This window comes from Diadema antillarum, unplaced genomic scaffold (assembly GCF_040938485.1).
Source record: "Diadema antillarum isolate AM-2024a unplaced genomic scaffold, OU_Dant_1.0 seq00000855_RagTag, whole genome shotgun sequence".
Lineage (NCBI taxonomy): Eukaryota > Metazoa > Echinodermata > Echinoidea > Diadematoida > Diadematidae > Diadema > Diadema antillarum.
The window spans coordinates 645,501-717,589 of NW_027271726.1; the positions used below are offsets into that span (position 1 = coordinate 645,501).

A 72,089-nucleotide genomic window follows, 5' to 3' on the forward strand; every position below is an offset into this window, starting at 1 on the left:
TACCCCTATAGATGGACATAGGGATGGATAGATAGGCCTATAACTATGACGGATAGACTTTAGATCGGAATTTTTTTTTAATTAAACAAAAAAAAAAGACTGAAACCAATGACAAGGCTAAGGACACACAAAAGAAAGATATCCAGCTGTTTTATGTAATCTTGTCCATTGGCATTGTTCACTGAAAGTTACCAGTTTCATAGACAACAGTGAATTTCAGGAGAAATTACCAAAAGCAGACTATACTGTTTCAAAAGGTGAGCATGTAAATTTACCTTCATGTAATATGTACCATGATTATTTTCTGTTAGGGCAAACACACACACACACCAGAAAACATGACACATGTTGGCCCTTGTAACTGTGTGAAGTTTGTCCTTTGGGTAGCTTTTAGTTTTACATTGGAATGTTGCATGTGCATGTTTTATGATGTCACCTCTTGCATGACAAAGAAAAAGGCAAGCTTATAATATTTGTGAGAACGCATCACATCCAGTCTTCTCATCCTCTCCTTGTGCTCTGATGAAGTTGACTAGAAACTGCAGTTTTGAACATCATCAATGCAAACTCTGAAATCAGCCGATTAGTCAACCTGAAGGCAGTCTAAAAAAGATGCCATACTCAATCATGCAAGATTTTTTTTTAGTATTCAATGAATACATGTACTAGTATCTTAAAAGCCACAGGAGGAGCTGGTTTAGCTTCCACATTGTTTCAAGTAGGCATGAACTTTTGAGATGACTGGTTACTATTCTTGTAAAACACACCAGCAACTTACTCCACCCAGCACAACTTCTGTCATTGGATACCACAAAGTGCATCATCAAAAGTGCATCAGAGTGAAGTAACCATCCATACAGTTACATTCACACACACACACACACACACACACACACACACACGGACACACATACACGCACACTACATCTCTCTTCAGCCCTATGCATGTTAACTTAATACAATGTACACACTGTATTATGTATTAAAACCGAGAATTAAGCAATATGGACGGCAAATTCTCAGATGGTATCACTATCATAGCTATTATCGATGCCTTTATACCGATTTTTAAGCAACAGCAAAGACTGTTGCCTATTTCTCACCCTCAGAATCCCTTTTCAAACCTATGTTACAGGGATGGTATAGTTTTGGTTGAGATGAGATTTCAGGTTTCCAACTTTTTGTGAGATAATGGGAAACATCTTATAAAATATTAAAGAGCATACAATTCCAAGTATATTTGATGGAAATTGATTTTGAAACGGCTGAGATATCCAAAAACAAAGAGGTCCTACTGAAAGGCTGGACCCAACTTTTATTAGAACCACTCTGTTATACTTTGTTTTTTTTTAATATACATCTCAGTCATTTCAAAATGATTAAATTCCTCTTCGAATTGTATGTCGTTTCATATTTCATATACACGAAAGTGGTTTCTACTCATCTCGCAAAACATTAAAATCTGAATCCCCATCTCAACCAACACTGTAACATCTCTTTAATGCTATTTGAGTTTCGTACTACACCTTACTCAATAGACATTTGCGATTATTTTATGTTCTTTACAGATACACTTGTACTTGCTAAGTAAACAATGCCTCTGAATAAAAAATGAGCTCTAGAAAATAAATACAAATATTACATTTCTTCCACAACCTTCCAGGTGTTTAAGTTATGATTTTACATGAGTGTATATCATAAATTATGCAAATTTCCCATTAAGAAGTTTGATGTGGAAATTTGATGTGTGTGATGTGTGAATTGAAATGGTTTTATCACAAGGCTTAAGTTACAGATGTAAAGAATAGACCAGGAGTTTAAAGGCATAATTTACCACTTGCAGATGTAACAAAAACCCAGCATTAGTGCTTTGAAATAGTTCTGAAATGTGAGTTAGGCACAGAAACAACCATTGTAAAAATTTGAATCCGTATAATCAATGTTAAGTATTGTTAAATACACAAAATGTGAACAAGAGTTATAATAAAAATGTTTCCAGACTAAACCGTCTACAGTTATGGTTTATAGAGAAAAATACTGATATCTCCTTATATTTTAGGCTTTATTGCGAAAATTTTATATGGTAGGATGTTTTGTGATACAACATACCTACACATATACATCAAATGTGATATCTTGAAAATTTTTTAAATCACTGCTCCCAAAGGTACACTGGACCTTTAATATCTTTCAACATCCATACTCCAACCAGGGAGTGGAAGTTTCCAGGGAGGTGGAAGTTTCCACCTCCCTGCTCCAACATCATACACATCAACTCTCAGTCAGTGATCATTGACAATCAGCTATACAAAAGGAAAACACTTCGTACAAAATGGATTTCATTCATGGTGCGTATTAATGAGTTTATTAATTCAATACCATATCTTTTTTTTAATCTCTTTTGTCATTTGTCATAGTTTTTTTTCAGGTATAAAACAGTAACTTTGTCTGTACATGGACAACACTGAAACGTGTTACAAACATGTATTCAGAATGGGAACATGTCTCGAATCAAACAGAGGTATATGCTGAATGAAAGAAAGTGTATCTGGGGGGAAAAAAAGAAACAAAACATGGGGAGAGTGAAAAGCAGATACTCATTATCGAACTTGAAAGAAAAGAAATGGAGGGGAAGGTGTTGGAGAGAGTATACAATAAATTGAATGAACTAATGCATGGCACCATAAATTACAATCGTAAAAACGAGTCCATATGTACAGGTATTATAATATATAATATATATAATATAAAATATTATATTAGATCTAAAAGTAATATACTGCGTCGTCATCGTCATCACCGTGGCGATGGTGCTGTCATGATGAGTTCAATCCAGCAGGGACATGATGTAATGAATGGGCGCGAGTAGTGCGGACCCCACCCTTTGATGAAGCTGATTCGTATTGAGTTCAAGTTCACAGGACCGTCGGGCGGCTCCGACTTCCGCTGCAAAAGCTCTAACATCTTGGACTTGGCGTGGTCGTAGATCATGATGGAGAAGCCCGGCGCGAGCTTGTGCACCGTGTAGGTGCGGGAGTGCGGCAGGTCCAGAGCGGGCGAGTTCACGAATAAGGCATAGTCACTCCGGTTGTAGATCCAGACCCCGTCGTCCTCGCGGCTCATCGTGAGCCCGTAGCCGATCTTGGGCTGGGTGGGGGGTTCGGGCCGGCCCTCTCTGCCAAGCAGCCGCAGGCACAGTCCGTCCCCATGAGGTAGGTCATAGAAAATATTTACAGAGTCAGTGAATACAGAGTACATGGGACCAACACGAGTCCTCTCCTCCCAATAGGCCACATGACACCAGTGTCTCCGGCCACCATCGTTTGCATCCACACCTGCAGAAACAAAGAACAAAGAGTGGGTGGCCACGTCATTAGTACACCAAGTCTTCATTTTCACATACAAACAGGCAGCCCAGATGCCTACAAATTTTTTAATTTACAGAGTACAATGTGCCCATAAAATCTTAGTTTTCAATCAAATATCCTCGTCATGCAACTTTTTGTCAGCTGAGACAATTAATCACATTCCAGTGGTCCAAATCACAGCAATAATACATGTACGTGCAACGATGTGGTACAAATTTGAAATACAGTATAAATACTGTTACAAGTAATCCTTTTGTCAACATAATAAAATATATATGAAATCTTAATTTGAACAAAGTGTGTGCTTCAGGTACTGCCTGGCAATCAATTCATGAAATACCACTGTGTGGCTGCTAAAAATAGGTTGGAGGTAAAAACTAACACATTTCTGTCCTTCAAACAATAAGGAGGAAAAAAAGTCAGAGATATCAAGCATTATGGATGCATTGTTCTAACATTCTCTTTCCTTTTCTTTTCCATTAGTTTCGAAGTGTAAGAAGAAGGCCCATCACAAGAGAACAAGGGCAATGACCAGCCAGCCCATTACTGTGTGAAGCAGCAGGAAATGGCCAAGTTCAGGAGGCTACAATGAAGAGGAACAACCTATGTCAAGCCAAGCAGGAAACGTATCAAGTCAGGAATGAATTGCTCTGCAGATTGGAGGCCATAATTGGAGTCGGAACTCCTTTTTCCTTTCCTATTCTGCAACTTTTTTTTTTTTTTTTGAGTGTTCATTTGATTTTGGGGTTTGTTTCTATGCCAGTTTGCATGCATCAAGGTCAACGACACTGACTTTGCCTTTGACAAGAGAGCTGGGAGACTGCTCAAATCACACAGTCACAGTGGTGGTTTTGCTTGCATTGAGGTTCGCCTTCAGATCACATTCAAAAGAGTTGGCAATCATGAGTCCTGCCCAAAAAGGTCAATCGCACAACACATAAAATGCACGCTACACGTCAGATACAAGCTGAGAGCCTATCCGCTTGGCACTCGGCCGAGAAACTGTCAATCACAGGCGGCCAAAGACCACATGAACAAAAAAACTTTACATAATAAAGAGTCTCCATACTACCACATTTTCATGCTTTTCCACGGCAGCTCCTCCCCTCCTCTGGTTTAATAATTTCTTCTCAACCTCCCTCATTACTGGCCATGCGACCACTGTGGATGGCAAAGAGGAGCCAACACGTGTTTTGAATCAACGGAGCGGGCCCTGCTGAGCCAGTATCCCAGACTACACCTAGTGGGGCTTCTGTAATACCGAACATGGAACGCCATCTCAAAAAAAAAAAGAAAAGAAAAAAAGTAAGTGGTCAAAACTGTTTTGGGAACACTCGGCAGAGAAAGAACAGGTGGCTAGCAGTTGTCCACTGGCACAGAGCAAAGTACCTTGTCCTAAAAGCAACAATTATGCCTGTCTTGATGGCATTGTTACATTCTGACATGCATACTGTTCTTCCGAGGGATGCTTGAGTATCAAGGCATGTCTGATGGTTTTCACAACTACTCTTGAGGTTCTGAAAATGAGCCAATTATGCATTAAGCATGTCTGGCATATGTGAAATTCACCTGTCTTGTACTGAACATTGCTACATTTAGAACAATCAGCAACCCCCCTTCCATTCTTTTTCTTCTTCTTCTTCCTTTACATGTCTAATTTGAAGCCTGTCTATCATAATCAAAATTTCTCTGGGTCCTTCATCTAGCTCCGACCCCCTGCCTTGGTGCTGGTAGGGGAGGAAAACAGGTCAAAATATGTTAACATTGACAATCCATCTTGTTCTAAATACAAGCATGTCCTGTGTTGCAGTGACTGCCCTCCACCTCTCTGTCCACCCCCCCCCCCCCCACCCCCTTTCCTCTGGTATGACCTGGAAAATTCCTATGCCTAGGGGAAATGGGGGAGTGGGGTTGCAGCCATGGGGTATGTGGTTTGGTAGGGTTGGAGGACAACATGGCCACCAGAAGCCAAACTCCTAATGTCACATTCAAACTCTGCATCTGTGGTGGGAATCACTCAGTGTGTGACTGTCGTGTGTTTGTTGTTCATCTTCCATGGGGCAAGGCCAAAGCAGTTTCTCACAAGTGCATGGGTAAATTTTCTCAATCATCATATGTTGCATGTGTACACCCTTTATTGACCATTAAACCCATTGTACATCTCTTGTACTCTCTGGTGTATGCATCATGTCTTCACAGCAGGGAACTGTAAACAACAATGCCGTGATGCAAACAACCCTGACCAGACAACGTCCCATGCAGTTGGGTATTGACCGAGTTCAGTTGTTGCCTTCTTTTCTGTTTTATGGGTCACAGAATGATGTCAGCTCTGAAAAAGTATGGCAAACCTAAACTCGCTATAATGGTGACAATGAAATAATGTGATTTCAGTTCACAGGATGTCAAAAAGGAGCAAATTGGCACGTCTCATTTCTCGCCCTTTTTGTCTTTCTTCTCTCTCCTCCTCCTCCTCCTCTTTTATCCTGTTATACAAATGATGTTGTGATGCCATAAAACAAAACTCTGTGTGCTCCAGCCGTGATGGAGAGGAGCAACTGTTGAACATATTTCAAAAAAATGCAGTCAGTCTGGGTCTGGAATGGAAAGTAGAACTTGACAGGTCACTTGTAAGCAATGTCCCATTTTCTTTTTTGCTCCATTACATTCATCTGGGTGTGTCTGGATTTTTGTTTGTCTTCTTCAGCTTTTATCAAGGGGCTGTCAAGAAGTGTGTGTGTGTGTGGGGGGGGGGGGGTGAGGAGGAGAGAGAGAAGTGCGGTGGATGTGACGGTGGGTGCATGAATGGAAGGCTGCACTACACCAAGACATGTTGCTTGTGTTGCAGCAACTTCAGTTTCCATGAATGGACCTCGCTGTGGTGAAACCGAGCAATATCAATTACACAAATATGGGTGCCACTGAGCAGACCACTCCGCCAAGGTGTGTTGTAAGGCAAGATACTTGCATCACATAGGACCTACTTGATGGAAGTAGAAAATGATTGTGCATCCATACGCATCATTTAAAATGATACACTATCACATCATTCGGGTCTAAGAGTGTCATATCTCTGGATGTCCGCCAGCTACAACATTCTGGCAAGCATTATTCTAAGGTCACCATGTGCACAGACATGTTTTCTTTTTTCACTGTTGTAATAATTATCATCTTATCTATGAACCAGCTGCTGATTCATTCAGGAGGACTCGTTCATTCGGGTTCATCTGTCCAGCGAGATATGTGGAAAGTACACAAGTTCAACTGACCAGGACAGGAACGCGGCATGTCGGCAATAACTTGGGCAGTCATGTGAGGGGCGAGTTATGCTTTGATTCTTATCACTCTGTCCCCAAGTCTCTTTGGCGTCGCTCACCACTCTCCTATCTTGCCCTTGGGTAGATCTCACCATCAACAACTCGAACAGCACCTATGAGTGCTTCATTTCCATTGCAGTACAGATTTTTTTTTTGTCATCCCAAGAGTAATAATTCAGCATGAGACCACATGTCACATATTCACCAATTATTCATTTTTTTTTGAGAACACAAAAAGAGTGTCAAATTTCTCTTACATTACAATTAACAGCATCAGCATCAAAATATAAGGCCTTTTCATCCAGTCACAATTTTAGTGAGACAGTGATGATACCTTTAAAAATCAATCAAAGTAAGAAAATTACCCATCTTATTTCCCTCTCACATAAAAAGAGAGAAAAAAAAAAACTACTTTGGTCACACAGAAAAAAAAAAATATTGTTAGATAGCATGCATGGTCATCAATTAGGCCTACAGAACATGGAACCGAAATTACTGGAAATTTAAACTGAAGCATGAAAATACTGACAAACAGTACAAGCTAATATTGAAAATGATGATTTGCAAGTCTGTACCCAAATATCAGAATCACCCCCACCCTAAACAATTAACAGACACTGTCACACCTTTTGTCAAGAGGTCTGTGCCTAAAAGACTAATATAAGCAGGGCGGACTTGACATCAGAAGCAATGGTTGTTGTACCACACTGGGCCCACTGACGACTTCTAGTCTGGGTCAAACCCACATGATTAATAATGGGCAGCTGCCTAGTGATCCACTATGAGATGCAGTGTAGCCATCCATAGGGAGGGGAAGGGGGAGGGAATGGGGAGGGGAAGGGGAGGGAAGGGGGAGGGAAGGGGGAGGGGGAGGGGGAGGAGGAGGGAGTTCAATGCATGCCGAGGATGTGAGAACGAATGAATCGTTGTCCATCTTTTCTGTTTTGTTTCTCTCTCTCTCCAAATGAGCTACATTATTGTATCTAGAATGATGAGAAGGTAGGAGGCAAATAGCACCAACCAGGAGACAAGTTGTTGCCCATTTGAGCAGCATGGCAATACTGGTGCATTCCCAAACCACTGAGGAGGTCAAGCAAAAGGTATGACAAATAAGGGAGTGAATCAGATGTATGGAACTGGTAGGCCCTTACCTACTTGTATAATAAAAACTTCACACATAAACCCTCCCTCACACACAGACACACAGACACACATACACAAGTCCACAATCATAATTTGCCAATGATGAGAGTCTGGCACGAAACTGATACAGAAGCAGGAATTTTGATAGCAACAACTGTGATCTCAATTGAGGGCAGAAAACAATGCAGTCATTTTTGTTTGTTTTGCAGTCTTGCTCCCGTGAAAACATGATTAATATCGCGCTCTCTGCCTCGCGCCCCGATCAATAGGACTCATAGGCCTGAAATGTACGTTCAAGGACCCCTCGGGCAGCACAGATGTTGCTTGGCATGGTAGAACAAAGCAGCAAACAAACACACAACTACAAATGGTACAATCGAATCTAATAGACTGGCAATAATGCTACATAGAGTTCAGCAATAATATTTTCTTGAAGCCCAGTCATGTGTAACAAACAGTCCATTACTTACATTACATTACGTTGTCTTCCGTGAACATTGTTCTTTCCTCCCAATTTATTATATTCGAGCTAATACCTTTACGTATAACTACATCCCTCTGCCAAGAACACAGAGATCTATACTGAATTAGCGAGAGAGAGAAAAAAAGAGAAAAAGAACATTCTTTTTATATGAAAGATACTTCACAATGATTGCATGCCTTTTGAGCCATTGTGAAAGCACTGTGCATATCACATATGACTCTACAAGCTTTCGCTGCAAATCCTACTGTGGTCCCCTTCAAAATTACACCACTATTTCTGCAGTCTTTTCCCCGTTGATAGTGTTTCTTCCCCTCATGTATACGGTATATCTCTCTCTCTCTCTCCTTTTCTTTCCCTCTCTTTCTTCCCACCCCCCTCATACACTTTTACACACACACACACACACACACACACACACACACACACACACACACACACACACACACACACTCACACACTATAGGCCACTTGCAAGCTCCTCACAGTCCGCTAGCTTGCTGTGTGCCTGACCCCTGCTACCACCAGAGATCGCACACTGGCTCCAGCGCGTCTGACCAGCCAAGGATGGTTGGGCTCCACTCCAACTGATGCCTTTTATAAATCCACGTCGTCTACACTCAACTGCCCCCCCCCCCCCCCTCCATAGGCAATTGACATGTACATATATAAGAAGGAAACAGTCACAAAAATAGGAGGGGAAAAAAACTTATGGCATAGAAAAAGCAGGCAGGGAAATAGAGAGAGAGAGAGAAACGCACACACACACACACACACACTCAGAATGAAAAAAGAAAATACTGTGTAGAAGCACTTATTATGCATAAATGCACAACAAAACTGGACATATATGTAGGCCTATGTACATCTGTACACACATGTATACAGACACTAGCAGAGGGCAAGTGTTGCCTATGCCCTGCAAAAAAAAACAGGTTTATGACTGAATGCTGGGGTACACAGCCTACAAAGTAGGTGGATATAAATTCATAGCATACATTTCTTGAATTGGATCTGGTGTGTCAGCTACATCTTTCCTCCTCAAAAAAAGTTACACTCAGCTCTGATAATTATGTAGCAATATTCCTTGGTCAAAATATTTCTAGGACATATATGTATTATGTACACTGTGTACAAAATACACACTATATGCAGGGAGGTGGAAGGCGCTTCCACCTCCCTGCTATGTGTATGCCTCAAAACATGTACATGTACAGTGCACAAATAGCCGAATCCCACAGTGGCTGTATTCTGTGAAGACAGCGGAGGACATCTCTTGACTTCAGTGCTTTCCTACACTCCTGCGCTGAGTGTACTGTATGGCTTCTACAGCAAGTCCACTGCAGTAGCCTGGTTCATGCATGCATGCATGCACGCGTACATCCTCGCTCCACACAACCAGACTATAAAAGGGGGAAGGGGGAGAATACTCCAATACTCCTGAAATGTGGGTATTACAGAATAGGCCTACTTTGTATACGCATCTTGTCTGTCCATCTTGAGAGACCTAATGGGAGGTGGGGTGAGGTTCTGGGAGGGTTGAGTACTGAGGGATGAAGGGGGGGGGGCATCCTTAAATGAAAGCTGAAAAGCCCTGAAATGCCCATGCACTGAAACCCTCACAAAGAGCCCTGTTGGGTTTTCCAGCACACTCACAATAAGGTATGTTCTGTCAACACTCCAGGACCTGGACTATTGTTCCCTGGTCATTAGTGCATAATGGAGGAAGAAGAGACAAGAAAGTTCAGCCAGGCCTGCCCCCTACAATAATGAGTCTATTCTCTACCCTCCTATTAAATGCCTTTTCAGTTGGCCTACCCAAGTGTCACTGAATACAATGTTGAGTATAGTCAGGAAAAGGTTTAGGAGCTGCAAGCATGTACCATACTAGGAAGATTTGCAGAGCAACCCTTCCAGATCTCAAGTAAGATGAAATTGGGGGGGGGGGGGGCTGTTACAATAATACAATAGGATGTAGGGTATGGGCTACCCTGGCTCATGAACATGAGAAGGGTGAAGAACATGTCCAGAAATAGAGCAGTGATGGTGGTGGTAGCCCATGGTTTGGGTGGTGGTGGTGGTGGTGGGGGGGGGGGGGGGGAGGGGGGGGGGGGGCAGGGATAGTATGATTGCCATATATCAGAGGTAAACTATAAAGGGCCACTCATCACAAAGGAAGCAGGGGCATAGTGATCCATCACATTAGGAGTAGTAAAGATACAGTTGTAGTTGAGATGGCAGTGGTAGAAGCAGAAGTAGTGACGCATTAATATTGATAATTACAGGACGTGCCTACTTCTGCACTTTCACAGCAGTCTTGGTCAGAGATTGGTCTGTGGAGAAGATATGAAAACTTTTCTGCTGGGGATGAGCACTCACACCTACCCTCCTTCCCTCATACCCATTGCCCCTCATCAGGGAGGTGAGACACCTCCCTGCCCTCATGTAGCCATTCATGCGTGGTACTCATGGATGCAAATAGCAGAGGAACTTTTTGACAACTGACAAGGAGTCCCACACACACAAACACACCACCACCACCACTATACCCCCCCCCCCCCTTCCCCTTCTCTAATTGGAAGGCAAGGAATCCATACAGGACTTCCAGCATCTCAAGGTATTTGTCAGTCAAGGTCAATACTCTCCCATATCATAACCAACTTGCCCAAGAAGCCGAATCTAATTCCGCACACTGCAGTTGTCCTGGACCTGATTGGCTGGCAGCTCAAGCATGTGCACATGCCAATACAGAATGGACATCATAGACTTGCCCAGAATTTTATTTTTGCTAGTTTTTTTTTTATCTTTATTGCCATCAACTTCCTCTCTCTCTCTCTCTCTCTCTCTCTCTCTCTCTTCTCATCTTTCTTCAATTACTATAAAATTTATCAGATCGTTATCTTCATCAGACAACTGAAGTTCAAATGTTGTTTTTAAATACAATTATCATTCCTGTGAGCATACAGCATGTAGTCAACTTATTCATAGAACATTACATCAACATTATCATCTTGTTTGGCAACAAACTTTTTGCCTATCAAGCATAGGCCAATGCCATTATATGGTTCCATGGTTTTCCAAAGCAGTTTGACGTGCAAGTTATTACTACCCTGATTTCTTTTTTTTTCAATTCGAAGAATATATGGTTGTCATTTGAATCCCAGCACAACATGAGTACAATAAGAACATCAATTTTTTTTTTTGTGTGTGTGTTTTTTTGTTTTGTTTTGTTTTGTTTTTGTTTTTTTTTTTTTTGGGGGGGGAATCCACCATTGTAGCAATCTTTGTCCATTACATTGTATACAAATTGTGTATTTATCCCAGAAAGATATGTTGAGACCACTAAAAACACGTTTACCACTGGAACAGATCCCTTGCCGAGATCGCTTGACATCAGTCAGCCTAACAATAATTACTAACATATGTACCAGCATCATACCTACTGAACATTTGTACTACTGTGTCCGTCTCAACAGCAGTTCAGCATTCAATACAAACTAAAGTAATTTTGGCATTCCAAGAGGACACTCAAGTTTATGGACATGGAACATATTGCTTTGAATATGTGAATCAATCTTAATACTATTGCCAAGAAAATGTTATAACCTTTACCGCGAAAATGACAGTATTTGTCTCTAAACCAAATATCAGACAAACTTCAGAAATGTGTCTGTACCTCTGTCCTTGTCCAGCAGCATGAACTTCATAGTCCATCCCCGAATATTCAACACTACCCGCAAATTTTCAGTCATCTGTCACCGACAGACGCCGCAGGTTCATGGCTGCACTTGGACAAACGTAAAATGATCATGTACCTGCAATCACTTGACAGCACACTCAAGCAATGAATATCTGTGCCACATGATCCTAATTACATCTTGGAGATCTGAACAGCAACTATTTTCCCCCCACAAACTCAAGTACATACTGTAGGCATATACACACGTACATCCCACACAAGCTCTGCAAACTTTGGCCTCATACACAGTCCTAGTTGTACATTCCACTTTAAAACTGCCCAATCATTACAAGTTTTTCACAACAGTGTCCCCTTACAAATTAACACAAAAAAACCCTGCATAGTATCAAGACTGAAGTGACTTCAAGTGACATGATCATCCGGACAGGCTTACTACCTACAGTACACTGTATCAAAGTGTAGTACCTTCTCTCAAGGGTTTTTGCATGAAGGACAAACAGTGTGTGTGTTGGGGGGGGGGGGGGGGGGGAGTAGAGCATTAGCCTGGTTGAAAACTGCATTCAATAGAACCAAAAAGGTACAAGCAAGAAACAGCATCAGGAAGATGGCCAGTTTAAAAACAATACATCTTTCACACTTGCAGCAGACATGCAACATATCTGCATTAACACTTTTTTTCTCAGCATGGAGAAGACATAATTATAGAGAGATGATATTTTTGCGAATGCAGGGGAAAAAAATGAACAAAAGGTCAACGACACTGTGGTTAACATCGCTTAAAGCTCCCATAAAAAGGCACTGGGCCACCACCTTTTCCAATGTCAATGACACCAAGAACTTTTAACTTGCTGGAATGTACTACCAACTGGCTCCATTTTTCTTCACCCTGAATAGAAAATCTTGACAGAGTGGGGAAAGAAAAGAAAAGAATAGAAAAGGAGAAAAAAAAAATTATCACAAAATTACTGGCTGCTGGGAGAACCAGAAAAAAAGGGGAGAGAGTGGAAAAGGTCGGTCGCTGACTCTCCCCATCAGGTGTGTCATTCACCGCAAGAAGCCGATCGCTACGGCAACAGGTGTAAATGGAAGAGCCAATAATAAAACCCAGCATGCTGAATACATGGGTGCTTTGCTATGCCACAGGTCTGAACTGCAGCGCAGAGCTCCGCAATGACTACTCACGGGTAGGAAAAGATAAAAATAAAATAAATATTCCGTACGAACACTAGATAACACAATGTGGATGGGCACTCATTGTACACAGAATATTAGGCCACACGCAACACATTTGAAATGCTGATCTCCCAATTGAAGGGCTCCCTGTTTCTCAAGACAAAAAACGGAGGTGAGGAAAGTGTCTTCCATGCCTGTGAAGAAGACGACCAGAGAAGACATGGGGACTGATGCAACTTCATACACTGTCCAGAACCTTTTTTATGTGTGATTGCTATATTCAGTGCAACACAGGTGGATTGCACATTTACTGTATCTCATTATGGGTTCTCAACAGAACTTCAAAACTTCAAATAATCAGTAGGCCTACAGTATTGTACATACAAATAGAGGATACAAATACATGTAGTAAAATGCAAAATCATTAACACCCAAACATGCCACAAACACACACGTTGCATACACACAAACATGGCCCATTCTTTGCTTTTGTAATGTTAGCACGATGAACTTGCAGAGTGCCAAGTGCCATTGTATATTACTCAATGTAGGCTCCTGCATATTATGTACGCAGTTATAAACCTACAGAATTATAATCAAACACGAATTTCGGTCATCATGTATGAAGGAATTGATAATTTCTATCTCTGAAGACACGAAAACATACTTTGACCATGGCAGGACTACAGTACATCTTGCAGAGTTAAACCTCGTCTAAACGGTCAGTCATCAGATTCAGCATGATCAAGCCATTGGCACACACAAGTGATAATTTTGGCGTGACAAATAGTATTCTTCTAAATTTCTCTTCTATCCCCCATCCTCCAAAGTCTTGCCTAGCTGTACTGTTCTCACTTCTCATTGTATAGGATGATAATCAAGACATTTGTAGCAGTTTCACACACCAACCATGTGTACTGGTCACCACTTATATCAACACACCATGCAGTGATTTTGAACACAGCATATTTATGATGCGAGTGATAAAGCAGTCCAAACAAGACGAAGGGTTTTGGACAAAGTGTTCTGTTTGGAACTACATAATGCATGCAGTCAAAATGCAAAGTCTGGGAATCCGCCTGATCTCCCGACCAACCACACTGGAGCAACCATTCGGCCTGGTTTCTCTTGAAATAGGCATTAGTTAGCAAATGTGAGATAGAAACATTAAACAAATACAACAACACAGGGCATTACCAGGCATGAACAGACTCTCAGTCATCACTTATCTCTGCGCCCAGGTCAGAAGGGTGAAAGGTCAAGTCACGTCTCAGATGGCTCTCTCTTCAGATTTCTTACCACCCTCCCCTTTTTCTCCCTCCAACATTTTCCTCACATCTTTCTCGCTTTTCATTTCTTCTACCCTCAATACTTCCAGACCTTTACCTCGCTTTCTTTTGAATAGGAAAATAAAACTAAGCAATATTTATACGCATGTGCATGCTACACATGTTGAGTTTTAACAGGGAGGTGGGAAGAGATCCCACCTCCCTGGTTTTTAAAGGGATGGTATAGTATTGGTGGAGATGAGAATTGGACTTTTAACTTTTTGCGAGATACCAAGAAAACACTTATGAAATAGTACAGAGCATACCATTTTAAGAGGAATTCAGAGTTTATTTGATGAAAATCAGGTTTGGAATGACTGAAACATCCAAAAACAAAGTAAAACAAAATGATCGTATATAAAAGGTGGGTCCCACACTTTATCAGAATTGCTCTGTTTTGGATATCTCAGCCATTTAAAAAACCAATTTTTATCAAATAAACGTTGAATTTCTCATGGAATTACATGCTCTTTTATATTTCACAAGAGGTTTCTCATTATCTCACCAAAAAATGTTAGAAATCTGAAATTAGGTCTCAACCAAAACTATACCATCCCTTTAAGCAGTGGGGCTCTTTATAGAAAAAGGGAGAAGCAGGGAAGGGAAAAACACAGGAAAAGATGGAAGATGCACGTTAGGCACATACAAATTGTAGGCTTACATTCTTATCTCCATCATGTGCAGACATACAACTACCAATTTCTGCTTCTTGTCATGTGAAAGGCTTTCCAACCATTTTTTTACCTTGGACAATGTGCAGTAACTACTAAACTCTGATAATATTTCACGAAACATCCAGAAAGTGTGTGTGCGTATGTGTGCGTGTACACAGTACATGGATTGGCGCACATGCTAGAAACACCCCTTCACTTACAAAGGCCAATTGCAAGCCACAATCTCACAGCACAATCCTATGTGACAGTCGTCCCTGTGGTCAAGAATCCCTTCTTCGCCTGTAAGGGGGAGGAGGAGAAGAAGCTTTGCCCCTTTCCACGGCCTCCGAAAAGGTAATCAACGCAGCTTATTTCTAGTCGTCTACCTCTTCTTCTTCTTTTTTTCTTTCTATTTATCTCTCTCTCTTTGCCATCTTCACAGGGGTTGTGTGCCAGTATTATTGACGCCAGGACCGACTATCTCTTTAGCTATGCCACGCTGTTTACTGACGGCTCATTGTGTACAGGGGGAGAGGGGAAAAATCTTTGTTGTCCTGTTGAGTAACTCCTGTGACGTCAAACCTATCTGTCCTTTAGAGAGATTAGCGAAGGAAAGGACATCTTCACCCCCCCCCCCCACACACACATACGTACCATCACCACTACCACTACCACCAATAGGCCTGCTTCTTTGAATAAATCGAGCAGAGAAAAGGTCTACAGAGCACATAGGGAGGAGTTTGGAATGAATGAGATAACTGGTGCAACACTGTGGAATCAATAGAGAAAGATTATTGGGTCTCCTTTTTCGTACCTTGATTAGCAATATTCATGAATACAAAGAGTTAACTACAGTTCTGTGTCCCTGCTTCTTCTTTTTTTTTTTTTCTTTTCCTTTTTTTTTTTTGTAGCCAAAGGCCTACCAGGTCTTCAAGTATGATGAAGGTTAGATTTTTTGAAGGTGTCGTTTCCGGTGAACCAGCTTTACACATAACAGAAATCAAAAGTTTCGACCAAGTAGTCTAAAATTTGTGGATTAAGCAAAGTACATGGTCGGAAGGAGTTGAAACCCACATCATTTCAGACAAACCACCTTCAGAAAGACAAGCCTCACTGAAAACAAAAGCGCAGAAACTTCTCTGACATCAGGGTTAAACTCACTGTTTCATCAACAGATTTACTTGACAGACTGCATCCTGTAGGAGTACAATGTGACGTGTAGGCCTGCATTTGAGCTGCACACTGCACTACCACACTAAGGACATTTGAACGCACCTTTAGTTGAAGGGGCAAGTTATCCCCACCAGCGGGGGCTAGGTGTTCCTACTAGGCAGGTCTCACCTCCCTGTTCCTACTGACTTCATCACCACTTTTACGCAGCAGTCACTTTTGATATATTTGCACATGAGTTCAAAGCAATGTCTTTTTTTTTTAATGCTTTGTCCCTTTCTGTCCATTGCTAAAGTCACAACGACCTTAAGAAATTACCAACAAATCCCATGTTCCGCCAGTAAATATGCTGTCTGTTTTGTTGTTGTTGATGTCTAAAAAGGAACTTGATAAAAATGCCTTAGCACTGAACAAGTAGGCCCTCCTTGTATACAATGACAATGTCATAACTGGATTTAGAATTCTCAATTTTTGCTTTGAATATTTATTATTGATACAGTATAAGGATTTGGGAAATGGAAAGTGACTTACTTTGAAAGTCAACAAAAAAAAAAGAGGGGGAAAACACAAACCAAACAACATTGAGACGTCACTGTATGATTGATGGTGATTGAAAATATGCCAGGCGCTGTAAGCAATTTTGAAAGAAAGAGAGAGAGAGAGGGGAAGAGAAGGACAGCCAGTGAAAAAAGGCCGAGAGAGATTATGATGGAGCGGAAGAGTGAAGAGGGAAATCAGGGAAGAACAGAGCAATGGCTTCATTTGGACCATAGTCGCCCTTTTGCCATGCATGACCACTCGCCGGACAGCCTGGTGCCCGAAGCTGCAGGGGGAACAATGGCTCCAACAGAGGGGTTGGCGAGCCCTTTCACCGACAGAGACTTTGGGGGAAAGAGGCCTGAACAAGTAGGGTGAACAGGAGAGATGCACTGGTAGTTGGATGAAAAGGGGGGGGGGGGGGGGAGGGAGGGGAGGGGTAATAGGCAAAGGAAAGGGAAGTGAAGGACAGAGGGATGAAGAGGAGAAATGGAGGAACAAGCTTTAAAGGGGCACATTGAAGACATCAGACTGAATAGATGTAGTTCTGAAGGTTGCAATGGTGGGAAATAATTTGACAATAAATGGCTTGAACTTTATATAACATGCAGGGTTGTGAGGTGGTTGTTCTTTTTTTTTTTCTCTCTCTCTCCTTTTCCTGCCATGACAAAGATGTTTTTCAGAGTCACTCCATTTTACAGAAACTGTCACCATACATCATGAGGAGATGTGGTACAGTGCCCACAAACAAACATGAGTAGTCGAACTCCGCACTAAACTCCACACTGATCTACGGAACAGTAACCACCACAGGTGCCACAAACCCAGGCATGCCCTGACTGCAAGCCACAGCCCATCGGTAGCATGATACAGAGTGGATTCACAGCTAGAAACACTGCTTCTTTTTTATTTTGCTACGGAAAAACACAAACTCCCCCCAAAAATATCTTCTTCACTGCAACTTTGCAATGCGATTCATGCCAAAGTGTGAGTAGGAGCACTGGTTTTTTAACTCTGGAGCAAGCAGCAACATCAACACGGCAGTTGCATTAAATGATCACCACGGTAACTGACATGTTTACCCTTGTACTGTAACTCCTGAAATAATTTCAAGCCAGCAGAGATTTAACCTTGTAAAGGATAGGACTGAAAAATTGCTATGTAAACTCTCGTGAAGAGTGGTATCCATTTGCTACAGGGACCCAGATAATTCGCTAGAATCCCCGGACGTCTAATCGGAACTATTGCATTGATATGCGCTCGCTTTCTGCGGTATTGGATGACACACAGGTTTCTTGCAACAATGTGGGATGGTTCAGGGATTAGTGAAAAATCCAAACAACCTTTGCTGCGGTTCTGCCAAACCAGCCACATTGTCACGCATTTGGGAATTTTCCAAAGGTACATGTAAAGGAGAAATGATAGAATCTACCCACCTGTAGGCTGTAGGCCTGAAGAGATTTTGGTGCACAGTGCACATGTCTTCATCTCTTCATCCAGTAAAGTATTGAGCATACTGTACTATGACATGACCCAGACTCATGCTAAAAGCATTTTCCAACCTCTGCACACACACACACACACACATAACTTTAGCACCCACACTCCAGCAGTACTGGCATCATGAGCATGGAATAGGGAACATATTAAACTGATGCTGAAGTACAATCTAACCATAGCTGAAGCATACTCTAAACAAGATGAAGGTAACCAAGGAAACACCAATGAGAGCTAATTGATTGCATTTTCAACAATTCTTTTCACTAGGCCTCACTCAGGAAAAGACACTGATGGCTTTTACCAGGAAAACAAACAAACAAACAAACTAAATAAGGGAATAATAAACAAAAGGGTGGCCGGAAGAGTCTGAGAGAATGCATTCACGAGAAGTTATTGAGGGGAATCTCATTGAGATGACAGGAACTGTGCTATAATTACGTCCTGCCGAATGGTGGTGGGGACGGGTAGTGGGAGGGGACAACCCTGATGAGATCAATACCACCAATTGCCATGTTGGATTAGGCAACAGAGGCAAGATCGATCGATTTCCACAAGAGGACGGCCGGACGGAGAAGTTCAATGGAATGGAAGCGGCATCACTAGCGGGTGGTCTTCCCTTGTGTGAAATTTACACAAACACACATGAACACACAAACACACACACACACACATCTAATGCCTGCTGGAGGTAAATACGCTGATCTTGAAGAGCGACAGAGCAATGCTGGACGACATCGAAACCGCCTATTGACAAGGCTGGGAACATCTTCGTGCAACATTCTCGACCGCGTGCGATGCCTATATATTTTGTCATGTAAATTTCGAGTCTGCTTGTGCCTGCATTCAACATGCATACATATACACACTAACACACACTGTTCATCGCCCCCCTCTTCCAAACTGCTATGTCTCTCTCCCTCTCTCTTTCTTTCTTATTTTCTCTCCATCTCTCGAGAGGCTTTCCCCTCATTGAAGGGGAGGATGAAATACTTCGTAGCTAACCCTTCAAAGATCACTCCTCTCCTAAATAAATCAGCGACTACCATCTGAGGAATTCAAATTGAATTTAAAAGAACTTCAGCAGGTGCCCACTCAATTTGGAAACCTCTGCCTCAGAGTCTTCCCCTCCTCCCGAACAATAAATTACCCCGCCGCTGGAACAGCAAGGAGAGAGAGAAGAGAGAAAGATGGGAGGACAATGGCAGGAGACTAGCAAAGAATCAGCAAACACAAGAAATTCTGCTGTCTTGGATCTGCCAGCATTCACAGCACAGTTTCCACTCTCGGCTACACGCACGGCTTCTCTCCACAGACATGCAAGCACGATTCGAGAGTGAAACTTTCTAATTTTCCTTTTTTCTCTTTTTTTTTTTTTACAATCCATTCTACTTTGAACTGACACAAAACTGTATATCCAAGAGAGTCAAAGCTGAGAGTTGGGGTCTTATGTCTGTATTCCAACATTACATGTGATGTACATACATGTAGTAGGCCTACTGGGAAATTTTTTTTTTTTTTTTTCAAATTTGACAAACAAACACACACCTTTCTTTCACATTGCTCAAAATGTACACAATGCAAATGTCCCCCAAAACCCAAACATTACATTAAGCATACACGTAGGACCCTATATTGTGCAAATTAGTGGACAATCCCAGTTTATCGAGGACTGGGAGAAATGCATCTTCACAGATCACTCCGTGGGGAACTATTATTAGAACATCTCACTAAACAAATCATGGCAGTGGTTGGGGTTGTCTGACAAGATGTGGGCTCACTTCACTGCAACAACTCTATCAATATGATTCAAACGAATACACAAACTTGTGCATGTTCGATTATCAGTGATTTTCAATAGGGGTGATCAAATTATTGCACTAGTAGTAGTTCTATGGGAAAAAGGTGAATACACTCCCCAGTTACATTTTAGGCATTTCAAAAGTGTCTATCTGTGCCTTTGCCATGGTGTGTGTGTGTATGTGTGTGTGTGAGTATCTGTGTTCAATAAGGCAAGGGGGGAACGTGCCCAAATGTGTTTAAGGACCAGGAATCTGGGCTTTGTGTACACTAGTAAGGCTCTTCTGGAGCATCAATAGAATCCCCCCACCGCCGCCGCTGCGCTCCTCTGCCTTGGAAGGGAGGCGAAGAGTGACCCCGCTGTATTCCATGGCAGGGAGTGTTTACCTTTGCCTGTGGCCCTGCACGCCAGCGAGTTTGCAAGGTGGGGTGGGGATACAGGGGAAAGAGAGGGAGAGAGTTTGAGGGTGGATTCTATGTAGTAGGGTGGAAACTGAAAACATTTGTTGTCCATACAACATCTGACCAGATACTATTTTGTAGCAAGCATGATGCTACTGCCACTACGGACAACGTTGGTATTCCTTTGCAATGGCTTTCTCTACATCCTCATACTCATTATCCCTGGGAAGATATCTTGCGCAAGAGTCACGGGCGTTCTTTCTATTCATTCACTTTGATGTGTGTGCAACTTCCATCATAATACGTGGTACTTCCTTTAAATCATTAGAAACCACAAGTCAGAGGTAAAAAATTTCATTTCAATCTTTGTCTTCCAGATGTACGAAGACATTTTCACGAGGGGGAAGGGAAAAAAACTCATTCGCACACATGAAAGAGGTACTGATTGCAGTGTAGTCACACCAGGGTTCTATGTTCAGCAATATTTATTCTATTGCTAATCCATTCATCGACAGAGTAAGCCTATGTACATCAGATATGAAGCATAATACTGTGATTGTATCTCCCTCCCAAATGCCTTCAACTCCCCAACCCAATCATATGCTCTTTCCCTGTCTCACTCCAATGCAGTCACATCTAGAACTCTCCCTAACCCCCCCCCCCCCCCTCCTTCGCTCAAAATTCTCTCAACACAAAAGCGTACCCAGCATGCAGCTGATTGAATGTATTGTTGCACAAGAACGGCAAGCAGAGCATCAAAATACATCGCAAGAAAAGGGTGTCTCTGGGCTGCACAAGACGCGGTGGTACAGGTTACTGTGGTATATAGTAGTGTGTGTACTGGCTTGCTGTCCATTGCTGATGCTGCCTTCCCACAATGGGCAGAAGGTGTAGTCAGGTCCCTTTGCCTGTACATGTCTTTCAGAAAAGTAGTAGCAGGCTTGCCCAAACCAACACAGTACATCTGTGCTGTAGTTTCTGAAGTACTATTGTATTAATTAAGCTCCTGGGTGGGTTTAGCCAGGCCAGATGATTTTTCCTAGGAGATGTGCATTTTTAACAATCTTGAGACTGACAGTAACATAACACTCCTCCTGCCTGCTTCTAAAGGCAGTCCCACATCCCTGGCTCTCACTAGTCACGCCACCCACTTTTATCGATACATCATCATTTTCTAAATCTTGGTCATATTCAGGCTACAACATCAAGGAATTAATCTCACCTCCAGCTATGGCATTGACATGGTAAGTTTTGTTTTCAACAGATCATACAGGACAGAAGTTGTAATTACTGAAGGTCCTAACAAGGAAAACTGGCTACATTTTCCGACACTTCCTCAACAAGAACCACTCTGGTTAACGGTGGAGAGGCCACCATCCGCACAGCTGACTGCGCGCCTTAACCCCCACACCATCAGCCATGATGAGATGGCAGGGAAAGTGGTGTGGTACTGAAGCTGTCAGCGGATATAATCCTCCTAAATTACAACAGCCTCAGCACTCCGTATCAAGTTTCATACTTTGAAATCACACCGAACAGTCAATCTCGGTTCCCCTCAATACCAAGGGGGCCAAACTCGGTAACCTCTTGAGTGATCGAAAAAAGACATACAAGTACCCTCCTTTTCGATATGAACTTCTTGGTTTCAGGACACAGCAAAATGCTATCTCTGATTTTTCTGCCTTTCTTTTATTCACAAGAAAGAAAGAAAGAAAGGACAGGTCAAAAAGACAGAACAGAAAAAAAATTCAAATAGATCTGATTAAAAGAAAAGCAATACACGTCGACAAAATAGGAGTTTGTGTCCTTATGATACCCATTCACTATGAAAGACAATTGGTGTCATGATTGCTGGATTCTACCACTCGTGGTATTAAAGCTAGAGGAAGACATACAAATTGTAGGTGCCTATATTGTGCATATCTGCAGAGCCCAACTTGCTACTGCCAGAAGAAATAGGTCTATTATCACACTCATGTACGAGGACTTCCAATGACTTATTAGGCATTACCAGGGTATTGCAACTAGGCCTTGCTTGCTTTGATTTCTGAAATTCTATTTCATCTCGGGGGTTTCTCCCTTCCGCAGTCTTTCCCCTTTGCCGATTTTTTCTGTGGTTATCGCACTGGCAGCAGCTGAACCCACGACCCCACGACCCAAAGATCCTGGCAAATCCTGTCACTAACCAGAATGAGAAACCCCGAGGGCAGTGCGACGCCCGGATGAAATGAAAATACATCCATGACGGAGGCACGGAGGCGAGGGCTGGGCCAAAATGAAATTATGCTCACTGTTGCAGCGTCTGCTTCAATGAGTAACAAGCACTGGAACACTGCACTACCTACAGCAGAGCTAATATTGCACAAGGCTCGGAATCTCAACATACATACGAAAGCCTTGTTCGCCCTGTGTGTGTTTGTCTATGTGTGAATTGTGGAACTCTGTGTGTATGAGTGTGTGGTGTGTGTGTCTGTGTGTGTGAGTGTGTGTGTGTGTGTGTGTGCAAGCCAGTGTAAATAGGCACAGCAGAAGATGTTAACACTGCATCCCAGCCAGCCCAGTCGAAGAAGACGAGCGTCGATATTTTTGCGGGGCAACGGGAGAAGTATCATCTTGATGAAGCTAAGCATCCTGCTACCCTGATTACACTGAAAATTTGATGAGGATTCCTTATTACTCCCAAATTCCTTGATGCAGCATTAAGTGCAGCCTGACTTGTTTCCTATATTTCATTTAGTCGTGCTTCAAAAGGTAGCAGCACTCCTCCGAGAGCTTCCCAATTTTTGCAAAGTGGGAGGACGGCATCAGTCAATATTCAAATCATCAGACGACGGTGCTGAGAGGAGAGATGCAGGGATGCTCTTCCAACTTCTGATTTGTTGTTGTTACGCAGTTCCTCCCTGTCGAGTTGCCTCATAGCATTTTTTCTTTTTTTTTAAAGGAAGAAAGACAGATGCTGCGTCTCACTTTACAAACATCTTGGTAGTCCCAAAAACTTTGACATCAACTCCTGCCATGCTTTCCTCATATCTGAAATATTCATCTAACATTCAACTCACTTGAGATGCTGAATGTACAAATTGTGATCTCAACGTAATTCTTTGGCCTAATTGTTTACTCCTTATATAGTGTGCCGAAGAGATAATGGGGCCCGAATCCCTGAAAACACTGCATGTTAGAAGGTTTCTTTATACTTCATGAACAGCCCTTAATCTTGTGATGTTTTGAAGCGAGTAACTAATTCCATAATAGGAATTCATTTTTTTTTTTTTTTTTTTACATGATCATGCCCTGGTTACAATAATAATAACAGCAATTTATTGCCTTCATCTTACTTGTAACTATAATTTGAAACCCAATATCATATGTCCTGGGCCAATTCTGATGGGGGAAAAAAGGAAAGAAACAAGGAAAATATGACTCGCTGCGGGAACGGACCTAGAGAGATGGGTCAAGGGTCAAAACTTGTTGTTTGCATTAGATTATGCCTCTCTTAGACAGGGACTACCCTTACTTGCGGAGATCCCACTAAAACTTACAGCTTAGGTTATGTCTCTCTTTTTAAATCAACACGCTGGTCTCTGTTCTCTCTCTCTCTCCCTTTCTCTCCATCTCTCTTTCTCTCTCACTAACCTTAAGACATATAAGTCAGTATGCCCCAAATGATGTGCCCACGTGCTTACAGTTTTGGAGAAATACACTCCAGTTAAAGCATTTTTTTACACTGCACAGCAGCAAACACGCAACAGAACATTGAAAAATCACACAGAAATTTGAGCAAACCATTCTGTGCATTGAAAATGCGTATCTTAGTCCACTTACATGTAATAAATGCAACTTGTTATATTTTCCGTCATTCTCCATGGGCAAACTTGTACCATTCTATCCACCACTTAGTATAACCCATTGGTGGCACATCATTGCTGTATCCACACATTCATACAGTGTGTTCTCTATGGGATGACGTAGATCTTTACATACAAATCTGCCTACACTGCATATAAGAGTAAAAAATAATTCCAGGAATCGTATTTCCCAAACAAAGCTTACAGCAAGTATGTCAGTCTGTGTGTGTGTTTGTTTGGTTGTTTGGTTGTTTCTTTTCATGCTCAACGCAGCCATGACCAGAGACAGACATCTCGTGAACATACCTCCTTCCCATTAACTTGACACTAACAAAAGAAGAGTTTATAAGAAGCGAGATTTACAAGCACATGTATGCAAAAAGGATGCCCTGAACAGTAAACAGACACCCAACCAAAGATACCTAAGATACATATAGGCAAGCTCCTTTGTTTTGAATGCATTATAGCTGTCATAACTCAGTCTTTGAGCTCACTGCCAACTGCCGAGTGATGAGTGAGAAAAGCTCCCTTGCAATGATACTCAAACAAAGCAAAGAGGGAGCGTTTCTTGACTATAATGTGCATTAGGCCTACAGCTATTTTGTTTGGTTGGGTGTTCTAAATAATGTATTTTATTATATATAAACAAATCAATCATTCATTTAAAGTTTAGGCCTACAACCAGAATTCCAAAAATAGAAATATGCAATTTTCAAAATGCACCAAGCCCATGGCAAGAATAGACCTGCAAATTGGTAAAGACAGACATATCAAAGAACCTGTCAGGTGTTTTAATCATATTAAGTATTATGCAAATAGACCTGTTCATAGTTCCACTTTGCGCATGAGCAGAAAAAGGTCATTTGTACTAACAGGCATTTTGGTTTGTTAATTCACTGAGATAAGCATCGGTGATGTGATGATTATTCATGTATCCTTATATCGATATAGGCCTACAAAGATGGTGCTTGCCAGCACATCCACCTGACAGCCAGCCAGATATTTGGCAATATCAAAAAAAAAAAAAAAATGTTGTTAATGCATTCAATACAAACAATGAAATAGATGCTTCCTGAAAATGTCAATAGGCCATTCTGGTCACTTGGTCTAAACACAAGTTCATTCTTTGTTTGAATATGAATTCCGTAAATTGTTACGTCGAGCAAGCTTGTGCATTATGTCGCTGTGAAAACGAGTGAAGTGCCTAACCAACTGAGAAAAGAGAAAGGTTATTTGTACCAATGTGTACATGAGCTAATTACGAACTGGCTTATCATATCTTCAATTTTCATTCAAATATTTATTGGTGCAAGCACAGTCAATTTCGAAGTTGTGTAGGAGTATGCCGACTGACTTGCTTAGCCGAATCTCAGCTCTTGACAAAAATTATTCTCTGTAACAAAAAAAAAAAAAGGTTCCACTAACGCTCGACTGCCAGAGGATGGCGAAGCATAAAAATTCCACAGTATCTAAAAAGTAGATCAACTGCCCAGTAAAACCACATTTAGGATCGTAGCTCCTTTCCAGACCATGTGTTACACTTGTGCGACAAAGTTTAGCACCACACGGTACCATGCTATCATTTCCATGTTTCATCATAATTCTGGGGGCTATTAGATTGGGGGGGGGGGGAGAAAAAAAAATGGCCTTAACAACAAAAACTGCCAAATAAGAAAAAATACATGAAAAAATGCCCATGCTTCACATCTTGTCAACAGTGTAAATTTATTGACTGTGCAAATGTTTGTTTTTCACATCTCATCTCAAAGTCATAAGCCCCTCAAAGTGAGCAAACAGTACCAGGTAACTCTGCACCCACATGCTTCCTTTTTCATCTCTTTCTTCTTTTTTCTTGCAAGCACCCTCCCCATTCTCTATTTGCTCTTCCCCCACCCCTCCTCTCTTTCTCTCCCCTTTCTCCGCACTGCTCTGTACTTGTGAACACTGTACCACGCAGTCACCGGCTATAGGTTGCAAACACGCCATGTTTCGGAATCAACACAGCTTCTGCACTTATCCACACAACGCCTGCGTTGAGTTGATGATACGATGCGAAGGTTTGTGTGTGAATGTACACACGAGCGCTAGGTTACAAATGGCCACTGTGTGACCAAGAGGTGAGTCCGAGAGGGAATATGTTCGGTGCCGCGCGTACCGTTTTAGAAGTTGAACATAAGGGGGGGGGGGGGGGGTTGGGGTTGCTGGGAATTTCGTTTGTCGCGAGGGAGCATAAGCTGACAGCCACACACTTCTCATAGGGGTAGGGTGAGCTAGAATAAATGGTTTTCAGTGTTGACCTACGTGTCACATGGGCAAACACAGCGAGTAGCAGTCACGTTTGTTAATAGCGGAGAAAAAGAGAGGTCAAATTAGTGGAGCGGCCTCATTTGTCGGATAAGGCATCTCCCTGCAGCCTAGCGAATTATTCAGCTGATTTACAAATCTGCGCATTTATTACCTGCCCACTCAATAAATTCTTATGGATGGTATCTACTAAGAGTGGTCGGTGAATCGGTACAATGTGATGGAGGGCAAGAGATGAATAAAAGATCTATCACGACTCTGAAAATGGTCTTCCCTAGACAATTAATTTACTCCTTTATGACCAAAACACACACACAAGAATATTTATCATCAGTGGCAAAATGAAACAAAATAAATCGCATTTTGGCCAACTAAATGGAGAAGAGGCCAGGTTACCTCAAGGCTGATCCTATAATTTCCACATTACATTCCCTGTTTATACTTTAAGAATACAACATTCTGCTATTTTTATGTGGCAGCCTATTAATCCCTTATGATGCCCCCCCCCCCCCACACGCACCTACACACACCCATACAAAGAGAAGGGAGTCATAAAGTGAGAATTCTGATAAAGCTCACAGGGGATCTGACCAAGGTGTGCTCTGTGGTACATTCACAGAAATGTAATTCCCTGATCGCTTGTAATAACCTTAAGTGACCGTAAATCCAATATTATGGGTCACACCATTCCGTCCATTAAACATTCTAATTTTGGAGATAAGTCCCCAGGAGCACATGGCATTCAATGGTACTTCAGGTCACTTTTCACTCTTCACAAAATTGGTTAGACTCCCTCGTAATGTGAGTCGTATTCATTCAACCGCATTCAAATTGGGACTCACCCGGTGATTTCAACTTGTACGCAGAGTGCTATTTTCGCTTTTAAAGAAAATGGATTCATTATTAAGTACTTCTTCATTCAATTCCACTTGTGGATGCCTCCACTAAACTTTGAATGACTTGTATCTCAAAATCAACACAAGTGACACAGACAGAATCGGGGGTGGGGGGGGGGGGTTGATGGAAGACACGGGGGAGGATGTTGCATTAGATAATGGTGGTGATGATGATGAGCGGGAAGAAGCTTGGAGCCATGTCCTAAAACGAAACATGAAAATGTGAATACACCCACAATTCCTGCACAGAATACGTCATGACTGCCCCCTTCACTACTCCACACATCAGTCTTCTTTGATGTTTAATGACTCGCCATGTTTTCTAAGAAGGACTAACAGTTGCCCTTAATGGATTGCTGAAGCAAATTACATGTGCTAAGGAGAAAAACAAAATAACTGCAGAGAGGGTGACGAAGCAGTAACAGACACAGTCGGGCAGTGCGCCACTGGCTGTGCTGAACCAAGTCATCTGCAGGCGGGGGGGGGGGGGAGTTCCACTAAAGCCAGCGCTCAAAATTGGATTACCCTACATTTTGTAACATGAGCCCAATATTTCATCATTAGCTGCTGTACAATATCTACTGCTTGTAACAGCAAAGGCAGAGCTGATGATGTCCTACATGTTTCATGAATGCTTTACACCCCTTCTCAGATTGAAGCCCAACAGAAAAGGAAAATTGATGGAGGCATATTTATGCAATACAAGCATCATGCTGTTGGGCTCCATTTTAAGTGGATTGATGAAAAATAAATGCCTCAAAAATGCCTCGCTACTGATTAAATCATACTGACACAATTCTTCAACCAGAATTTCAGTGTATAGTTAGCTGGGAAATCATGTCTTATGTGCTTTAAAAATTTACTGTTCATTATCAACATAGAAACTCGTTAGTGGAAGGAGCACTTGAGTCTGCAACTCTCCCAGTCTGTTGCAAAAGTACAGTATGTCTCATCATCATGGCACGATTAACTCATCATTCTGACATGATTAACTGGAATGCAATACTGTATTGCATACGTGCAGGTCAACTAACCAATTGACTAGTATATCAGTAAACTCTCAGACCCTGGTGACCTGAATAACCCTCCCCCCCCCAAAAAAAAAAGGGTTACTCTCCAATCTTACAATATTCTTGTGTTGGAAGTTAAATCTAAATACTCATTGTCAAATTAAACCCTTTGTAGAGTGATATCAAAGAAAACAAAAAGAAACAAAAATGAGGTCAGGGGTCAGGGGGCATGACCTACAAGTCTGTAAGCTGAAGTTGGCACATTATGATCACCTTATCATATTGTTTTTTATTCTTAGAGAAGGCTTTCAAAGATTTGGCTGGTTTGATTTTCCTCTTCTCCCCACGACCCTGTTTCTGCCCCTTCCAACTCGGTAGCAGCACCCGTCGAAAGCAACCACGCTTCTTGTGCATTATGGATCCGGCCTGCACGAAATGCATCCACAGTGATAAGGGGCATCGACAAAGCCCTTCTTTTTTTAAAATCTTCCCTGCACTATGCTCTACAATTTAGTTTGCCCTAACAACCCTGAAAATGAACTTTTGTCCTCATCTTCAGCAGAAGTAATGTCATTGTCCCATTTCTACTTTTGAGTGGAGTAAGAGACGCACTAAGGCTCTTTCTCTTGCCACCATTGCAACTGTACATTGCCTGAACATACACTTGTACATAATGTGTATGGACCAAGGCCTAAAGTAGGAAGAAACACACACGGGAGACTTGTCTTTTGTACTGCATAAGAAGTTATATTGGCATTATGTTTCCTAGCTACTTAGAATGCTGTGCAGATTGCAATTGTTATTGAAATAATTGCTCGGGTCTTTGCTACTCTTGCACAGGTCATTCATTTATATCATCTTCAACAATACTCCACCCCCCCCCCCCCTAATATTCTTTATCCATAATTGAGAGGGCACAACGTATCAGTCTGAAGGAAAATGCCAAGAAAAGAAAAAAGAGAAAGAGAGAGGAGGGAGAGAAATGAAGGAGGGAAATCAATTGAAATGCTGAGAGGAAAATAATACAAATTGTTGAGGGCAAAAGAATGAAAACGAGACATCCATACAGAGCGGAAGTTCAAAGTGGGCTGTTGTAGCAAATTTTTGATACATGACTGACTCAAAGCAAAGGATCTTTAGTTCTGCTGCCTGACTATAGAAAGAGGCCCCCCTTTGAAGGGAGGAGGAAAGAGCGAGCAGACACGAAGAGAGGTTGAGGGGGAAAAAAAACAGAGAGAGAGAGGGAGAGAGAGAGAGAAGCACAGAGGCTGAGGAGAAAAGTGGCGGCACTGCATATGAAAATATAACGACCAAAAACAAATTGTGCCGAGACTCGGCAACAAACAAGCCCATGGCTTTACGGTGTTGGCGACACTGTGGTGCGTACTGGCCCGACTGAATAGACGCATCTCCTTAGCCATCACTGCAAGCACAGCTAAAAGGTCAATGCTGTCTCCTGAGCTAAAAGAAATCATCCAAGAAAAAAAAAAATGTGCATTTTGAGTTCTGTCATTTACCGATGAGAGAACAAATACACACACATACTTTAAGCCAAGAAAAAAAAAAAAAGTGACGCCGAGACACATGACAGGCAAAAGATGAATACAGAAGATAATAAAAGACAGACAAATCCTAACAGACAGAGACACAATTTGAAAGAAAAAAAAGGAGTGAAACATCTTGCAGTGTGTGCACTTTGGAGTAATTATAATTCCACAGCCATTGTAGGCAAATAAAAACTACACAGAGCTCTACGTTCCACCAGTAAGAACATGTGAAAGACTCTCGGCATACTGCCCAACAGACTTCTCATTTCAGTGAAAAGCATCTATTGCATGGCACGCAAAAACCTAAAAGCATCATTTTTTTTTTTCCTTCATTTATTTGTCTGCTTTATTCCTTCCAATCTAGACTGGGAAAGATGCAAGGTACATCACTGCCATTTTTATACAAACATCACCTGGGCATATCAATCACCGAGTAGCAGTGACAGCCCTGTGAATAAGTTATCACACACAGCATTCATGCTTCTGGGTAGTTGTTTTTCTCCCCCTTTTTTTCTCTTTTACTTCCCTTCCTCTCCTCTCCTCCATGATTTCACATTTTCAAGTTGTAAAGCAAAACAAAAGAAAAAAAAAGTATCAACTGCCATCCAAGTCCCAGGCTTACAGCGTTTGTCTCATCCTTCAAGCATCTACAAATTTGTAACAGCACAAATCATATACCGTACATTGTACGAATTAAAGAAGGGCTGAACTGGCAATGTCATTATCATCACAACAATTATCAGAAATAAACTTGACTGGCTAGCTGGGACATCTCAAAAACAAGCAAATACACGTACCACATACGTACAAGTACATACATGCCTCAGATGAGAGTACACTTGCAATGTACCTTACTACTCTTTTCATACAAAACACATACACATTTTTAAATATTTGCTAATTTAAGTGCTTCATTACCAGTGCAAGAAGCAAATTATGTCTGAAAAAAAAAATCACATTAATCAATAAATGATACTATGCATGTACACTTAAATGTCCTTGGTGACAATGTACAGCCACGTGTAACAGCTCCTGTACAGTTAACAGTTTAAACACTCCTCGAGAAGTCAATCATATCTCTCAAATGAAGATATTTTTGTGATCAAATTATCATACCGACCAGCATCAGCATGCAGCTGTTAATCTCAGTATCCTACAATGTACAATGTATGTGATGTCCAGGAAGTTGCACACTCATGCACATTGTAGATAGCCTTTAGAGAAGCTAAGCCTCATCACATCAAAAATATGACCAGGAAAACAACAACAAACATAATGACGTCTGTGCTGTATCTTAACTCGTACGAACCTATTGGGAAAAGACGATAATGGGAGAATATACGGCAAAGTATCGATAAGGCTGCAGCGATAGGAAGGTAGTAACAGGAAAGACACCAAGAGAAAGAGAGGGAGAGACAGAAAGAGAGGGAGAGAGAGGGAGGGGAGAGAGAGGGCGAGAGAAAGATGACTTCATGGAATCGGAGTTAAGATAGGAGAGATACATATTGATACTCCTGGAGCCTGTCAGACTGCACTTGATAAGGGTTCTTATCACAGTGACCTACTTAATCTTGTTGGCTGATCAAAGAGTACAATGTACACAGTAAACATTAATGTCAAAGGCAAATAACAGCCAAGAGACAGGCGCCAAGGAGAAAAGTTCAATGACCCAGAAAGGACGAGTGCTTTCTTCCAGGCGGGTGAGGATACATCCCTTTACCACAGCGATGCTGAAAAAAAAAAAATCCTTCGCTCCCTCTCCATCTCCCCTACCCGCAGCATTATTCAGGGTTGATTGCTGCTCATCAGCAGCCCAAAAAGTGGGGTGTTTGGTATGGAAATGTTGGCACACTGGTAAAAGTGCACTCTGATCATGGCGCTAGGCTCGCCTCCAAGCAAAAGGATGAGTCGTTCAGATTCAAAAAGCGATATTATGTACGAAGCACATCAGATGTTCGAATGTTGAACGTTTGCTCCTTTTGCTCACATTTCGATTGCTTGAAATCACAGACAGTACATGTAGGTTTGACTGAATAATGCACTGGCTCACTAGAAATCATTTTTACATAGCTTGTATTCATGAAATCAACATAACTTTCTCTCCTACGTACCAAGCAGCCATAAACACATTCTTATCTTGATATGCTGCTCGATAAGTCCAGATTAACCCCCCCCCCCCCAAAAAAAAAAGAAAAAAGAAAAAAAGCAAACAATAAGAAATAGAAAAAAAATTGATACAGGCACAGAGCACAAAATCAGCATGGTCTTTAATTTTGTTTGGCAATTGCAATGCAACAGTTCTGTAAATGTTTCAATTGAGATTAACACGCTTGTGGTTGCATTTGTTGGCACAGCAGAGGTTGTCTTTGCGGACTGCTGCTGTTTTACTGCTTTATTGTGTGTTTTCAGCTAGTTCTTTTTTCATTACATAATTCAGAAAAAATGTACTGCTAGCTTTAATATGTAAAAGCTAAACTGTATCAAGACCTATACCAAGATAGACAAAGAGAGTGCGTACATCCTCTTTTAAGACTGATATTTGTTTTATCACAAAATTGAACAGGAAAAGCAGGCTGTCAGAGTCCCCTTAAACATTTGATTTCCCTACCCACCCAAATTTATTTTTTTCCCTACCATTGAATAATTGGAAAAGATTAGTTTCCTAAACCCATTTTAGATTTAGAGAAAGGCTCGTTTCTGTACCTTGATATGTATGACCAGAAATTGAGCAAAGTAAAATGAACCTGAAAATGGAATGTGGAACATTTTAACCTCCGTTAACATCTCACATGCAATGTAGGGGGGTTAGGGTTGGAAAGGTATATCAGCTGCCATTGGAAAGGTATATCAGTTGCCGTGACAATTTTGCCAATCAGTCAGATGCCTTAGTCTAAGCATGAAAAAGCTGACAGCAGTTCATTTTGAGAACGTTTCACATGCAAATGAAATGGAAAAAAATAATAATAATCTGGCTCTCAGTATGAAAGGGGGCATTGCTGAGGGCTTGAATTACTCAGCCTAGTCCAATACCCACTGTGTTTCAAAGTATGCAGGATGGGGTTGACTCCAATCAAAGGCCAACACCGCTAACTCCTCTACACTACGCTTTTCATGCTTTTTTTTTTATTTGCTTGATTTCTTTTTTCTCACACAAAATGAATCTGTTCCAGCATACTTGCACTAGCTGCAAAAAGCACTGGCAAGAATTATGTACTTCTGACCCTAGTTATCATAAAACGTCTGGATGGGAAGACCCAAGCAGAAGCTTGTTGGTTTTTTGTTTGGTTATTCGTTTGGGGCTGTATTAATCCCATCCCATTCCCCCCCCCCCCCCACCTCCCCCAACACACACACATATACAGATTGAGCCCATTTCAAATCTACACAGGAAATAAAAAATTTATACATGGACTATTACTGGTGTCATGTAATAAAAAAAAGTAGGCCTACAAGTAGTGCCCCTGATGAATTACAGGACCGATCTAAGTAATATGATTCTTCTAATATGCCTTTTTCATGCACACACATCCCCTCTTGTTGAAGTCATTCTTAAAATATATAGGATACATGTACACACATACCAGAGAGAACAAACAGACACTGTAACGCACAGGCACAGAAAACCCCCAGGTCTGGTGCCCAAATGTGGGAGTCCCTTGTGAAAAGGTGTCACGCACACAATGCAATAATCTTGAACACAGAGAAATATGATGATTAACACCTGCTCAGATAAAAGAGCAGTGTCAGCTAGCACAGGGACAAAAGAGAGTTTACAAACACTGCAGTGGTGTCATTGATCTATGTGCCATCAAAATTGCAGTCCTCTGATGACTCTTTTCTGCCGACATTAAAAAGAAGAAAAAAATGACATTGTTCCCCGTTGCCTCCTCCCCTCCCCCTCTCTTTCCATCACTCTATGCCCAATTATGAGAATAACCAGCAAATCTTTGAGTGTATTTACCCTCAAGATAGGCTAAGTACTTCATACTAGCTCCAAGCAGACTTTGCGACACCACCAAGCTGTCATAAAAAAAAAAAAAAAAAGGTATGGTAAATGGAGATACATACAGTGTACATGTAGGGGAGCACTGTACCAATTGCATAGTATAAAGCCTACCTGTCTTCTTTACATTTGTGTATGGAGAAAAAAAAAATATTCACTGTCACTGCTTTGTGTTGGTGTTCATGTGTATTGCAAAAGTAGAAAGGCTACTACTACACTGCAAAATCAGCAAACATACTACTGTACCAATGTGAATGTGACTGGAGTATACAATAATACATCACTGTGAACAACACATGCCACAAAAGGAGGCCTGATCCCTTTTTGTCCAATTCCATCTAAATTTCTATAATGGCTCCCATCTTTATCTGTGAATTTCTTCCTCCAAAACCTCACCCCATTTTTTTTTTTTTTTTGATCAATCTTTATCAGTACAACAAGGGTCAAACCTACACTACCAGGCAGTGTTTCATACAGACCTTCCTGTTATTTCAATAGTCAATACTTTCTGCTTTGTTTTTCGGTGGGTTTTTGTTACGAGAGAACTTAAATTTTCATTATCAGTGCTGTGATATGATCTATATATATGGCCCTTGGCAGGACCCGTCAAAATTATGATGTGTCAAAAGATGGCATGACAGCCGGAAGGTGGTTGTCACGACAACGGCAATAAGGGCGTGCAAACTGTGCAGTGGATTTCTCGGAAAGCAAGTCGTTCAGACCGTGCCAGTATTGCCAGGAGAGGCTGTCAAAAATAGCAGCTTTCATGCATTTTACACCAAGGAGAACAGAAAATTGGTACACGCTACGGACAGGCGATGAAGCGACAGGTTTGTTGGATGTAGTAGAACACACATGGCATGGGTCGGTAGATTACCGTTGAGGAATTGATCAACATACATGTACATGTAGGAGATCGATGCAAAAGTCCTGCACATGGAGGTTTCAACACCATCCACTATCTATCATTGAAAAAAAAAAATGCTAGAAGCAGAAAACATATGGCCTCAGATGCTACGCCATCTCTCCAATCCCTATCACCCCCCCCCCCAAAAAAAAAAAAGGGTTACTTCTCTGCTACAATGTGTCTGTGGATGACTACACTTTTTATGCTATAATACTTTATGGTCCATTTCACTCTAACTTAGCTGGTAATCATTCCCCCCCCCCCCTTTCCTCTCCCTCTTTTTCCCCCACCTTCCTGTACAATCCTTTCATTCCCATAACAAAAGGGTTTCATTTCAAGCTCTGCAAAGAGGCTTCTCGTGTTTACCATCCAAAATGCCCCGAACCCTGAAGTTGGTTTTTCGGCCTCTGCTGGCTCTTTCTCTCTCCTCTCTTTCACCCACCCCTTTAAGCGATCATATGACTCCCTTGGTCCCACACATACAGTCCCGTGTTTGATGGGCAAACAAGACAGTTATGCAAGCAGATTATCGGTGGACCCCCTCTTACTTTTTCGCCCGTCTTTAACCCATCCAACACAGAAAGGGCACACACACAGCAAAAAACTGGTCAGCCATCTCTGTTGCAACTACACTCATGCCGTAAGGACTTCACTCAAAAACTGAGGGAAACGACCATCATAGTATGTGGTCAGTATTGGGCCAAGAGAGGGACAAGTTCACAATCAGTTTCTTGTCCAAAATATTCTGACTGCCTCCAATGATGGTTGAGAGCTGCATAAAAACTTCGACTTTCAAATCCCCCCCCCCCCCTTGCAAGACAGAACAGATAATTAAAAGGGAGTCGAGCCAAATGGCACCATAATTTTCTACTGAGGCACCAAGACTTTTGTTCCAACTCATATTTCTAGCTTTTCCCTTCATATGCCAGGAATTTACAAATCAAACGTCTCATGATTACCAAAAATAGATTGTTCCTCAGAAGCTTAAAGCTGTTTTCAGTTTTTCAGGGCTGTGACACTTGTACTTTTGTTGAAGATGACGCACACTCTCTCACAAAAGAGCCAACTTGGTCAAAAGTTTAAGAATCACTCGAACTTCTTATCCCTTCCAATGCTCCTTGTTCTACTCACGGTGTGTCACCGAACATTCAGCAACACACTCGCATTATTAGATAGGAGCCAAGCACTCGAGCACGGGAAGGAAATATTCAATTTTACAGTTTCCCAGCTAGACCTATTGGCGTGTCAATTGTAAGCAAACCGCAGCCAGGGATTCCAATCCCTTGTCAGCAAGTTAATATAGTGGGAGCCTTGGAGTCTGCAAAGGGTACGCCTCTTCTTGCAGGGACTGTTATGTCCTACTTTTTTTCCCATTTTTCTGGGGAAGGGGGAAGGGGGATACATGTCCAAGCTCCTCTGGAAATGAGATTCCCCTGTGGCATATAAGTGTAATAATCTGTCAAGTAACTCTATGAAAAAAAATGAGAACAAAACTGATTAAGATGTACCAGTCACTATAGTCTTGAAGTGTACATAAGTCCAACTCTGGAGTATCCCGTCACCCTTTCCAGGTTCATAAATTGCATGGCATTGCTGAAAAAGACAATTTTTCCATAATTTTTTCCATCTGTTCCTGAACATTTGTGTCCACCAAAATGTGTTCTATCAATTTAGAGGGGAAGTCAAGCATGTATTTCAGAAGCTTTTAAACAGTTTCAAAGTCTCAAAATGTGCCATGGTATTTTGATGGACTTGAGGTTTTGTCTCCTCTCCAAACCCTCTGTCGTGCGGCTGTGTACCCCTCTGCCGAGTGATTGCTTTATCTCGCGCGAAATGATGTGGTTTTCAGCTTGAGCAAGGCAACGATGGCTCGCCTCTCTCATCTGGGATGCAGGATGCTCCCCTCTCTTTCACTTGCCAAGAAACAAAAAAACAAGGGCCCCACATTCTAAGCACACAGCACTGAAACATCACATTGCATTAGACACAACATTGTGTGCGCAAAGCAGCAGACTGCAGACAATTTTTGCAACCAGAAGGTACTGCTATAAGAGAAACATTCTTTACTTGTACAATTTTACATTATTCCATAACATTCCATAACTTCCGTACAAAAATACGAACTTAAATCCTTTTCTCCCTGAGCTGTGATTTGACACAGAGAGGAAGTGGAAAACTAAAAAGCAAGCAAGATCAAGAATGAAACAGGGAGGCAGGGAGGGGATGGAGAGAGAGATACCTTGTTAGGCTAAATTTGGCTGGGAAAAATAAAATCAACAACAGGGAGTCTCGGAAGTTGGTCTAATTCAAAGCACGCTCCCCCTGCAAGTGGCGAGCTCGTTTAGTAGGCATGGCATGCAGTGCAGAGCAATTTCAATTTGGGCGAGCTCGGCGGGGGAAGTGGAGGGGGGTCTGTGTCAGATGGAAGCAGGAGAGAGAGAGAAAGAGAGAGAGAGAGATATATACAAATAGAGAAAGAAATGAGGTAGGGAGTGTAGAGAAGGAAGATACATACAAGATATAGAGGCATTGATAGAGAGATGGACAGAATGACTGAAACAGAGAAATAAGAGATACATGTACAGGTAGAAGGAGGGGAGACAAGAATAGTATGTACAATGTATATCCTGCAGCAAAACATTGAATGTAACAGGATTGTTACATTCACAGTTTTCAAAAGCATTGGGGGGGGAGACTTTTTGAACTGTGCATAAATTTCCAGAATGAGAAGAAAATTAAATGAGGGGAACAAATAGAAAAATTATTGTGGCATCTTTACTGGTCGGACAGAGCCAAACAAAAGTCACAGCAGTGGCTCTGCAAACAATATCTATAACACAAAAAAATAATATTCCATGGGAAAACTATTGTGCATAATTCAAACCATCTTGCCTTGGGTTGCGCTCCACACAGACCCCCTGGCATCACACTGAGCGGGCTGGCACGCACTTGACTGAGGGGTCAAATGCTTGGCATACTGCTTGCTGCGCGCCACTGGCCAGTGAGGCAAGGATGTGGGCAGCTCGTACACACCACAGGAGTGTAGCAGTCAATTCCAGTCATACACACACATACTGTATGCACTAAATATACACACAACTGCATGCATCTTGAACACACACACACACACACAAGTATATAATGCATCTGCTGCCATTCAAGGAAAAAAAAATGAAAATGTGTATGGTCGGCCCCATGACCATTGCACCCAAGCCTTGGCAACATCATCGCTTGCTCCAATGTAAACTTGTTTAGCCCATTTGCACCCATCCACACTCGTCCATCACAAACATCGGATTCTGCTAAAAGGGCAGAATGACAAAAGTCCTCATGGGCTCGCATTGATATAACTGCATGCAGCGTAAAATATACAGCCTTAGATACATATCATGAAAGACGAGTAGAACTGGAGGCAAAATTATACATCAGCTGTCTGGATTGTTGCATAACTTCCCATCTCACTCCGCAGTGCCCAAATGTTTCAAACTGACATTTCAGATGCTTCTATGTTTAGAGTTAGATGTACTAGTAAGTATGCAAACAAAGAGTGATACACTTTGCTGATTTCAATATGCAACGCACAGAATGGAATATATAGTATTTCAAATTCTTCTACGAGTCCCTGGGATAAAAATGTCTTCCAAAGAAGCTCATTTTCTGGGGCCAGTTTCTTTCACTGCCTCTCCATCCCCCCACACTGTCAGTTAATCGTCTCATCCATAAACTCATTTACCAATAATACTACACTTTTGCATTCACAATCAATTCTAGAAACCAATGACAAGACTGTGTTATGGTTTACATGCGGACTAAACTGAGAAATTGTCAGTCAGATAAGATAATTCCCCCCCCCCTCACACACACACACACACACATGTAGCCTATGTATATACAGAAGACACAATGAAGACATGCTCGTGTACAATGTAGAATACAATCCAACTAACCAAGCATGAGTCAACATCCAATAAAAGCAAATCAAAGTAAAAAGGTATACATTGCATACTAGATCAAGTTGTTCACTTGTTCAAGGGAACTAGAAGCAGAAACAAAACGACTGTTGCACTGGAATAAGAGCAAGGCAGGCATGTATTAGAGCTCCAGAGGGGAAACCAATACACTGTACCAGACAGGTTGGTTGGTGGTGGGGGGGGGGGGGGGGGGTTGAGGGGTGGCTGTAGTTGCTCTGTTCTTAGAGAAACCAAAAAAGATGGGGTAACAGGAAGTTGGTCCACTGGAACAGTTGGGAATAGTGATTCAGACTCCAAATTACTAGGCTTTCCTCCAACACATTGTTGTTTTTCGCCTAAAACCCACTCCAAGCCTTTTCTTTTCCTTCTTTTTTTTTTCCTCTCTCTCTCTCTCTCTCTTTTTTTTTTTTTTTGGGGGGGGGGGTGTAGGGAGATATAAATGTGTGTAAGTTTATCTGCACAGCCTAGGCATACTGTATAAGCAGCGCCACATAATTTAATACTTGTTATGCAATCTGTCAAGAGCAGAGGAAGAAGGAAAAGGAATATCATGGAAGTGAAGTGGTACTGTCGTTTTTTGATAGCCAACAATGTGACAGCACATTCGGGTGTTCTTTAGTCATACTGGTATACACTGTAGGCAGCTGGCAGAATGGCCCACTGCGACACTGGTTGTGTAACACTAACAGCTATTCCTAACCTGTCTCTGCTGGCCACAGGTACCTCATTTATTTATATATGTCCCCCTCAAGGTTAATAGTCACAGGACACTGATGCAATTCAAAGTGTGCACAGAGCCAATTTGTACACATTCCAGTTCTCAGGGAACTACTGTAAAATCAAAACAGGTTTGCAAACATCATTAAATTTAACCATGTTGATTGCTGATTGTACTGCAAACTGCTACAGCATTTGGTGCATCACTCACAAAAAACAGTAAAACCTCTCCATTGTAAACATGGATCTATGCAAATATTTTCTCATTTTATAAAACCCACAATGCACATCACCATCTACTTTTCCCCCTCCCAATCCTAACATCTTGACTATTACAGTCTAAGACTTTACCAACCCCTCTTCCTTCTTGCATATTTTATCAAATGCCATACTAAAAAGACCATCATTCTTACATGAATTACTGTAACCATTATCTTAATATCCACAAGACAAGAAACCCTTAAAGATATAATGCTCTGTAAATACTCACACATGGTTGCACATACTGTATCTCACAGCAGGTTACCACTGCACATTAACAAAAATGCACAGAAACACAGCTACTGTACATGTACATTGTATGTGCTTAAAAAAAAAAAAACAGCATCACAATTTCCACCCCATTTCAGTCTAGAAGAGGCAAACGTGTATTCTAGAACAGGCAATTTTCTACTGAGTTCAGTCAAAGGCCATCATTCATTTTCAAAACTCAAGTTGTGTGCATACGCGCATGTGGCTCTACATGTAGGCCTACCTCTCTCCCTCAGCAAGAATACGCAAAGTCAAACAATCTGCAGTCCAGAGTTCAAGAACAGGACAAGCGTGTTCACAGCTACTGTTGGTTCCTTTATGACAGTCAACTTCCTAACAAGACTGGGGGGGGGGGGGGGGGGGATCAACAGAAAAGACCAACACATACACACACATACATACAACGTGCACAAGTGACATCACTCTTTTTCCTTGATTCTAAAGAATCTTCAAAATAATTTTAAAATATTTTCTAATTTCACACCAATCCCCCCACTCTGTGATTTGCCAGAGAGCAATCTGATCTCGGATAAATGAAAATGAATCTGTTGCAACTGTCAAGCATTTACAGCTGATAGACCACACCAGTGCAAATTATATCGTGTACAGTATTAATTAGGCCTAAACAGTGTGCTCTATCCCCTCACTGTTTTTATGAAAATTAAAAAAAAATAAAAATAAGAATGAATTAGCATAACTCATATCTTGATTTATTAATAACTTACAGTATTTCCACTTTTGCTCAAGAAACAGACCATGTAAACTTGTTTATCATAGCTTAGTTGAAATATAAACTAACATTACCATATCACTGCAGTTTAAATACAATTGTAGCTTGTAGTAATATAACTTCAGCTATGTATATAAACTATTTGTCTTGGTTCCTTCCACTCACCTTTTTTTTGAAGACTGCTTTTCTTGCCTTGGTACAGTTTACATAAATTATATTACCATAGGACATATGCCTATATTGTACATACTTTATGCTTCTTTACCATACAGAACAGCATGCTGGGAATCAGTAGGGGAGTGTATGATTTATTTTTCTTTCTCAATGCAAGGTTGGGGAAGGCTTTTCCAACATCCCCTTCTCACTATTACCTTGAAACCACCTCATCACATTCTTGGCTCTATATGTCCACAGTATGCCTGCTTTGCTATGACTGAGACAGCAAAAGTTGAGAGTACAAATACAATGTACATGTACATGTACATGTAGTAAAACAGAGAGAGAGTGATGACATCTACACCAGTCACTCCTATTCAATAAAAGATTCTACAACTACAACCACCAAACACCTGCAAGCTTTACCACAGGTAGGCCCTACATTAAATTCTATTAGGTGGTGCCTGACATTTACTTTCAAACAGAGCATCTACATTAATGTTTGCCGATGTCATAGTCTTGGCAACTACATGTACACAGCAGATGCTGTATGGAATAGAAGCGGTTGCATTTCACGACAGTTGACTGCTGTACAAAAAATCACATTCTCGGAGTACTACTATCTGATTTTATTTCATTGCGTTTTTCTTTCCAATCCCATCAACCCCTACCTTCTGCAGCACTCCCCCCCCCCCCCACACACACACACACATAAAAAAAAAGAGACTAAAAAGGGAGAGAGAGAGAGCAAAAAGAAAAAAAAAAAAAGGACCTTGCCCAGAAGTATGTCTTAAGTTTTCGGCATATCCCTTTGGCAAATATTTGTCAATGCAAGCAGGGCTTATACAGCCCCAGCGAGTATTACGAAGAGTTAGCATGTCAAGTATAAGTCCGGATGTACAGTATAATGCTGATGCCACACGCTTCTCTTGAGCACTGGAAGGAGGGCGTTGGGACGGTGTGACAAGAAATCTGCAAGATATCGCTAATAACCGGGCCCGGAGAAAAAGAGACGGTCCTCAAGATTTATATATACAAAGTGTATGCAGTCAAAGGGAAGGAACAAAAGTGACGAAACAAGCAAAGAGATCTAGGGGAAAAAAGCGATTGGGGGGGGGGGGTAGGGGGATGCATACAGTTTGCATCAATAGAGGATTTAAAGGATGAATAGGGTACATCGGATACAACTACAATGAATGGGATGACTCTGCATTTCAAACCAAAAGCATCACAATGCACATCCCTTTATGGTCCATCACACAAATTCTTGGATAAAAGCACGGGAAATACACTCTATTAACATGTTACACACACAAATGTTAACTCTGCTATTAACTCCTGCCATTATCACAAGAAAATCAATTCATGTGAGATAACTGGCCACAGTTATTGGCTTTTTTTCTTCTCTACTCTTTCAGCAACAATCCTCATACAACTGTACACACAGTGTATGTACACAGACACTAATTTCAAATACCTATAGACAAAAAGATTTGATCAGAATCCACTTGATGCTATTTTTGCTAATGATTGGGGGGAGGAGGTAGTTTTTACTTTTGCATATTGGTTTATTTACAATGTATGCAATTACAGCTCTGAACTGCAGCCAGCTGTCACTGAGTGGTAGGAGCCTATAATACACATTGTATGTTCAGTTTTCTCCTAAAATACTAACATTTGATAATAGTAATAAAAAATCAACATGCTCTCAATGCCATATAAAATGCTGATTTACTTCCTTGGACAGAAAGAAATCACTGTGCTCTACAAAGTTAATACAGCAAACCATGATGCAAGATACCCACGTAAAAACATTACATCTGATATGAATGCTTTTAAGGAGTAATCTGTAATACTTATGTTATACCATAATACAAAGGACCTATGGGGTAAAAAGATGATATGGTACCAATATATAAGGCAGGAGAATTGCATGAACTGTGACAAAAGTCATCTACAATCACAAGAGAAGGTAAACAGATCGTGTATGACACAAGCGGGAATGTGGGATAAACCAAACACAGCGGAAGAACATACATTGCATTACCTTGCCTTGCCTTGCTCTGTCAGAGCAAATTTATCAGAAATCAATCTCTGCATTCGCCAGCCCCCTCGCTTTGTTTTTTCCCCCTGTACTTCACTCTAATATTTCAGTGTTTCCCCTCCCCCTTTCTCCCCCTCCTTCCCCCCCCCCCCCCCCCCCACCCATTTTCCTCTTTCTCCCTCCCTCTCCCATTTCGGGTCAACAGCAGCGGCACACTAGTTCCTGCATCACATCTGCAGGTAAATTGATCTGAATGAGCATCGCTCTGCCGAGCATACATTTACTACCTAGGCATAATTCAATCAAGGCACAGCTTCTTCTTGGGGGGAATAAGAGAAAGATAGGGAGGGAGAGACAGACAGAGAGGGAGAGAAGGCAGCTTCATCTCCTCCTCAAGCCACCCCCTCCCCTTCCCTTCCCCCAAATAAAAGATACATGACAAAACCACTTATATTTCTTTACATTTCCAGAGGCCACTGTGCCCCCCAAATTGTGTTGTGATCAGTTCGGCAGTAAGACGAGAGCACAGTAGATGCAAATAATTCCTGTACTATGTGACAAGCGAACATAAGAGCACAGGGTACGCACTCGCAATGTCTCCAGTACACACGAGATGGGACTTGTATTGGCACTTTAATTTCTAGGTAGCACACCACAAATCGACCGTCGTTGTCTTCAATTTATAAGGCCAGTTTGGGCTAGTCGTGCACAATTTTCTTACCATATCTTATTCTGCACTGCAACTGTTTTCTTACTGTGCAGTGGAGACTTCTCTTGGTATCTCTTTTTTTTTCATTCCTATACCTCTGACTAAATTCATCCTTGTTACATGGGGATCTCTACGAGGTGGATATGTTGGGGGGGGGGGGAGGGACAACACAAGTAGTTAACTCCTTCATCCTCCTCATCTTTTTCTCGCTCCTTGTGCTCATCTCAACAAACCACCGCTGGATGCCAGCCTACCCCCAATCAATGCATTATCCTGCCTGCATAATAACAGCCTTATTAGTTTGGGCACCATGGGAGGCAAGATGGAGCAATGGAGTAAACTTCCTACAGTATGTGCCAGCCATGATTGGGGGGAGGGAAGGGGGAATGGGAGGAAGAGAAGAAGAAGGGAAGAAGACTGAAGAGTATGGGTGCTGCGCTTTAAGCTCAGGCAGTCAGGCTTAGGCCATTATTAAAATGAAGCACCATTGTTGTTGTTCAATGAGCCAAAGTTAGGCTTCATTCAATGGCTTTGCACTGCTCACAATACTGCACTCCACTATTTATAAGCTGGGAGAGGGGGGAAAAAAACACAAATCTTTTGCTGAGGGGAAAAATTGGAAAAGAGTAAGATTCTGCAATGTAAAGCTAGATACTCTCTGAAGTCAGTCTTGATGCCCTGGCTTCTTTTGTTTTCAGTCCCTCCTTAAAACACAAGACCCCCCCCCCCCCCCCCAAACCCTTACTGAGCAACACCCATTTCCCTTATTTGCTCTGCAGCAGCATTTGTCAGAGAGGCGAAAAGGTGGGTGTGCTAGTCGCAAAACCCTGTTGAATACGATCACTGCATGATACAAGAGAGCAGGGCCAGCTAGCCAGCCTCTTATGCGCACACCCCTGCCCCCTCTTTCAATGGTACCATTTATCCACTCTCTGCTATTCAAACTAAAATCCCCTCAGCCACAAAAGAAGGTACTCTTTTGTGGGTTTTTACTTCAATGTTGCAGATAAGCTGTTCATGGGGGGGGGGGGGGGGGGGGGAAGGAGTAAAGAGGGAGGGAAAAGGGGGCTTGGGAAAGAAGGGAAGGAGATGGTATTAAAAGAAAGAGGGGGGAGAAAGGAAACAAAACAAATGGGAGAGGGGAGACACATTCATCATGCATGCATCTAGCCTCCCAGGAATATGAGGGAGCACCAGCAGGCTCACAAACACTGCAAAGCCCAACACAGGCTTGTTACACATCCACACATGTATTCACCACCACTGCTTAGGAGCTGGATTTATAGCCTTATTGTTCACTGCCTCACACACAGACATTACCATATCAAATATAATGAATGTGTATCAAATGGAAGTGAACCTGTAGATGGACAGATAGATAGATAGAATTGTATAGATTCACAGATAGAAAGACAGATAAAGCTGGCACTAAGAAGGAAAAAAGGAAGAATATGATTCGCCATCTTCACTCTTATTAAATTAAAAAATCACAGATCGCACTAGATAACCTCTCATGATGATGACACTGAGTTTGGGTCTGAATCAAAAAGAATCAACATTTATCTTTTAACAATTTATCAAAGTGATTTAGCGTATAAAGACTACAAAGGCGAACTCTTCAAAGGAGACAAAGGGAGAGATAAGCCCAACAGGACTAGGCACACGTGAAAACTGCTTATCATGAAACTTCATATTTTATCACCGACCGCTATCAGCATAAAGAATTTTTCTGTGAGCTGTGCAAATCCACTTTATCGACAAAGTTCAAAGACGGGAGTGAACAAATGCATTTTAAATGATGGTAAAACACTACCTTTGGTCTGCTGCGGTGTGCAATCTTTTCCATTACATAGACATAATGTACAGTAGGCCTACATTTATCACTTGGTTCTTGAAGGGACTGACCTCGTTATTTAAAAGGAAAGGAAAGCAATGTCCAGGGTAACATTTCCAGATAACCAAATGGAGCATAGATACACTTTAATATTCTTTATACCTGGCAATTCTTTTTTTTTACAGTTTTACAGTTTCTTGTTGAAAGACATCACAAAGGCGATTCTCATCAATACAGACCATACAGAAACACAAAGTGTACTCACAACCCTGTGGTGTTTCTACAACAATGGTGAAAAGAAAGTGCTTATAAAATGTTTGCTGAATTCATATGGTTCCTGAATTCATATGATTAAAGAGCAGCAGCACTTGGCAAATATGGTATGAACTGACAGCATATTTACAGGTTTTATAATAAATCTGCACCCTTTGGAGGTACCGGTAAATTTTTACATCTCCTTTCAAAACCTCCTACAATTTCTCAACCTCTCTCACAAAAGTGTGCCCCATCCCCCATATTTACCTCCCTCACCCCCTTCCCATCAACCCTGAGAAACATGTACACAAAATCCGGGGCTTTATCAATGGGCCAAGAGCTTAGGCGCCAATGTTATTCATCCAATCTCGACTGACTGGCGGAACATCGGCGTGAATGTGTCATCGGGTGACCGGCTTCATTTCCCAGGCAAGCTTGCCTGCCCGCTGCCGCCTTCACAGCCAAGCTGTCTGGCAGCAACAAACGTGGTAAGACAAGAGCCTTGCATAATTATGTCATGCAACCCGTTCCTCGCAAACAGGAATGGAAAGACACACACACACACACACACACACACACACAGAAGAAATTCAAGCAAGAGTTTCATAAACTTTAAGGTGGAGTCCAATGCGGCACAGGCTAGAGATGGGGACTCATTCACAAACCCATGACTGCAAATGTACACACGGCACGTGCCAAGTGCCTCGCATGCTTCCAAAATGGCTTTGTGCGTGTGTTTGCTGATAGAAATGAATGTTAATTATTTGTTCAAGCATACCAGCAGCTCTGTTTGTTTAATCAACACACATTGAATGCTGTGAACTCCCATAACAATGACATCAAAGTTCTCATTAGTATCAATAGAAAATAACCACAAAAATAATTCTGAGCTCTTCTGAAATACAGAGAATTTCAGTATATTTTGTCAGTCTATTCAAGACTGTGACAGCTAAGTACGCATACAGTACTTGATATTCACTGTAAAAGCTTTAATACAAGCATGTGATAATTTTCTCTGTAAAAGTACTTTTTATCTTTCCATCATCCATACATGTATCTATCTTTGCAACCACACACACACAAACATATTATAAAAATACATACAATTAATATATTCCTCCTCCAAGAAGACATTTTGTATCAGGGACGGCCGTTCGGCCAAAATAAATGGGGTTTATTTCCCAATTTCGTGATTTGACCCTGACAACAGAGAAGAAAAAAAGAACATTCTCTGGATTAAAAGGAATGCAAACCTATCTTGTAAACAGAAATCTACAAAAACATAACACTGGGCTACACTGCTTGTATCACAACTTCTCCTGCATGTCAATGAGGATTAAAAAAATCAAGTCTATGCTCTAACTTAGTCGTGGCTTTTTACAGAAGAAAAAAAAAATCATTCGGTTTACTCGAACGCTATCAAGCACCTATGTGTCAATGTAACAATCAGAGCAAAATCAAACAAGGGGGCATTCAACGGACCGCAACAAACAATGGCCAGCGGAATACCAGAATCTGTTTTGTTACTCTTTGGGGTCGGTTGCTTATTCAAGCCACGCAGTGAGCTGAAAGAAATATTCCAAGTTGGAAAGAGAGAGATAGGGAGAAAGAGAGAGAGATAAAGAAAAGCGCGAGGGAAAGAGGGGGAGGGAGAGAGAGCAGAGAGGAGCCCATAGGAGAAGAGAAATAGAAATAAAGCGTTCTCCTCATCTCTCTCCTCCGCTACTGAGAGAGAGAGAAGGCCTCTGCTGATTTAGCCTCGACAGTGTAATGAATACGACAGGCATCCCGCAAAAACACTGCATAATGTAGGAATCTCCAAAGACCACTGCTATATACAGCCAGCCAGCACAGCCAGCAGAGCTGTGCAGTCTGTGTGTGTTGCATCCACCATTATGTAGTGTAGCAAAGTTGGACTCCGACAAAAACCACACGCATTCCCCGTCCCTACGCCTGCATCCACTTTGGTTTGGGATGCATTTTCTTGAAGGTTAGCTGCGTTTGTCTTTGTTTATCTCTATTTCTCTCACCCTCTTTGCAAACATACCCCTCTTCTCATTCCATGCACACATAATCAACACTGCAGACATTATGCATTCAAGTGCATAGCATTTCTCTAATTACAAGCGTTTGTACAAGTCATGAGTTTAAATCACAGTACTACTCAATTCATTTTCAAATGTTCCCGAGATAGAGGTGCTACAGTATGTTCCAAATGCACAGGAATTGTACAGCTAATTCACAGGATTTCCACAAAAAATACTCCTACAGTCAAGCAGAACAGTTTCACCTACTCAACTTAAACACCATTAAAAGATAATGTCAGAGGTGACATAAATATGAAGCAAAAGAAAGCAACATTCATGTGTACTTGTATGTCATCTGTACATCCCTGAATATGCTTATAAATATGTTGAACTGGGTCAGAATATGAATGACACTCAAGTCTATGAAACTCAACCACCTCTTGAATTTAAAAAATGGTGAACAGCAGAACACATTCTATGATAATACTGCAAGTAGAATGCAGCAACCAGATACCTTGAATCGACTGAAAGATATCATTATTCACCATTCATTTCTGCTGATTTCCTACATGATCCTTGAAACATACCCATGGCAGGTGACACCACTCATTTATCACCGTCTTCAACATTTTTGGCAACTTGCATTAAACGCTTGCTGTCTGAGCAAGCAACAAAATTGCATACAGAGCAGAAAGAGAAAAACCATGCAACAATCTCCTGAACTCAGTTAACCCTTTAAAGGAACCAATCTTGGATGTTTGACCATAGATGTACAGCGCAAGCAAGGAGCTTAGCTTGATGTACTGTAAGTCAAATCAGAACAATATAATGTGACCACTTAGGCATCATCCCGCATACCAAGAGAGAGAGGCAGCAGGCTTCTGGAAGGAACATCACAAGTAAGTTGCCCTTGTCAGGGCAACTTGCCCTACATGACAATTACTGAATCACTTGCCAGATTCTGCATTTTTGTTTGCCCTACTAGTGCTTACAAGGAGAGGTACATGTATATTCTCACTGGTACCAGAAACACAACGGAAAAATTCAGAACACCAAAGAATGGGTAAAGAGCTCAAATATGAATGATTCATATAGGACCTATGTCAATCGATGTGGGCAAATGCCGCATCTGTAGTGGTGCCAACGCTATCGAAAGCTGTAACATGGAAATGGACCAAGGCCTGTGCACCACCCTACTGTACATGACTTACAAGATATCAAGCTGAATCAAGACATCCTCCAAGATGGCTGACTTACGATAAAAGATGGTAGATTTAAACTTTACAAAAGATGTTTGGGGAAACGAATGCTCTTGAAGGCATAATCAATTTGAAGATGGCTGACACAAGTTCATTTTTTTCTTTTCTTCTCTTTTCCTTGTCTTTCTGGGTTTTTTTTTTGTGGGTTTTTTTTAAAAGCACAGTTACTCACCTGTTGAGTTGGCATAAGGCTGTCTCCTCTCCGTGGGTGTATTGCCCGTTTCGGTACTCTGTCCATATTCCTCAGTGGAGGAAATGGTTTCCTCCTCTGTTTCTACAATTGAGCAAACAAACAAATGAGGCAAATTAATACAACTTGCACCTTGCACCACCTACAAAAAAAGTATGACATGTGGACATTTCACAGTAGAAAAGTTGGAAAGGAAAGAGCTTGCCTAGGATGTGTATATTCTTCCTTCTCTACTGACTTTTCAGTAGCTACAGGGTAACGCCCAAATCTCTGCAGCCCTCAAGGGTTATTGTACAAGCATCACAACCATCTTTGTTCTTATTTTTTTTTAACAATTGGAGGCAAATTTATCGAGCAAATCTGTTATTACACACGTGTAGTAAGAAGCAATTCGAAAATCATTTTCCTTTTTTTTTTTTCATCAGAACAGTCAGGCATTCACAGCAGAGTCTTGAATAAAGAAATATTTTCCATCTTAATTTGCACTGCCGGGCTTCACTGCCCCTGTGGGTCTCTCACACAACTTTCAGGTGATGCTTGACCTTTGCACACACTAGATGATAAAAGCACTCAAACATGAAGTACCACTCTTTTCTCTTCCAGACACGGAGTAAATCAGAGTAAATGTTCATTGCCTTGTTTTATAGGCAGATTAACTGCTGACAGCTCAAAATGGTCTCTTATCGTATCCATGCCCTCAATATGGCATTATGAGTTCTTTCTTCTTCTTTTTTCTCAATATGAAGTTTTCATTTCTCCTCATTTCAGTACATGCATCCTGTACTTGGCTTTGCTTTAGGATCTGTTGGAATGCAGCACAGAACACAACATTTTAACAGTTATTTTATAATTCTGAAGCTGAAGATTGCTGCAATGTCATGTCAACGAATTACAATGGAATTCATATGAAGAGAACGGGACATGAGACAGAAATAATGAAAACTAATGTTGTACAATGTACAATGTAAGTCTTTGCACAATGAAGATGCCACTGATATTTATAACAATGAATATGAAATACAGTATGAATATATTCCACCTTGGTACAGCAGAGGGGAGATGCATTGTACATCATAACTGTAATAATTTAAGATTCATAAATAAGAAAATCTGAAACCTGTTGGCAATCAATTTCTGGCCTGACCATGCAAGTACAACATATCCATCTACCACTACTTGTCCCACCATGAGTAGAAATAAAAAGAGCAAGCATTTACTTGAAAAACAATAGGGAATATGGCATGAACTGCACATGTATCATAGATAATTGAATGAACAGTTACATTTCAGTGCAAAGCGGTTTGTTTGTTTGGGTTTTCTTGTCTTTTTTACAGAAACAGCAATAGAGAATACAATGTATATCAAACTTCAATCAGTAGTAAGAATCCTAGTATTCACATGAGGAAAACATATTATTACATTACTTTATTACATTACCAGGGCCTTATTTTTTATATCATAGACTCTCCTATTAGTAAAAGGGCAAAGCCCTCCCCCCCCCAAAAAAAAAAAAAAACAAACAAACAAACAAAAATAGCAAATGTCAATTGTGATCTTATTCTGATTTTGTTTGCATATTTTTGGTCAATACAGATGTCTTTTTGAGGCAAAAAAAATATTGAGTATTACCAAGCTACATCGCCAATGTGGAAGAAAACAGGATCCAGGAATCCCTTGACCCTCACTCCTACTATCCCTCCCCCACCCCAATGCTCTTGACTCTCTCACTCTACAGACACTATTGGTCAGTTGGCATAAATTATGAAGATGGACAGTTCCACTCAGGATAAATAATTCAGGATGTTGTGTTCGCTCGATTCCCTGAGGCAGTGCTACTCAACTTTGCAAATTACATCGTCCGTCTCTTGCTCAGTCACGCACCGAGTTCCGGTCTCCATATCTTCCCCACTCTATATGTCTTAAAGCAGGCATGGCTCAAAATAATACCTGCCCCCCCCCCCCCCCCCCCGCCTGCATTGTTTCTCAAAAGACATTACAAATGATCTGTTTAAAGACAGTTTAAATGCTTTAGATATCAACTAATTCAGATTTTGTCAAAAGTCAAAAGTCAAAACTACTTAAGTTATCATAAGGTGAACAATGAATACCTTGCGCTTTGGGCCTCTCCAATGCAATTCTGCTATAGGGCGGTGGTGGAGATTCTGCATAAGAAAAACAAACGACAAATGTGTAATACTGAACAACAACAACAACCCATAGATGACTGAGAGACAGAAAGAGAAAGATAGAAAAAAATACAGCATCACTGAAAGAAGATGTAACGCCAGTCAGCTCAGTGGACTGAATAGATGCGGAGTAAGTAAGTGCGTTAATTGAGGCGAAAGGCCTGGGCTGATAAATACATAAATACGCCGGCGCCATCGTGCTAAATTGGATGCAAGATTCAATAGAGGCCAGCCGGTTGCGCAGGCTGCGATTCAGGAGTGAAGGCGCCGTACCATGGCCGCTCCGCATGCACTGCATGGTCAATGCCCAGTGCGTGCGGGGAGGCTAAATTAATTCGCCCTGCTCTCGTTATATGGGGGGCGCACAATGCCTCGCACAGCCCCGAAGAAGATGGAGAGATGATGATGATAATGGCGATGTGTGCCTCATGTATACCGGTACTATTGTAGTAACAATGTTTATTCCGTGCTTGTTTCATACGGGTTTAACATTATCTTGATGTATCTGAGCCGTGTTTACCTGGTCTGCATAGACGGCTGATATGGTAGGGATTGCAGCACACGGTTCCTGAGGTGTCTTCGTCGCCTTCACGGCTAATTTCGCAGCAAAATGTAAGCCGTTTGAGTTCGCCCCCATGTTTGACTTCTGGCCAGCGAAATAACTGGCAACATAAAACATGAGGAGCAACGGTCCTGCGTCCAAGATCCCCTTTCGAGATGGGGACACAGTTCGTTTGTGTCCCTCCATGGCTATCAACTGCTTCGAGCAAAAGCTCGAGTTGCTTCTCCTTGAGGCGTTTTAGGAAGCTGTTAGCGGCTGATGATCCACTATCGTCACCGTGTGTACAGCCCACACGGCTCCGCAAGAGTCGCCGCACGAGCGTAGTCCGCTTGGACCTGAACATGCGACATGCGCTGCATGCACACGAAGCATAGCCCACAGACTCGGTTGAGAATAAGCATTCCAGCGCCGGAGATGCGGCGGTTTTCCTCCTTGGGTAGCTCGTTGTGGCACTTGCCAAAACGGCGATGGATCACCAACAGGTCCTTCGACTATACCAGCGACAACATAAACGGCCGATAAGGCAGGCGGCGTAGCCTGGTACCGCTCCCCTCAAGCATGTGTACACGATCCTAAATCAAAATACGACGACACAACAAGAAATCCAATTGAATGAAGCTCGAACATGGCACTCCAAATACGCAAACTGCATGTGAGGATGCCCCGAATATTTCAAGTAATATAATCCAAAGGACTATGAACGGAGACCTCCAGTTGCCTATTCCTGTACGTACAACTTCCAGGAGCGGGGCGAGACGCGTCGAAGTAACATAACCACACTGATATAATCCACGCACGATACGTCAATAGCAGCCGTTCGCAGCGTATGTTTTTTTGCGACGAATGGATCGCCTGCCGTATCACTGCAGCTCGGTTGTCAGCATAGCATGCTTCTAGCTGGGGCTGGCTCCGTACAGCTTCGGGTCGATCGCTCGCGATTCGCACGATCTACGCTAGGGTAGCTCGCCTGTACGCGAAACACACACAAAATTTACTACTCCTCTGACCACACGATTACTTCCACGCTGATTGGTTGACTCGGGTCATGTGGATGTCTAGACATTTTGGCGCGGCTCGAGTCTGAAATGATTGTTGAGCAAATAACTCGGCGCTATGCTATCGATGGCGTTTCCTCCCTCCGAAGCAAGCAAGGCGCATGCCTAATTACATCGACTAAACCGTCCCATGAGCTGTTCCCAAAGTAAAAAATCAATGATTTGGCAAATGTTAGTATAAAACAGATATGGTTATCATGCTTGATGGTATACAGGGTCTTTTCTGCATGTTAGGGGGCTCAAAAACGTGACGTTTGACCACGTTTCTCTCAACAGAATGCATTGTGTTATGGAGGGGGAGCAGCAGTTCCGGTGTCGCTTATCTTCTCTCTCGTGATTGGCGAAGATAGATCATCGTCGGAAACCCAACCTACGCTTTATAACTATCAAATTACCCGTAAATGACTCTGAGCCGCTTTATGCAAGGCGACATCTAGGCAGCGGGCACAGTGCGATTCGTAATGGTCCACTAGGCTGAGGTTCGGGCGCCTGCCTCGGCTGGTTCGGCCGATGTTGCGGAGGAAAAAACGCTAGTAAACAATGGTACTCGTACATGCGGAACACATGAGTTGCCGATGTAGGACCCCCGAATGAATGTTGCTTTGCTTTGCAGGCGGGCGACCCGCCGGCTATATATCAATCGCCGAAAAAAAAAAGTCACTTCGTACTTGGTGTTATTTTGCGCGCTATTTCCCGACGAAACATCACAGTGACATACTAGCTATAATACGTCTCGTGTTTGCGTAAAGTTTTTCGTGTCGGAGACTAGATAGGAAGCTCTCTGGCGGCGTGGAAGGTTAGCCTAGCTGTCGTCACCGCCAGGTATGCGATATAGTTCGCACGCACCTCCAATCAGCTGATTGGCGTTCGAACACCTTTTCTTGGAAATCGATGTGAATGAGCTTGCCGCCGCGGCGTAGCAACAGCATGAATGAAACGGAATGTTTACTACTGCATGTGAGGCAGGCTTGCACGTGCTTTCTCGAGACGATTGTATTACATTCGCGCGCGCGTCCATACGCTCCTACTTGAACAGCAAGCCATTCAAACAGGGAATTTTATAGCGTGGCTAGTAGGTAGGAGTAAAAATGAAACCACATCAGCTTTTTATCGTTTTCACTTATTATTTCTCCAAAATTGTAACTTTCAAGACACTCACACTATATCACTGACAGATGAACACCAACAAGTCCTTTCCTTTGTTTTGTCAACAAATATATTACCGTGGGATTTGCGATCAAGTGTCACTCAGCAGTAGCCTAGTGGTGAGAAGTCAATGTTTTGATACAGGACTGTAGTTGTTGGGTGTTTTTTTTTTTTTTTTGCCTACGCCTTAGACGTCAAATCGTTCTAAACAGCACAGTTCTTTCAACAAGGATTGAGAAGCCCATTACTTTTTTTTCTTCTCTTCCTCCTACCTGTTCCATTCTACATAATTCTCCCTAAGTTTTACTATCTAATACTTCCCTTGCCTTGATTTCATTCGAATCTAAAATTTTCTGTCTCCATGCTGCGTTGTGATAAGAGGGTCTAGGTCCTACAATCCTCATTTGTTATCAAGCAGGCCGATATAGCGACTGTAAGCAGGCATTGGCATGAGAAGAGAGATGTTTCTGATATTAATGAGCGCTAAAATTAACCAGTTGGAAAACTCGTAGGATTCTGGTGTGGTGTAGGGGCAAAAACGAGAGAGCTGCCTTTTTTATGAAGGTCGATTATGTATAATCATATCGTTTCATCCTGCCACCACTTGTTTGTGATACATCCTCTCAGTTTTGAATATCTCTCCTTCTCTCCCTCACACACACACACACACACACACACACACACACACACACACACACACACACACACACACATCTCTCTTCTTCTTTTTTTCGGTGAGGGTTTCTTTTTTTTTGGGGGGGGGTCTTTTTTATGTCGACCCGACGGGATGATCATTATGAAAATAAAACTCTTATCTTTCTCTTTAGATAAGAAATGAATTTGTTACTTGGTTCGGTTGATCTATACTATAGGAGGGGCTTCAGGTTTCCAACGTTTTTCGATGATTTTTTTTTTTTACATAATCAGAATTCTCTCAGGAAATATGAAAGAGCAATTATTCTAAGAAGAATTCAAAGTTTATTTCATTAAAATTGGTTATGAAATGGCTGAAATATCAAAAATAAAGTGATCCCAATAACGGGTGGGACCCACATTTTATAGGATTGTTTTGTTTTACTTTGTCACTGGATACCTCAGCCATTTCAAAACCGATTTTCGTCAAATAAACTTTGAATTCCTTAGAATTGCATGCTCGTTAACATTTCATGGAGTGGTTTCCAAGTATCTCACAAAAAGTTATATGCTGAATCCTCATCTCAACCAATATATCCTATAGAGAGAATTTTGTTGGAAAAAAAATGCGTCCGCAGAAACTTTGTTTCAATGGACGTTACCAACCATGGTCATTTTTTTTTTTCAACAAGATTGCAAAGAGTGTACATAAAACTGTCAAAATTTGAACAGACTTACTCAACAAGATGATGAAGATGCACTTTACTAAAATAACCAATAGTTGAACGGTCTGTCAAGCAACACAAAGTGAAAGTGTAAGTCCTATATAGTTCTATACTACTATAGCTAATCCTCGATTGGAACGATGAATTTGAGGAAATGATTATATAGTTATGCAGATTGAGAGTATCTTGTTGAAAGAAAAATCCGTTGCGTGTAAACTGTTAAGGGAATAGAAAAATGACCCAAGTGATAATCCATCATTTTTCAATGGATGTAGCGCCTTTTGTTTGCAAGCTCTTCTGTAATACCTAACAAAGATAATGATTCATCAATTTTTGTGTGATGACCCTGATAAGTACCCAGAGTACGCAGAGTTTCACCTGTGGTATTCAGAATGATTAAAAAAAAATTGTGTGAAAGTATACAGCATATATAATTCTCAGGCGTGATTCTCTTTAATTTTTCCTTTGTTTTTTCAATCATGACTCTCGGTTCATTATTTTTCTCTCACTCTCGTTCTCTCTCGCTTTCTTTATTATTTTCTTTCCTGCATGCCTAAACTCCCGGAACTCCATTTCGAACACATCACTGAAAATTTATACCCCTCTTTCTATGTCTATATTTTATGTCATTGGGATAATTTATGAGTTTATATTTTGCCCACTAGTAGTCAAGGTTTGATATATTGGTGTTGAAATCATAAGGGATTAGTCTAAAATTGAGAACACAAAACTCATCTCTATCTCTATCTATAGTTTTAGACTGCAGGGGCAATTACCAAAAAAAAAAATCGTAGATGAAATAGCAATCGTCATTAACACATTCTTCGATTGGAAATCAATCTATGAGATTGTAGTGAGGGACAAATCCAAAATTACACTTAGAAAATAGATTGATTTTAAATCTATCAGATTGAGATTTTCAATCTAATTATGAATTTGTCCCTCATCTAAATCTATAAGGAATTTCGAGAGTACGTGGGAAAGCTATCTCTATTAGTATTCATCACATCATCTCTATTTTTTTTTAATTCGATCTCCTTTTTGTTTTCATGGTCATGTGGCTTTCAATCTTTTAGAGAAAAATAAAAAGAGAAATTGAACGATTTCTCTTTTCATCAGAGACTTGAATACCGTTAGGGTCGTTTGTTATGTATATCCGTTTCCTACTCGTGGTTCTCGAGCCCAATGAAGGTGCAGTCATAGAACTTTGTGTGTAGAGTTCTGTGGGTACAATGGCACGCGCGAAGACTAGTGAAAGTTTACCACATGAGGGAGATATTCATGCCAAATACGCAAGACGCCACGGCGCGCCGTCTCTCACGATCTTGCGAACTTGTACGGGTTTCCATGATACACCCTTATTGTAATACCTTGTACTTTCATCCTCACATCGCAATAAGTATTTTCTCCTTTTTTTCAAGTTTTGTAGGCATTTCACTTAAACAGGTCATAATTATGTGTCCGTCTTTAACATGAAGTACAGGATGAAAGAAAGAAAAGTTATTTATCTTTAAAGGTCCTGTTTACCTTTGGGAGTAGTGATTTAAAAAATGTTAAAAGTATCTCATTTGATCCAGTGCTGCATATTATGTGTGGGTCAGTTGTATCACAAAACATCCTACCATATATAATTTTCGCAGTAAAGCCTGGAATATAAGGAGATATCACTATTTTTCTCAATAAACCAGACTGTAGACGGTTAAGTCTGGAAACATTTTTATGATAACTATTGTTCACTTGTTGTATCTTTAATAGTACTTGACATCGATTATGATATAATATATGGTTCAATTTTTTACATTGGTTGTTTCTATCCCTAACTTACATTTTGGAACTATTTTGAAGCACTAATGCTGGATTTTTGTTTCAGCTGTACATGGTAAATTATGCTTTTAAATTTTATGGAAATTGTGTTTTCCCAATGATAGCTTGACTGCATCCAGTTTTTAAGGAAGCGCCAAAATATTATGTCTCGGGAAGGCAATGTTTGTTACTCCAATGGAATATTGATTGTATCTGCATACAATCTTAATTTCACTTTCAGTTCCGATTTGTTGTTTGATTTTGTACAACTTCTTTTTTTCTTGTCAAGAATACAATGTACAAACGAGAATACAATAACAAGGGGAAATTTGTAGATAAGATTTTCGAAGGAAAATCAAGTCTTCCAAACAAATTCAATATGTAAGAAATGGTTGATATTTAAATTACAGTAAATATATCTTCTCTGGCATGTCCCACGTTGCAGGGGGCAATCATAATAAACGTGTGTAATGATGTTTGATGATATAACATCGCCTTCTTGTGGTAAAACGACCAATAACTGTTCTCAATGAGAGTAAGAAAAGGTATAGTGCATGACTGTGCAGGGGGTGGAGGTGGGGGCCGAATAACGAATCACAAATTTGTTCACAATTTGTGAAAACACTTCCGACAAAAACTCATTTGTGTCAACCACTAATCACAACCATTATCAGCTTTTATTATTTTTTTTTACTATTTATTATTATCTTCAATGCAACTGATAATTTTTTTAAAGTTTTTTTTTAATATTTGAAGGTCCTGTTCACCAATGGGAGTAGCAGTTTAAAAAGTGTTTGAGATATCACATTAATATTTTGATGCATGTATATAGGTCAGTTACATCACAAAACATCCTACCTTATAAACATTTTGCAATAAAGCTTAAAATATACGGAGACATCACTCTTTTTCTCAATAAACTATATAACTGTATACGGTTTAGTCTAGAAACATTTTTATAGTAACTATTGTTCACATTTGTACATTATTTTAACGATACTTAACATTGATAATACTGATTCAAATTTTTACATTGGTTGTTTCTATCCCTAACTCACATCTTAGAACTATTTTAGACAACTTAAGCTGGGTTTTTTTTCATCTGCAAATGGTAAATAATGCCTTTAAGTATTATTGACTCAGTCATATACATCCTCCTTCTTCAGCTCGGGCGTTCGAGTTCATATGCATTTATAAATCATTTTTGTACCTGCATGTCTGTGACAATAGTGATCACGTGTAAACTATCATGGAGAATTCAATCACTTGGATAGCTATTTTAGTAGAAAATAGTCGTAATCTATATGGCTATCAACGAGTTCACCATCATGATCAAAATAATTTGAAACGTGCCACAGTTTTCATTACCTGCTCGATGCAATCGTCGTGAATATTGATGAAAATTGATATTCTCATCGTTGCATATAGTCAACGCGTAGAGGAAAAAAGTAGACGCAAGACGGGTGATAGAAGTTGTAACCTATGGTTCGTTGTTGACCTCTTCAAGAGATTCATATATCACTATATCAACCGGTATTATGTTCATTGTATCGTTATAATTTTAGTAATGACACATTATTGTATACTGCCAGGACTATCATGTACGTGTGGAATGGATTTTAGGACTGCCTGGACCATAGATCATCCCAGACCCTTCCCCTGACCCTAACCCAATCCTAACACTAAACCTAGAGCTATATTACCCTAACTCTAACCAAGACACTAACCGGTATCCAAGCCGGGGGGGGGGGGGGGGGGGGGAGGAGGGGAGGGGATTATTGTCCTGAAACGGTATAGAAGGAAATGCAAAACATGACGTTTTACTTGCGAATATTCCTGAGTCGAATTATTATCAAATTTGTCGAAGATAATGTCATTATTGTTATAGCAGCGATACCAGTATTGGTATCATTTTTACATCATTATCTTATAGAATGATGCTGCTGCTGCCGACGACGATGATATATTGATGATGATGAAGATGATGATTACGATGATGATGAATTCAAAGAGAGTGTACTGTTTACAATAACAAGAGTGACTGAGTGACGAAACGAATGACGTAACCCAGAAGCTTGTTGGCGTATACTATCTGGAGGCGATCAACTATGGTTCATGAAATGATTTTGTGGTCAAATGTTTTTATTCTTACATTGTTGTGCATATCAATAAATACAGTGATATTATCATTAAAACAAACTTTGCTGTGAAAACTGACTGAAAAGGAAAGTCCCCGGTGAATAACATTTATTAATTGTAAGTTAGATGTATTGAGTAGCCCACATTCCTATACAAGCTTGTCTTTTACGTGGGTCCCTCTTTTTCCATTAACGCTATCATTTTGAACAATATAAGTACCATTAATATATGCATATTCTTTGTTGTTGTTGTTGCTGTTGTTGTATGTTTTGTTTTCTTTGAATAAATGTATCGACAACAAAAATGTGTTACTGGAAAAAGGTACATTGAATTGAATTGAACTGAATGCCTACAGAGTCACATTGCTGATATACACATTAATGTCTGAGCTTTCCCAGATGACGGTGTCATTCTGCAGTCCCATGTATTGAGATTTGTGGAGTGTACGGCTGACTCGATGCCTGGTATAAATATATTTTAATCGGGACGCAATCGGGACTGCACTTCTCTACATGTAGGCCCTATATATTATTATGGGGACAAAGGACACACCCCATATCATAGTCGTCCCGATGAGAGCGCCGTTGGGATTACTAAACAGTATACCAAGCTTCACTGTCACGTGACCATTCATATTTGACTACTAACGAAAGATGTATAGACCTATACTCTATGTGTGGCGTTTAACCTGTAGGAATTTGCTCCCCTCCCCCGTCCTCTCGTCTAAAAAAAAAAGGTGGGGGCGCTGAGTGGTCCTAACTTCGTGTTGTCACTCCTTGCCAATCAGTGCCAATCCATGACCATAGAGTTGGCTTCGATTTAAATAGGGTCAAAACATAAACAAACAGAATGATAGATGTTTCATTGAACTCAGACGACAGAGGAGTAACGTATTATGAAAGTTTTCACAAAGTTTGTATGAAACAGTAACATCAATTGCAATGACATCAATAGCCAATGCCAATAAAGAGAAAATAAAGTATCATCTCACAATTCTGTGGTTGGTTTGTGCACAAAAATGCATAACAATCATGGTTTTGTTCATTTATCTTTAAAACCCCTCAAGAACACGGCAACTAGGATTTCGTGATAATTATTAGAGCGAGTCGATAGGACCGTTTACATTTTGGCTTACTTTTGAGTTAACGTATACGAACTCGTACATATTGTACCACATTATTTGATGTTCATCCTGCTGTGACTCAAAATAGATAATCGTTATATAAACTGTGCCGTTGTTTTTTTATGTCAAATTTCTGGCACATCTTTACGTTGAGTCCCAGTCATATCCCTTGTTTGTTTTGCGGTGGTTTTTTTCTGTAATGCATTTGATTACACAAGCTACTGTTACTGCTCTTTCTGTTTATGCATGATTCCACCGCGCCCTATCGGTGCCCTGATTCCTTTTTTTTTTTCGTCCTAAATTCTAGGCCACTTCATTTCGACGCGCGTAGTTTGTAGTGCCTGCACTTGAAATTGTCAAACGTCCTCTTTCCCTGCTCTTTACATTCCCTACCTCCCCCATTTTCACCTATCTTCCTCTTTCTCTGTATTTTTTCCCGCTCTCTCTTTCATTCCCCTTAATTCAAGTCCGCACTTATCGAGGGAACGGATAGAAAGCCGACTCGTTTGTCTAAGATTATCAGGATTTGAGCGACGCGAACTCTCCATTTCTGGATCGTAGTTTATCTCTCGACACGTAAACATTTCGTCTGCATTTAAGTGCGTCGCAGAATTGCGTTTTCCCGAAGAACAGCAAGCCTGTTTCGCGGATAAATGTCTGTTATAGAATGTAATCTATCCGATTTGCCTGCATGTTCTCTTAACAGAGCTCATGAGAACAATACTTGTCGTCGTTCACCTGACGAAATGAACTGAATAATGCTCTTTATATCGATTTGCCAAGATATGTTATAAACAGGATAACGAATATTCTATTCAACCCTGTTGCCAGACAATACGTGTATGAATGCATTCGAAACCATTACGTATATTCTCCATGACAACCGTCATTGTCTTACGTCATCTATGACGCCACTACAAACCACTTACATCAATATACCACTTACTTATCAAGACAGCGTGAAGAAATTGCCTTATTATACTTCTCTCCCCTTCTTTATACAGATGCGTTTGATGAAGGAAAATGTTTAGTTGTCCTAAAAATAATGTTATGCAGGATGTGATTTTCAGAATTCAGGACAATTTGTAGATTATGAAAACCCTTAATTACAGCTTTTTCCCCTCATAAGTACACTGCAGACGTTTTGGCACTATCACAACATTTTTGTTTACACTGTAGCCTACACTGTATTTTGACTTTTTAGATAATCATCATGTTTTTTGTTGTTGTTTTTTAATTTCTGACGTTAAAGTTATCCCATGCCATAAATAAAAAGAAAAATCAAGATAACGCAAGCAAACAAACGATATTCTACCTGACGCAGATGGCATTTAGAACAAGAGGACTATGAGGCGGCATTGGATTTGTTTTCTTTTAGTTTGGTATTATACTGTGTATGGACATCGAATATAAATGTAGAATTCTTTCACCTATAGATCAGTCCGAAGGAAAATGGAAACTTAGTAACATTTTAGAAACGACAGTGCATGAGGGCTTTATCCCTGACATTTTTATGCCTCAAGGTATCTTATTTCCGTCAATTTAGTTATAGCAAAGTCTGGATTGTGACCATGATCATGAGTATAGCATGTCCAGTGTGATGTGGTTGTCATATTAAGAGTTGTCATATTATTGACCAGCGTTAAGACTGATTTTTTAATCCACTAATGCTTTGCCGATTGATGAGTATTATAGGGGCTGCTGTAGTTGAACTCCTATTGACCCTGGAGTAGATACGTCATCATAAAAGGAGTCATCGAAAAGTACTGGTATTCTGTCTCTGCCTCCGCTGAATGGCTGTACCCTGTCATGCAGAATAACGCTTCATATACCCTAGCCCTGTCTCCTATGAATGTGAAGGAATAAGACGCCGTTATGTAGATCTTATCCTCATGAAACTAAGAAAAGAAAAAAAAAAGGATTGTCAGGGGGCGATGAACTTCGCCATGGTTCCGCTCAATCCTGGTGAATACCAGCTGATGAAAAGAAAAAAAAACCGCGTCAAAGTCAACTGAACAATGTTACGGGACTCCTTTCCAAGTTACAATAGCTTGTGGGTAATACTTGAGATCACGGGAAGAGAGATAGAGAAAAAGAGGGAGAGAGAAAGAGAGGGAGGATGGGGTATCTGGGGGTGAATATTCAATGGAAATAACCATTGTTGTGTTGTGAGCACAGGTCGTCAACAGCACGACGAGTCATTGTATGAAATGGCTCGCAATAGGGGAAAAAGGAAAAAGCGTATAACAGTGGTAAAAATCGCCCCGTCTACGTAAATACAATTTTTCAAACATTTTCTTGAACAGTCCTATCCACTATGATACCTGAGACCAAGGTCTCTGATTTCATGTAAATGTGACCAAAAATGGGGTTGAAAATAAAAGAGAATGTATAAAAACAGTGGAAACATGACGCATTGTTGTAGCAGGATATATATATTTTTTGTGTGTATTTCTGGATTTTACTGATCAGAACAAAACGTAGTCTTTGGAATAAGTCACATGGCTTCTTTCGACGTCACAAAAACACACATTATTGACAGTAAAATATAAGACCTCTGATCCACTTTTTCTACAAAAAAAAAAAGAATGGATCAGTTCGATATAATCATGCTCAATATTCCTGTAGACAGAAATGTTAAAATTAAACATTCCGCAAACTGTGTATTAGCATGACAATATTTTGTTCATCGATCTGTTGATATTGGCAGCATAATACAGCCTTCCAGACGATTTTCATAATTTCACATCACGTAGTACATAAATCGACAGCTCCATGTATAGATTTGTAGATTTTATTGTGGTCTTTGAGCAGAGAAACAATACTCTGAAAAATCTTAAACAAATTACACTGAACAGTGTTGATGACATAGGAGCCTCACATATTTCAGAAATGTAGCAGTGTAATTCCATTACAATACCACTTGCTTAACAAGTTCACCTGTGTAGAATGCATGCATGCCATCTTCTTTTGTTCTGCTTCCTTGAACCCCAACTCATGCATTCTTATGGTGAGGCCGCCATGTCATTATCCTTGTTCTTTGCAATTTGTTGTAAATTTTGAAAACATTCTTATTCGTCAACCCAATCACTATAATTCTGAAACTCTGTATCGGTTACAGTTGTTCAAATGTTAAAGTCTTTAAATCATCCGGAGGTATTCTTTAAGCATTTTGTATCCATTTTGTTTCACACACACACACACACACACACACACACACACACACAATGTAATTTATCATTGGTCTTCAAATTCAGATCCACTTAAAATTATGGTATGCTGTGTGTATATGTCTTCAACAGTATTCTATAGCTTCGATGAAGCCATTGATATAAAAACAAATCAATTAAGTGACAAAGGACTTTTTCTGTAAATTTTAATAACAATTTGAAGTGCATTCTGAAAGACTTACTCAGTATACAACTGAACAGGGAAACCAGTGGCATATCGTAATTTTGATTTGATTATAACTTTTAAGATAGACATATTCTGTGTAAAACATCCTCTGCAGTGTTTGTTTGTTTGGTTCGTTTGTTTGTTTGTCTGTTTAATTTTCCATCTGACAAGATGGCTGGATAGCCACATTATTCAGCTGCAGTAGCTGGTCTTCCGTGGGGTCCAGGTGGATGTGAGGCAGGACCATTTCACCGGGTTATTATTTTATACGCATCCTGCTCTTTACGACGAATGAATGAAGTAGGATATTTTACGTGCATGAGTTGTGACCATCTCACACACGGGACCTCCATTTTATGTCCTATCAGAGGGACAGAGTGTTTTGCCTCTTACTAGAGGGGACGGTGTGTTTACACCCACAGAACTCTACATGTAGAGTTTTGTGATTACACCATGGATCTACTAGCTCCATCATGTCCATGATGACACACAGCATTGCTCAGTTAGACTCGGGGAATCGAACCCGGATCCTTGGGATGTGGAGACAGACGCGCTACCGAATGAGCAAATCACCGTCCTTGTGTTGAGTGTTTTTCATGCATTTGAATATCAACATACAATTCAGTCAACAAAGCTCTACAATGAGCCACCAAATTACTTTATACAGTATCTGTAAGAAGTTTGAAAAAAAAAGATTAAAAAAAACTTCTCTACTGCGACATACAATGCCGTGCATTTTCTGTATTCTCTCTCAATGTGCACCCTTTTTGAAATCCAGAACAAAAGAGAAATGCATGATTCACATCACGCGTGAAGAGGGGATTATGGTTTGCATTTCTACCTTTGTACGATAATAATAGATCATTCAGGCATGTGATTAATATTTGCCAACGAACCACATAACTTGAATCTTATCTCGACTGCGAGATTGTGCAGCACTGATATTATTTTGTTAACACGAGTCTGAATCAATCACCCAAAATATCTCGACAGGGATATCACCCTTTCCGCTCATTAACATTCTCATCCACATTTTGTTAATATTGTTTTTAATAAAGGGATGCGACATGTATTATCAGTACATGTTACAATGTAAATACCATGGATCTATACTGTTGTAGCTCCATGAATGTACTACTATGCTACCAAACAATATGCATGCTGGCTTTTGAGGGGTTTTAGTAATTACTCCTTAGTTGATATAAGAAAAAAATATATCGGCAAGAAAATAAAAATATTGTTTTATATTGCTGTCTTGTGTATTTTCTGAGGGTCCCATATCGTACAAGCTCTGCTTCTTAGTGGGACCCTCCACTTCCATCCTCATCCTTAGTTGACTTGTATTATACGCTTTATGTATATATTAACAAAGACATAATTGCGTTTTTTTTTCATCTGCTTCTCATTTTCATATGTACTTTGTCAAATCACATTCTGCAATTATTACAAATATCCTGTACATATGCAATGTATATAATTTCTTTGTTTATTTGATGGAAGTGAAAATAAATTTGAATCTTGAATCTTAAATCTTGAAAGAAAAATGATGATAATAAAGTTGATAAAATCAGGAAGTAATGTCATGTTCGTAAGAGAATCTCATTAATGATTAAATGGTGCGAAACTGAGAGAGGATAGACAAAATGTACGTCTTTCTCCTATTTACTTTTCTCTCTCTCTCTTTCTTTTTCTCTCCAGTTCTCTTTCTCAACAAGTAAAATATATACACATAAACATGACATAAATGTATATGTGTGTGTGATACATAATATCATATGAACACACACATACATGGATATGTGTATGTATGTTTGTTGCACGTGATAGACAGATAGACAGACAGACAGACAGACAGACAGGTAGATAGATATAGATAAAATTTGTGCATATATTTGTGTATTTTGAAATATGCACACTATATACGTCCCACTTTCTTGATTCTGCTCTATGAAATCAACCATTCTGACGGATTCTCAACACTTATTCTGAAATTACATTAATTTCCAAATATCAACGGATTGATGGGACCAATTCAGACAGGTTCGAACATTGCCCTCTCCTCGATCACTGATATTCATAATGTTCGGTATACGCGTATTCAATTGTAATGAATTCATTCTTAATGTGTTTTTATGCATTTTGATTAAAGATCTAAGGGAGTGAAGGGAAATAAAGAAAAAACGGAATAACAAAGTACCAGGGTCCAAGGACTTAGCAGGTAAACACACATGCGTGCACATCAATATACAATATCATGCGTTATTGATAGATAAATAGATTAGATGTTATGTACTAATACGCATAAATAACAGAAATATAGATATAAATATAAATACAAATATAAATATGAATATATACAGTGAGATAAAGATATACGACAAGAACTACGTGTACTGTTCTATGCTGTAAGCTACCTTGATAGACAATTATGGCTAGGCTATGCTTCGCCGGACAAGTTCATCGGCCCACAGGATACGTGATGGCACAGTCGTGATGATTGCGTTATTTCAGGATCATTCCAGACACAGCTTCATAATATCATAAAAATGTGCTTTGCAGTAGGCGCATAGTACTCGTCATGTTGCGTAAAACATGATAACAATAAGCATTCGTGATTCAAAGATCCCCTATATTTATTACCCACATGCATATTTCCTTCCAATATGTCAATCGGAATACATGACAAACCTATAGCAACGTAATCGATGCAAAGTTACGGGTACAAAAGTTCTTTTGCGAGTCCTCTCGCTTTTATATAATACATTTTCATTTGCGGTCACATGGAGGAGGGGGGGGGGTGGGAGGTAAAAGCGCCACCTAGTCTAGAAGTAAGAAATAAAGCTGCTTCTCATCAGTTCTTATGTACATTCATCGATGCTTACCAATAACAAAGGGAAGGACATTAACAACTCAGTGTCTGAATACAGTAGGGGATATATAAATATGTATATAAATTATATATACACTCTAAAAAATACCTAGTCAGATATGACTAGAATCTCGTCGTATTTGACTAGATTATAGGATCCCAGGGGCACTTACTCTGTTCTAGTCATTTTTACTAGAAAAAACTAGTCACAGATTTTGAGTAGAAATCTAGTCAATGTTTATGACTAGAAAATCTAGTTGGTTTGACCGGTTTCTAGTAAAAGATGATTAGAATATACTGATCAGTTATTTGACTAGATATGTAGTCAGTGTTGTGATTCATGAATCTAGTCAAATTCAACTACTTTCTATTCAAAATGACCAGAACATCTTTTCAATCTCACCAATCACACATCAGTCACAAATCAATTATGAATGCTATGACAAATTGTGTAACATTTAACTGACACAAATGCATATTTTATTCTGAACCAATGATCATCGGAACATGCTACTCGTCACAATGAGTATAAAGCTTGCAATGAATATTGCATTGATTCATGAACATTTATGATTTTTCATTCATTTTCTTTCATAACTCTCTCTTTGCAAATTGAAAATTCAGCATTATCAACAATGTGTGTAGAATACAAGGCATGTACACGAACATTGTTTTTTTTTTCTCAAAATTAACATTCATTTTCACTCGGTCTTCCATGACATTCTACCTTGTCACATATCTCAAGTTTCCTAGATCATAACAAACGAGGCATCATGTAAACTACAATCATCAGGCTTTCAGTTGATAGCACATTTAACAATGGCAAGTTAATGATGATAGAGATCTAATTGATCGAACATGGGCTTACCAAAAAAAAAAAATGTTTCGGATAAAAAATTCACATAGACAATTTGATAATTGATATTTGATAATATTGAGTGATTGATTTGATCAGGGAGCCCCACATACACACAGCTCTCCTGCATTGCGTTCGCACGCCCAGTCAATCGGCGAGTTTATACATGTATAGATAACGGGGATCAAATATTTGAAAAGAGTCAAAAAGTATGATTGTTCTCATTGGGTACGCTCAAACCCGGCCATCTTTGATCTCATACACAATGCTGAATCATTGTGCAGACTTCCATTCGGTTTGTAGATTCTTAAGTTGAACAATAAAACAATGAAATATCTTTTTTTGGCTTATATCTCAAATTGCCAATGCTGATGAAGCCTTTTTTGATGAAGCATTTTTCTGAGGAAGATGACGGTTTTGAGATTCGAATTATGTTTAACTAAAAATGTCGCTATGGCGACTGGCATGCCTCCGCCATATCACATTATTCTCCATTAGGTGCAGGACATATTGCCAGTGTAAGACCGTATGTTACATGACTGGTACATAATACATTTCTGGTGATTATACACAAAGTTCCATGACAGTACTTAAGAGCCACTTTCAATATATGGATGAGCAAAATTTTAGCATTTTCACTTGACCCAAAACTTTTCCTACACAATCATTGTGCATTAATTTATTTGTGTATATTCATGTATGAATATACATATTTTCTCCGTATGAATATGGAGAAAGTAGTATAATTTCAGCATTCAATAATGCAATTTTAGCATTTTAAGGTGACCTTTGACCCTTGATCTTTGATTTCATGTCCCAAAACATCCACAGAGAAGCAATGTCAGGCAACACATGTACATTGTATATGCATTACGTTTCATGAAGATACCGTGCACACTAAAAACTAGCGGTACAATTGGGGTAGGCGTTTCCGCCTGCGTACCCGTATCGGGCTTGTGAGCAAGTAAGTTCGTCTAGGGGTACTCGTCGGTACGCGAACGGGTAGGCATCCTTGAGAGTAGGTGTTCCTACTTGTCGGTACAGTGAATAGTCTTGACACAAAGACCAATTATGAATGTACATGTTACATTACATCTTGGTAGTGGATACAACGGTTATGTCAAAGTACACATTTTGCATATTTCGGTATACCTAAAACTTGCAAGTACCGTGTTTTAAGACAAAGTGTCAATACACCTGCAATCTTGGAAATGTTTTTTTCGGGGGCTTTACGGTTGTTAAAATCACGTTCTGATAACGAGAATACCTACCGCCTAACTAGTTGACCAATAAGCGAAAAGAAGGAAATCAATTCCTGCGATTATCAAAAACCAGCGTTATTTTCTAAATGATATACTAAAAAAAATACATAAAAAATTGCTAAAAATATTCACAAAATAATTTTTTATGATATATTTACTTAAGAATTTACGTATGATTATTTTAGTTATTCTTTTTTTCCTCATCTGTACAACTCGCCAAGTTGGCCACTCATTCAAATATCTGGAGCGGCGACGACTTGTCGCCGAGCGGTAGGTTTTCACGCAGGATGATCGCGTTGCATACAGCTTACACGTAACCGAATGTAACCGAGCAACAAAATGTGCCGATCATCAAGCTAACTAGCGAGATTAAACATTTATTATCGCGCTTCAGCTGGTACAAAACGTGCAACTGCAAGGATCTTCAATTCAAGCACGCAGTCGACAGAAGACCATTAACTGATGCATGCATAACTTCGACACTGGACAAGACGTGTTGACCACTTCTCGTAATGTCACGGTAAGTGAGTGCATGATCATGACGGATCACAACGGACTTACAAAGAGTCTGTCTGAGGATCTAAAGACATTGTTAGCTAGAATGTTCTTTGTATATATAGTGTCTAGACCACTAACAGTTCTAAGGCCTGTTTGTCGAAATGTTGTCTACAGTCCCAACAATTACATTACAGCCAAACTACTAGTATACAGTACAATGCAGGGCTGCTAACACTGGGAACTAGTTCAGAGTGAGACTCCCATAGGCCAATGCTATAATTCAGGAGTCAAAATGAGTGAGATCAATAGAAATGCATGCAAATGAAATAAAGTTTTAGAGTGAGAAAGGACCAAAATGAGTGAGTCTCACGCTCAATGCGTGAGAGTTGGCAGCCCTGACAATGGTGCAGTGTTACTGTTAACTTCCTACACGTAACTGCGACCAGCTGCCCCATACGCATAGCGTACACACTGCACTGTACTGAATAGTAGTGCTAACTACGACCAGCCCCAACGCGAGAATAAATGTGTACTGTACAAGGAGCGCCCAGGGGTTAGGGTTGTGCAGTGGCAGTAGAGCTCTAGTGTATGTCACTGTATGTGATGGTGCGCAAGTTATACCAAGCAAGATATACGATTAAAACATGGGCACCAAAACGTGTTCCATGTGCAAGTCAAAAAATATTCATGAATTGCAGCATCCTGTCTCCCAACAGGAGGCTTTTTAAAATTTATTCTTCCAATCGCTGGTTTGAGTGGAAGGGTAGCATCTTGAAAGGCAGCAATGGTTTGTGCTGTTACTGGGCTGCTTTAGATGGTAAGGTTAGACAGTTGCATCCCTCTACAGAAAGAGTTCCTTGTAACCCTCATAAAATTGCGTTTTGATAGCCCAGTGTGTGACATCCAACATAGACCACAGACTACAGGATACCTTTGGTTTACGCGTCATACACATACAACGCGTGGCCGTTTGAATTTAATTTACCATTGAAAGGGCGGATCCAGAGGGGGGTGCACCGGGTGCCTGCTCCCTCTTTATTAGATTGAACCAAAACAAAGAAATAATAAGCTAAATATGGGGGGGGGGGGGGAGCCTGCATCTCCCATTTGATTTTGTAAAGACCCCTCCCCTTTACGGAATTCCTGTACCCACCCCTGATTTAATCAAGTGAACCACACTGAATCAAGTGAATTGCACTGTCTTAACAAGTTAGTCTATTGATCACCTTATCTTATCATTTTCCCATGGCCGATTGAGTTCAAACTTTTATAATAGGGTCTATAGATTCTATTGTAATCGGAATTAATAAGCCGGATGGACACAAGGCAGACCAAGACTAAGTGATGTCTAGTCAACTACATAGACTGGTAGATCTCTAATACAATGTATTAATAGTCTAACTTCTAAGATATACAGAGTCTGATGACTGGATGATATATTTGTAATTGAAATACAGCTGTATAAATCCAAATGCTGACTGTGCCAAGAGTGTAAAGATCTTCCATTCAATGAAATTTCATTCTGCGTATGCATTGATAGGCCTTCATTCCCATGGATACAGTCAACACAATTGTAACATTGCATGTAAAAGGGAATATAAGTTCATTGACTTAAAAGCTGATACTGTCCTAAAAATCATAGAGTGTACTCATAATGTCTCCCCATCCCTAGCCCAACCAGATGTCATGTGAAGCATGCCTGTTGTGAATTCTGTACAGTGACAGGGCTGTGTATAGTTACCAATATTCACTGTAGTTTTAGATGTTCTTTTTATGGATTTATGATGGCCTTTTTGAGAAGACAGTGTAGAACATCCCAGTCTAGCTGTGTTGCTACTGCTATTTAGATCATGTCATCAATACTCGAGACACTTGGGAGTTTACCCATTCCAGTAAAATTTATGAACCTATTGTTGATGTCACTTGCAATATTCATCAGTGTATTCCTACCTTCACAAACTTTTATTCTTATTGGAAGCAGGTGTGACCTAAACATTTTCCCTTTCTGAATTTACAAGGCAATAAATACTTACCACGGTACAAGAAACTGATGTAAGACCTAAACCTCACATTAGTGCTACCATTTACACATTTCTTTTTTGTTGTTATTGTTATTTAGACAAGCAGCTCCTAATGCAGTTGTTTCACTACCAAGCTGTGGATTACTTCATGTCACTTGTGAATGGATGTGACAAAGGAGAGGAATGCATCTCTTCTAACCATCTGGAAGTCAGTGGAGAGCAAAGATTATTCAAGAACTCCTCAAGGACGTTATCAAGCATACTTGGTAATGGTAAGTCTTTTAATGACACATAAGTACTGTAGTTAAAACGGG

At 40.6% G+C, this 72,089-nt stretch overlaps 1 protein-coding gene across 1 annotated transcript; it reads right to left on the reverse strand.

Moving 5' to 3' along the window:
• Window positions 1-2,163: 2,163 nt before the first annotated feature.
• On the reverse strand, window positions 2,164-53,123 carry LOC139740468 (mothers against decapentaplegic homolog 6-like). Its single transcript, XM_071651063.1, has 4 exons — window positions 52,208-53,123; window positions 51,610-51,663; window positions 49,484-49,585; window positions 2,164-3,335 (listed from the first exon to the last, which is right to left on the reverse strand). Exons 1-4 carry the CDS (start codon window positions 52,590-52,592, stop codon window positions 2,797-2,799), a joined length of 1,080 nt encoding a protein of 359 aa, XP_071507164.1. The 5' UTR covers window positions 52,593-53,123; the 3' UTR covers window positions 2,164-2,796.
• Between the last annotated feature and the right edge of the window lie 18,966 nt (window positions 53,124-72,089).

Bases quoted from the DNA above. Each gene is read 5' to 3' on its own strand.
- LOC139740468 (XM_071651063.1), bottom strand. From the start codon at position 52,592: ATGTTCAGGTCCAAGCGGACTACGCTCGTGCGGCGACTCTTGCGGAGC. The intron at 51,664-52,207 runs GTAAACACGGCT...TTTCTTATGCAG, and splicing joins CAGCCGTCTATGCAGACCAG to AATCTCCACCACCGCCCTAT. The intron at 49,586-51,609 runs GTATTCATTGTT...GCTCAATTGTAG, and splicing joins GGAGAGGCCCAAAGCGCAAG to AAACAGAGGAGGAAACCATT.